Source organism: Manacus candei, unplaced genomic scaffold (genome assembly GCF_025592945.1).
Source record: "Manacus candei isolate 608988 ecotype Guabito, Panama unplaced genomic scaffold, ASM2559294v1 h1tg000039l, whole genome shotgun sequence".
NCBI lineage: Eukaryota > Metazoa > Chordata > Aves > Passeriformes > Pipridae > Manacus > Manacus candei.
In genome coordinates, this window is record NW_026138087.1 from 1,584,802 (window position 1) to 1,647,710 (window position 62,909).

The window sequence follows — 62,909 nt, forward strand, 5'->3', positions numbered from 1 at the left end:
AAAGAACCATGGATTGATTATGATTCTTTTAAAAGAAAGCAACAATTTCCTGCTGGAGCTGATGTGAAATTTGCAGAGAGTGACATGGAAGTGTATGATGATGTTGAAGAGTAGGGTATGATTATCAGTCCGTGCGGTGACCAAAGTGGAGCTGGAAGTGTTCCCTCCTCCTTCTGATCAAGAGATTTATGATGAAATCGATGATGAAGATCCTATAACTAGCATATCTTCTTCCACAAAGCAGTCTGGAAAAGATTGTGCAGAGGATGTGTATGACGATGTATTCTTCAGACTTCCCTCCGCCACCTCCTGATCCCACTGCACCAAAACTAGCAAGCTTTGGAAAATGTTAAATCGGATGAAAAAGAGGTACAAAAGCATAAGAAGACGGAAAGAGAAGAGAGAGTTCTGAAAAAAAGTTCAAATTTTTAGGTGAACTAAAAGTTCTATACCACCACAGTTCAGGATTTGCCCAAGAAAAAATGGAGATTTAAGTCAGTCAGTCAGTCATGGCTAGGCTTCGCGAACGAAGATTTGGGAAGGCTCTATCCACATTTGTTACAGGCACGCTGGTGACTTATGAGGCCAATACGTGACAGACATATCCGATTGCAAAAGGCACAGCAGAAAGACTCCTTAGATGGTGTATTCTGCAACACACGGTTCTTTCTGCGTTGCCTTTTCTCCTCGAGAGTGATCCTGCGTGTGTTCTCAAAGGCATCAGCTGCGTTATAGATGGCGTGTCTCCAGACCTCCCGATTGGAGGCCAGTTATGGTGATCAATATGGCCAAGGCTGAGATGTTGTTTCAGGGAGTCCTTGTATCTTTTCTTCGGGGCTCCTCTCTTGTGGCAGCCGGTGGCAAGTTCATCATAGAGCAGGATCTTAGGGAGGCGGTGGTCCTTCATCCTTGAGACGTGCCCTGCCCATCGCAGTTGCGTTCTCAGTAACATGGCCTCAATACTTGTGACAGCTGCTTGTTCTAGAACAGATGTATTGGTCACATAATCTGACCAGTGGATGTTTAAGATTGTTCGGAGGCAGCGTTGATGGAAGCGTTCTAGGAGACGCAGGTGGTGGCGGTAGATGACCCATGATTCGGAACCATATAAGAGAGTAGACAACACTATGGCTTTGTAAACACTGATCTTGGTGCTTTTCTTCAAGTGTTTATTATGCCATACTCTTTTGTGGAGTTTTCCAAAAGCACTGTATGCCTTTGCTAACCTGGGAGATTTAAAGGACTACAAGTTAAACCAGGGGAGTCTCTCGATATTATAGAAAGTACATGGGACACCAAGGTCCTGTTCCGGCATGGCAACGTCTTCAGAAACATACAGGCTTTTCCAGAGGAACTGCCTGTATCTGGGAATTTTTTGCCAATTACTTTAAAAAAAAAAAAAAAAAAAAAGAAAAAAAGGGAATACGTGGAAGCTGTTACTGGTATTACTACCACTATTTAGGTTGCAGTGGCCTATGGCACACTGCATAGGCACAACAAAGAAGATTTTGTTGCCTCTGTGGTTGGAAACTGCCCATATTTTCCATTCCATACTGCAGCTCTATGTGCATCTTCACTGCCTATCTGCAGGCATTGCCCTTCAGAGAACAGGGGGTATGTGGATTTCTACCAATACCATTTAATATCCAAAGTTAGTATCTGCCATGAATCAACTTTATGTACTTTCTGAATCTCTCCTGAGCTACGTTTAGCTTGCAAAGGGTAAGTAAACCCACGGCTTATGTGTTTAGTAGGTGCAGAAATAACTGATTTTACTATTATAACACACCAAACTACATTTTAGCCCATAAACCACCAATTTTTTCATGTTGGAAAATAGCAAGTGGAAGAGTTAGTTCCTTTGATGCAAGTATGCCTCAACAGTTTTGAGTTATTGTGTTGTATGAGGAAACACAATTTGATTCTTTCCTTTTTATTCCCTTTAAAAGGAATTGTTTTGGATTTTTAAAATCCATTAGAACAGACAGTCTGGACGATGAAAAAGAGTGAGTTTATTTAGGGAAAGGGAATGAAACTCTGCTTATCAAATGACACTCATGACCAAACTAAATTCACTTCCACACAAAATGCACATGCTGTTTTTCAATCAACATTAATTTGTCTTTCTCATTTTATTTTCAAAGTCTAATGGGACATTTCTAAGAATATATTTTAGTTGCCTCTTCTAGATTCAGAAGATCTGCAATTACTCTAAGCAAACTTATCCAAAATATGCTCTAAAAATTCATCATCTCACTATGTATTTTCTCCGTGTTTAGAAATGTGTTAGAAGGGGACTAATCAAGTGGTTTCACAGATGCAGTGAAACAGATTAAAAAATCTTTTATCTTTACCCCTGTTGATTATGAGTTGTCATGAATAATTTTATTTTCTGAGTGTCTACAACAGTTTAGTGGCCTCAGCCTGTAGAAAAGTATAGTTTAAATTACAATTTTTTTTAGGATTATGCTGATTATTTTTATTTATTAACTTATGAAGCTCCTTGTAAGAAAGGAGGATCTGTATTTTCTATTTTAAGCATGCTTTATGCTAAGGAATAAAGATGGGCATGATTGCATTCTATATTATTTTCCAAAATGCTGATAACTCTGGAAGCTGAGCTTATAGATAAAAGTAAATTTGCATTTGATAGATGTAGTAGTCCTGCAGATAATGCCATGGATGGTAGAATGCTGACCCAGCTTCAGAGGAAGCTGGCTGCTCCCTGTTCAGGTGGTTTGTTTAAAGGCAAATTTAAATCCTGTCATTTTCTCACTTTTAAAATTATGATTTACAAAGCACCCACAAATTCAGAAGAACTGCAGAAGGGCAACAGTAAGTGCCTACTGACCTGGGGGATTCTGGAAATGGGCAGCCTGCCTGCTAAAGGATTGCAGAATAGTGTTTAAAATGCATGAATTCACAAATAACACAAAACTGTCTTGAGACAGGGTAAACTAGATGGAGAGAAAATGAATTAAATTGACTCTTTATAGTATATCAGTGTGACTTCTTCTTGCATAGAAGCTTTTCAGCTACTATAGGCTTAGGGCAAAAGTTTGTAAGAGCAAAAAGGTATTTTGGTTATTTATTACTTCTGGTTTAGCCTGAAGAGTTCATGCTGATTCAATAACACATCAGTCACACTTAGCTGATTAGAGCAAGATTATGGCTATCCTGCGTTACTGAAGTGGTACAAAATATTTTGGCAAATCTTGCTTTAGCTTGCCATTTAACCAGGCATAAGAAAGCAGATAAGAAACATTTATTATTGTACTGATGGAGAAATAGAAGCAGGTGAGGTGACATGAGTTGCTCAAGATGACAGAGCGGTCCAGGCAAGCATGCAGATACTGTCTGCAACACAAACTGATGAAAACAACGGGGTTACGTGAGGAACATATGTATATATATATATATATATATATATATATATACAGATAGATGTACTTAAGCTATTTCTACACAAAATTTCCCAGAGTTTACATCTTATTCATTTCTCACATAAATCAAATATTTTGTTAGATTTTACTGAGTTTATGTAAGATCCTGTGCCAGCATAAAGTCTTCTGTTATTGTAGTTATTTTGATTATTCACATAAGAATCAGTTGCCTAAGAATATAATAATTTCTTTTATACCTGGTCTGAGAATGATACTTCCAAAATATACTTCTGGACCAACTCACATAAAAAAGTCACTTTCATGACTTAGTTTTCTCTTACTGCTGTGGATTTTTTTTCTTTCCACTCCATAGACATTTTCATGCCATCATTTAATGCCATTTAAATTCTTCCCTTCCCAAGGAACAGATATGTTTTCATCCAACAGAACTAGTTATCAACTGCAGCACCTGTTTTCAAGAATTTCAGTTTTAATTTTGGTTGGCCTTATGCATTGTCAGCTGTTATTAAATGGAATGGTGGTGTTATACCATAATTTATATTGCACAAATACTGGTAACATGTTACTTCAATGTAGGAAAAAGCTAAAGCATATTCGTGTTCCTGTGTACACAGTTATATTCAAGATCAGAATGACACAGGCTGGACAGAGTGTAGCACTCCAGAGCACTACAACAACATCTGTTTCTTGGATGCTAAAAGGAGTTGGTTTGGATTTTTTTTTTCCTTATTTAGCTGTCTAAAAATTGTGATGGGTTTTCTAGACACCCAGCTAAACCCCTGCCCAGTAAGTATCAGAAGCTGGGCATCAATTATTAATTAGAAGACTCATATCTTCCTAGTTCTGTGCAGAAGCATATTTGTGTCTTTGTATAGATATAGATAGATATATAGATATTAAAAATAAAAAAAGATGCTGCAGCAAATCTTGAAAGCCAATGCCTGGGGATTTGCTCAAGAGACATAAAAGTGTCCCTAAGCCTATTGACTAAATTTAGTGTGCAATCCCACTGCTTACATTGGGAAGATGGTGCTCTCACATCAAGGCAGAGCAAGAAAAAAGCTGCTCCAGGAGCAATTCAAAGCATTTAAACTGGTCTCCTATTTTGAATAGAGATGGGGAGAAGTGTTTTCTTTGACACCAGTGATGAGCAATTGTACTAATTGGATGACAGTACCACATAGTAGTAGATATAATCACAGTTATAATTACATGTGATACAAATGGTCTTTTCCAGGCAAGGGCAAACTTTTGAGTTTGTCTTCAATCTGTTTTAAAACTACAAAATGAACATCCACCATTGCTGGGTATTCAATGCATGAGTGTATTAGTACAAAGGATGAAGATATGTGGTTGCAAACCTCCTCCCTTCCCTTTTCTGTGGCTACAGGACAGACTCTGTGACTTGTTTATCAAGAAATAGATAATTGCCTTTTCTAACCCAAAGCATACTAGCCATTTTTCTACTAAAACGCAACTAGAATATGTTGTGGTGGCAGTTCTGTAATGACCTAGAAATGAATGCTGTCAGCCTGGAAGTGGGAACTATTTTCTTTTCAGGGAGAATGAGAATACAGCTCTTTCCTCTTGTGGCCAAGTGTTCCAGCCACCACATGATCCTATCCCAGATCTTTTGTTTAATTTTGCTTCAGCTCAATCATTCTTGCGTCCTTTGTTCACAGAGATCCAGTTTCAATAGATGGGATAGATAATACTCCTACCCAAATTACTGGGTAATGAGAAAGGGTGAGGAATGAGCTGAAAGGAACTATTATACTTCCTAGCTATATTCTTATGTAAAAGAACACTATTGCCTTCATTTACTGAAAATCACAAGGATAAGGGAAGACCCTGATAAGTAAGAAAAAAAAAACCAAACCAACCAGCATTATGTTCCTCTTTTAAAAAGGCAAGAAGGAGGATGCAGGGATGAAGTGGTCAGCCTCACCTCAGTTCCTGAGGACTTCATCCTCTTGGAATCCATTCTCAGGTATGTGACAAAGCGATCAGCACAACTCACTCACTCTCTGGAGGATCAGCAAATGGTGAATATGAAGTAATCAGACCATAGTGAGGCCTTTGACATCCCCCGTAGCATCATCATTTAGGAGCTGAGGGATTATGGCCTGGAGCAATGGATGACCAGGAGGATTTGAGACTGGCTGCACAGCTTGGTTCAGAGAACAATTAGTGCACAATATCCGTGTGGCAGCCAGTGACTGATGGGGGGCTCCAAGATTCACACCAGGAGCTGCTGTTTTCCAGCATATTCACCTGGATGGTGACACAGAGTGCAACTCAAGGGTATCGTGCTACACAGGAGATGTCTCTGACATGGCAAACAGCACACTCAGTCCAGAGGGAGCTTGCTGAATTTCAGAACTGGACTGGTAGCAACCTCGTAAAGCTCTACAAGGAGAGGTGCAGAGCTCTGTGCATCGGACAGAGCAACCCCAGGCATCTCCCCAGGCTGAGACCAACCAGCCCTGCCGAAAGGGACCCACAAACATGGCAGTGGATGCCAGGCTGAACACAGGCTGCCCATGTACAGAACTTCCAGGTGATTTTGTAGAGGCACCATATACTTACAGGCCCAAGAAGAAAGTACATCTCACCCCAGGCAGATTTTCGGACTAAGACCTGAAACATCAGTGTCAGTGAAATGCCTTTACCTAAATAATTCATGTGATAAGACTTCCACTGTTCGCTTGGGAAATTATAAAATTTTTTAGGTTAATGTTCTTATGTTTCCTAACTTTGCATTATCTTTATTTACCATCAACCTCACTAATTTTACCTGTCAGAGAATGAAAGTATCTGAATTAATACATAATTACGCATGAAAATCAGTGACTTAAAAGTTACAAAAGCAGTTAAAACAACTACTACGTGTTTAAATAGATAATCACGCCTCAGGCCCACCCTTGCAAAACATTTATTTTTGGATGTGAATCACTGCCCTACCAAAAGCTTCACCAAAGACATTACAAGCTTGCAAGGATTTGCAGCTCCACTCCCTTTCCGTGCAGAGCTGGCTCCTAACGGGCTGGGATGTGTGTGCTCCCCGACCACGAGACCCACAGCGGGTCTGAGTCACGGAACAAAAAAGAGGCAAAATGGTAATAGTGCTACAAACTACACACAAAGCAAACAAAAGCTTATGTACGCATATGATGGCTCAGATTTGGATGACTTTAAGTATGCCTCATGCTGCCCTTCTCATTGTAATCTATTATGTTCCCTTGTCCATCCAGATTGCCTACTTTCATATCCAAATAACATCATATTGAAACTGTCAAAATAATTGAAAAACACACAGTACTCTTTCCTAACACTCTGCAAAAGATATGGCAAATCATTTGGAAAGCATAAAAGGTCTTTGTTTAACCCACCCCATCAGGTTCTTCAGTGTTAGTACAGACCTCAAAATGCTACAACTTTTTGTGCAGTCTTTTTACTAAAAGTTCCTTCTTTTCTTAGCCCTAACTAATATTTAAATAAGTATAAATCCATATGTAAAATCATGCATGACACAAACCTCCCATCAGCTTCAGACCACTGAACTAAACGTAGAGAGAGGGGGATTTTTTTCCGATAGGAAATTTTGCTCTGTTTCATCTTCTTTGTGCCTCTTTTAGGCCTTATCTGTCAGTCTTGCAGCCTGCAAGGTTGCAGCCAATTAGATCATGGCGTTTGCTATCTGTGTCAAACTAAGTTATACAAAACCACAAAATAAGGTTTGGTTCTTGTCCTGATACTGTCTCATTAACTACAACATTGCACAATTGTATCAGAAATATCTGACCCTTAGCTATAATATTTCACTAAGATGATATCATCTAAGCTGTCACCTTAGGTATAGGAGGTACTATGCAAATAAACTTGATAACAAAATGCCTCACTTGCTTTTGAAGGTTGACTACAGGGTCTTAGTTTTTTGTGTACAAATGAAGGACCCCAGCCTAAGCGGCTGTGCCTCTTCATGACAATCTCAGGTTTTTAACCCTTTGAACTTGTTTTTAGGATTTATTTTTTTTAAAAAAAGGATTTATCACTGAAAGTGTCTATATGCTTTTGCTTCCTAGTAGTAATTTGGGGGGGTCAGAGCAAGGCCACTCCCAATCTTCACCTTTAGGTTGTACAAAGAACTTTTTTGAAAGGTCATAATTTAGACTCTGCAATATTTTACTTAATTATACTGTAGGCCAGCCACACTTTTTTCCTACTGCTGTTCTTTTTCCCCTCCTTCTTCCCTTTTACATTCCCAAAAGTACTTCATACTGCTCATGTAAGCTGTAGAAGAGATATCCTAAAGGGAAGCTTTGCTCAGATGCAGTGCCCACAGGTTAATTTTGGGGGGTTAGTGATTTTGTGTCCTCTGTAACATGCTGAAATCAAATTATTGTGATCTGTTTGCTTGTAAAATTTATGTATTAGCATGAAAAGGTAAGTATTTTCACAATTATTATCTATAACTCCATCGTGATTATGTTTAAATATCTGATTTTAGCAAACCATGCTGTTACTCCACCTGCTTCAGAATATTCATATTGGATGTTGTGAAATCTGACGGTGCCTTTTCATCTGACTTCGGGTTTTGTTTGTGCCATGGTCAACAGAAAGACAGAAGTTTCACTTTCACCCCAGTATCATAATTTTCCTCATCTTTTTTTTTTCCTGGATCGTCTACCATTCTAATGTTTGTGCCTAAGATCTGTTTCTTAACGTGTTGAATCTGAAATTGTTTCTTGTGGGGTTTTTATAATTTTTTCTGTCAACCTCTGTTTTGCCTCCAGCCTGCTCCCCAGTCCAGAGCTGCAATCAAGACATTATCTGGATTATTGCATTATCCCTATTCCTTTATTGTTAAAAAAAAAAAAAAGGAAGAAAAGAAGAAAATATTTTACAGTTCAAAGTCTCTTGAACTTGTATTAGCATTAGTTTTGGAAGTCTTGAGTTTCCACAACATTTTGAAATGGAAGGGTGGTGCAGCTGGGAAAAAAAAAAAACAAACCTAGAGAAGATTATTTGCCTAAAGTGTACGGTTAAAAAAAATACAACCAAGTAAGAAAGGTTAAAAAAACCCAAAACAAAACAACCACAGAACGTTTTCTTTCTACTAATCTTATTTCTGTTTCTCCCTCACTCCCAATTGCTTTGCGAATTTGTAATTCACTACTTCCAAAGGTTCTTCAAACTTGTTCTACTGGTTTTCAGAAGCAGACAGACTTGTTTTTCTAAGCTCTTCAGCACACCAACTAAATTTATTTAATTTATCATTTTGCTCCTACAAAGAATCCCGGGACACTCCTTGAGAGGTCCTAAATCACTCTGTTGTATCCTATGGATATATTCAGTATGTACTCCATGATACTTTAATTACCTGGTATATGAATCTGTGCTAAAACGAAGGCACTATTTAGTAATCGTGAAGACCTTGATCCAACAGCTAATGGAAAAGCACATTATCATAAATAATGCAGTCAGCTAGGAGGGGAGCAAATTTTAATGAAAATCCTTCCTTTGCTGCGTCACAAGACAAAATAAAGGGTGAGAGTTGTAACTTTGTTGTCCTGGGTGGAGGGGGCTTCGCAAGGGCCTCTTAAAGGCGTCCTGGAGCAAGTTCCACCCTGCTTTCTTCCATGTTAAAGTTGTCCTGGAGCAAGTTCCACCCTGTTTTCTTCCGTATTAAGGTCCATGTTTCCAAGGGCTTGTAGGGACCCAAAACTGTAAAGCTCTGGGGTTGCTTTAATGTGCTGGAAGAGAAGGGTGTGGGATACTCCAATGGAGCCCTTGGAGCTGTTTCACAGTCTTGGAAACACAATTTTTGGGTCCGTGCATACCCTGAAGGAAAGGGCGGGGGTTAAGGGGGAAGGTCAGAATTGGTGCAACTATTTGGGGAGGCTGTGTGTCCTCTGTCCCTATGAGGTCGGTGCTTCTTAAAAAGAAAAAAAAAACAAAACCACAAAACCAAGGAAGAAGTACGGTTTTAACGTGAGGGCCTGTGCCCCTGGGCTGGGGTAACTGCGGGTTCGCCTTCAGGCAGAACCTTTTCCCCCCAAGTTTTCCGCTGTGGAGCGGGGCCAGGACGGCGCCTGAGGGCGCGGCCCCGCCCGGCGCGGGGGGCGCTGCCGCCCCCTGCAGGGCCGCGCCGGGAGGGCGCGGGGGGAGAGGGCGGGCGGCCCGCGGGGCCGGCACAAAGCCCGGGGCGGCGGCCACGGGGAGCCGCCCGCCTTCCTCCGCCCCGCCCCGCATGTCCCCGCCGCCCGAGGGGAGAGGGGCGGGCCGGGGCGGGCCCGGGGCGGGCGGAGCGGGCAGCGAGGGAGGCGCCGAGCAGGGAGAGCACCGGGCGGGCTGAGGCAGCCGCGGAGTGGGGTGGCCGCGGCCCTGGCACGGCGGCGCCCCGGGGGCGGGAGCCCAGGGGCCAGGAGGAGGAAGAGGAGGGGCGCGGGCAGCGGGGAGAGGACAGAGGAGCCGTCTGGAGGAGCCGAGGCGGCGGCGGAGGTGAGCGGGCGGCGGCGAGGCCCCTGCCCGGGCGGGGCTGGCACCGACCCCGGGGCTCGGGGGGTGCCCGGGGGTGTGCGTGGGGGCGGCAGCGGGGACAGGGCGTGTGGCGCCGCGCCGGGGGGCGAGCGGCAGGGGAAGGGCTGGGGAGGCTTCCCAGCTGCTCGGGGGTTTTCCCAAAGGGAGGTGGTCGCGCTGCCAAGCGGCTGCTGAGCCGCTCGTGTGAGGGCTCGGGGCGCGGGGCTCAGCCCGGCCCGGGGTGGAGGGGCTGGCGCGGGCGGGGCGGTGGCAGCGGGTGTCACGCCGTGACCCCGGGGCTGCCGGCGCTCGGCTGCCGCGAACAAAGAAGTGTGCGGGGAGCAGCAGTGCCCTGCCGCACGAAACTCCCGAGAAACGCCCGCAGCCGGCGATTGGGAAACGGGGTGAAGAGAGGATTCGGTGATGGAGCCTCGTCAGGAGGAGCGTTTCTGAGATGAGAGGATATATTCAGTTCTCCTCGGGAGAGATTGTGGGTTTAAGGCCACTGTCATATCTGTTCATTGTTTATTGTTATTTTTTCTTGCATGTGGCTGATCGCACCTCGTAACAACGAATTTTCTTTAAAACAGCTCTTTAAGTTTAATTTAACAGTATTAGCAAAAATAAGGAATAAGAGCCCTTGACTTTACTCTTTGTTGTCTGCATTTGCCACTGACTGAATTATGATTTATATGTAGGGTTAAAAGTACTGTCTCCTTTATTTCAGAGCTCTAGGGGGAAGATGTTGTCTCTTCTGACATCTTGCGATTGAGATACCTGAGAACAGGTTCAGTAACAATCCCGAGTTCCTGAAGAAGACACTTACGAATGTATTGAAATAAGAAGCTGTAAACATTTTTTTTCCCCTGCCGTCTATACTGCATAAGAAACTGTAATATGAAGCACTTCTCGGACACTCTCCCAGATGTATGAAGTCTACAAAGCTTACTGTCCAAACTGGCTCTTCTAGTCAGTGGTACTTACCACATTTGTGGTGTGTATACAGTACTCTGAAGAAAAATCACTTTCTTTATAAAACTCCCAGAAGGAACATTTTATTATGGACAGCTTTTTCTGGATGTATATCCAGGGAGATTAATGCCTAGAGTTGAAAGGCATTTAGTGTACACTGCAAAGTTGGCTTTCCCTCAGTTTTTCCAGATGTATTATCTCCCCTGTACACTGGGAACACGCACAGCCGCGTAAGCTACAGATGCAGCCATGGAGCTGTGTGAACTTGTGAGCCACACAAGAGGTGTTGCAGAGCGCTGGTACCAGACACGGCTTCACGATGTCAGCTGAGCTGTGATTGTGCCGTGCTGATCACAACAAAGCACACAAATGGAGTGACACCCTTCCTGCCAAGAGGCTGTTAAGTTTTACGAGGAAGGTTAACTGATCTCCGTAACCTCTGTCAAGTTCTGTGCGAGATGAGCGCGTGTCTCCCTGCTCCGGGATGTTGAAGATGTGCTGCTGCTTATGACACATCCAAGAGAAGAAGCTTTGTAAAATGGCTCAAACCAGCTTGCTGCAGGGAAAGCAGTTCTACTGTAGGGAGTGGGTTTTCCACAAGCTTCAGCACTGCCTCCAGGAGAAAGCTAACTGCGGTGGTAGCGCTGCCAACAAACCATCTCTTGTAGCGAATTCTGGGAATAATACCGGTAGTGTCTCTGGGAAAGGAGCTGCCTGGGGTGTATTGTTGGTAGGAGGGCCTGGTAGTGGGAAGACAGCCCTCTGTACTGAGTTACTGTGGCCAAGCTCACCTGCAAACCTCCAGAGAGGCTTACATCGCCAGGCTCTAGCCTTCCACTTCTGCAGGGCCCAAGACTCTGACACACTCTGTGTTGGAGGCTTTATTAGAGGTTTAGTCACACAAATCTGCCGCAGTGGACTGATCCAGGGATATGAGGACAAACTAAGAGATCCTGCTATTCAAAGTCTCTTGCAACCCGGGGAATGTGAGAGGAACCCTGCTGAAGCATTTAAAAGGTAAAAACAAATTATAAAAAAACCCTATCACAAATAAAACACAAATAAAACAAAAAATATCTGCTGTTTAGTTCTTCCTTCCAATGGGTCTAAGATGCAGATAGTTTAAAACATGTTTGGTTCATGGCTTTTTATCTCTGTTCAGAGCTTGCAGACCTACCATGGAAAAATCTAACTTTGTAGTTATAGCTGACATAAATAAATATTTACTTTTAAAACAAAGTTTAGTATTAATAGTGAATTTATTTACATTTGTATATTAATACCCTCAGTTGTAACTAGTGTTTTGGAAGGACTTTAAAGTAATTGACTTCAGAGTGGAAAATACCTAGTCTGTGGCCTTCATGTACCATAAAGGTAGGGCAGTTGTCCTTCACAGACCTGAAACAGACCTTACAGGACCCTTGGAAAAGCTTCCAATAACATGCTCTGTCTAAGAGGAAACTGGACTAATGGATCTCTGGGTCTGATCCAACACATCGGTTTTATGTTGGTCTAAAAATATGTGGTAGGAAAATGCCAATTAACTCCTTATGTTACTTTTCACAATATGCACAGATTATGTCAAGTCTTTATTGGCACTTATTTTATAAGTACTTCAAAGTGTTGAGCGGATCAGAAATTGAACAAGAAGGCTCACCCTGCCCCTTAGAGGGTTTGTCAGCTGTCTAAGCTGAATGGAAAAAAATATATTTTTTAATTAGTGTTCCCTAACAAACCAAAGTCTCCTGAATGTGTCACTGATAATTTTGTTTCTGTAAGCATAAGGATGTGTATAAGGATCTATGATGTGTATATAACAGTGTATGTGCATAGAACAAAGTACAGTCTTGAGCACAGCCTGTTCTCGTGTGTCTCTATCAGTCTTTATCCCTTGGGCTAACAATGAAGGAAAATTCATAAAGGATAAGGCTTGTCTTCATCAACAAAGATTTAGTTGCCAGTATAGAACTTTTCTGGAATATTAGTTAAACAGAAATTTTTTAATGTTGTGTAGTGATGTAACTTTTTGTGATACTTGAGGGTTTATTGGCTGATGTTTGCAGTAAAAAAAAAAAATATCCTCTTTTCTCATTTTTTTACTTTCCTGACCCTTAAGACTGGGAAAACAAGTACTGAGGTTGAACCATAGTGCTTGCTCTTATTGTCCTGGTGGTGTAAAAGAGCCTTCAAGTTCTGACGGCTGTTATGTCTTTGCCTGCTGAATAAACAGGATGCATGTCTACATTGTTCTCAGTGTAGTGTCTTAAATAGTCTAAACCAAGACTACTTCTGGATTTTTTTTGTTTTTTGCTAAGTGAATATGCAACTTCTAACAGCTATTAAGGCCCTAATTTCAGAAGTATTAAACCCTCTTAATTTCTAATGAGTAAAAACTGGGTGCAATTAAGTGTCTATAAATGGAATAGCAGACTGGCCATCTACCTTTAGGCAGTCTTTTAAAATCATGAAAGTGGATTAATCTGGTGAGTAAAAGCTTGTTTATGTTCAAAAGTCTATTACAAGGAAATCTTACTAATTTGGCACAGGCAAGTTCTCTCGGCTGGAATCCTTCCTCTGTTCTAAGCATGATTACCTTACTCCACAGAAGAGAAGCTAGGTAAATGTCTTTAGACAAAAATGCAACCTAGAAATAGAAAATCTAGAAGATACTTGTGAGTCAGAGTCAGCTTTTTAGAGTGATTTTTATGAACATAGGGTTTAACGATGGGCTCTTTGAATATTTAGGTCAATATACAGGGTTCTTGGTTTTGTGCTGGAACAATCAAATGTGACACAACATCCGCTAATAGTTTTTTCCTACTCAAATTTTGCAGCAGTGATTGTGGACAGTAAACAGTAAAAATACTTTTGGTGTAGTACAACAACTTCAGTTGAGGGGATTGTTTGGTTGGTTTTTTTTTGGCCCTTCACGTATTCCCTTGCTGCCCACTTACCCTGATCTCCTGCTCCCAAAAGCAGCTGTGGTAGATGGTTTTCATTCTCATATTTCAGATTTAAGGGAGATGAGGTGTTAGAGACGAGGTGCTGTACTGGGAATATAAGTTTTCAGCACTGTGGCAGGGGACCAGGAGGTGGCTGTTGACAGCAGTACGGCGAGCTCGTTCTGCTGGATGATACAATCTCTTGTCCACAAACAAGAGGAACTTGGCAACCCCCTTCCCACCATCAAATGCGTCCTTCATTTGTTAACTGAAGTTTTGTTAATATATAAAGCATGCAATAAATATTGAACAAAAATATAAGTTAAGATGTTTCACGGTTTCTAAGACTTACCACTGAGCACTTTAGTCTTCTGCTCTGATGCGTTTATATATAGTTTATGTTGAGTGAAAGTTGTTGTAACGTGAAATGAGTTCTAGGAAGACTTAACAGTCAGCTGATTGCCTCTTGCTTTGTGTAAAGGCACTGAAACGGCATAAAGCTCTTGTCTCAATGCTCCATCGATTTTACCTTATTTTGGTTTATTCAGTATAAGAGGGGAAAGATTTTTCTTTAAAGGCGCTGTCAGATTTTTGCTCTGCTTTTCGCAGCTGCTCCAGACCCAACCATCTATTCATGGCCTAAAATGGAAAGACTTCTCTTCATAAGTGCTAAACAAGATTACACCACTCTATTTTTGTGCTAATTGTCCTGGAAATAGTGAGAAAGAAAAGCTTTTTAATGTTTTGTGACATTCTAATTTCTAAACAATACAAAGTTTGTTAGCTAAAATAATGAAATCTTTTCCTGAAGACTGTTTTTAAAGAGATTTTTAGCAATCCTGATGGTCATAGTGATGCATGTGCAAGCGATGACCTGGAGAGTTAAGATGTTCTCCTCCTGTTTAAATGTCTTATCTTAAAAATTTCTTATGCATTTATAAACTTAATGTGCCCTAAAAATTCTTTCAGGGGCAGATGTTGCAGATTTGAAGAACTGGAAGGGCTGAACTTTACAAATCTATTTAAGAAGTATTTATTGCTGCACTGACAGCTGAGAGAAAGAACAGCTACTTATGGTGCTGCTTCTGAGGCACTTCTTTTCTCAGTCACACAGTACTGGAGCAGAAAGGAGTCCTAAATTTAAGGGAGGATACTGAAGCCTCATATTCACGTTTGAGGTGAAAGTGAAGCAGAAGGGAAGCCAAAGACTGTTACAAACTCCTAAAGAAATGATGTGTTAAATGGAGAGAATTTAATTCAAAAGATCCACTAGACTCTTTTTCCCGATTCATATAGAAAAATTAATAACCCAAATTTTACAATACTATCTCTAGGGTTGTTTTGGTTTTGCTGCAGCAAGTTTATATTTCCAGTGATTGGTGGGAATACAGGCAGATACCAGTTATCCAAGGCCGTGAGGACCTGAGGAATTCTGATATAAACCATGGATAATACTGAAATTTGTGTAAACTAGGCTGTAGAAAGGCATTTCCCTTATGTTCCTGGTTTATGTTTTTCAGACAGAGGAGGTGACATTAAACATCTTCAGACAGTAGGGAAAGGCATAGAATTCCCATGTGTTGTGCTGCAGTTCTGATTATTGATGGAAGGCAGAGCTTGGTTGATTCCCAGCCCAGAAAGTGGCTTTTACTGAAAGTGTGGGCATAGTTTATCCTGCAGAGCTGGTTTGTTTTGGAGGCATTGCTCTTGAGTTTGAAAGATCCATGACAAGAGCTCCTGGGTCAGTTTAGATAATTTAGAGATGGAATATGTCTGTTAAATAACATGGTTTTAAATTTGCACTAAACTCGCCTTCAGTGTGTGTTGATCTACTGCAAACTTAAAGCAAAATTTGAATTTTGCTTGGGTGTATTGCTGAAATTAATAAATCACCAAAAAAAAAGGTGAATTTCCACATCTCCCAGCCAGGTTGGTGCAGATGGAGCAGCTTTGCTCTCACTCGCAGGTGAAGTTTCTTTCCATTTTCTTGCACGTCGTTTCAGGAAACTTCAAATCTTGTAAGACTTTGCACATACATCTCAGATACTGAATTTGGTTCAGTGATTTTCAAGTGTTTTTTTGCTTGTGTAGTATCCTAAAATTTTGTTACCAAAGTATTTCTGATACAATTGCCTTTATGGAAGAGGGTCTGATCAAAGTGATTTTTATTGGAGGAAAAATGAAGCTGTGAATTCAGATTTCCACTTATTTGCATTCCCATGCAAGTAGATGTCCCTGATCAGTAGAGACCCAAGAAATGAAAAATTTAAAAGAAATAAAACCACAAAACAAACAGAAAGAGCTGCGGAACAAATCCGTGATTACTTAAGAACTTCATAGAAGTTTTCTCAACTGATGGTTCATCCTCTTTACCAAAATGAATATAGGGAAGCTGTGCCTTTTCTTTTTGTTGTTTCAGAAAGGACACCAGGTTTTGTGCATGCTAATGCAAAATTCAATGTGAAGCTTTTCTTCTATTTCTAACTACCAATCTTTCCTGCTCGTATTTGGAAAGGGAAGCCCCAGAGAATTAACCAAACTGGGCAAGGTGACAAGAGGCATCCACACCAAAAGTTTAAATTAATGGCAGTAAAGGATTTTTTGATGTTGCAGTTTCTTCGCACTTCAGTGCTCTGTGAAGCTGAACTATGTGTCTGTGATGTAGCTCCTATGTCTGCATGGACAGCGGATTTGCCTTGTAGTGGAACGTGACCAACAACGTTAGAGTGATACAGAAAGCAAAACAGTTTTACAGTTCTCTAGAACATACAAGTATCTGTAGGCTTGATTGTAAAAAGTGTGAGAGGTCATGTAAGGTTTTCTGCTGACTGCAAGTTTGAAGCAGGGGTTTATGTTGATTAAATTTGAAAGCCTTGTATGAGTCACTCATTTGGATAGCGTTAAAGTGCAACAACTCTTGTGCCAATAGCTGTTATCTTATGTAAAGTTACTTCTGCCTGTTTGGTGTTTTGTCTTTGGCAATATGACTGAAACCTCATGAACAGCAGAATTCAGAGTAAAAACCTGTGAGTGTCAGCCAGTGCTAAAAAGCATTTCCTTCCTCCCAGCCCTTCACCTGTATTGGCTTTCCATGCTACTGAGTTATTTTTTTTCCTTCCTTGTTTCCCCCAAGAGTTGTGTATTGCCAGAAAGTTGCAAACTGTAGGTGATAGAGCTTTTACTCTTCTCTAAGTGATATGGGGAAACAAGTTTTAATTCAAGTTCTGGATTGTTTGTGTGGCAATGTAGAAAAACACAGGTTTGTTCACCAAATGTTACGTGACTTGTCCTGGGACTTGCAATCTGCAGTATTGAAATGCCATTTTTCTTGCTGTTTCTTAGGTGTAGATGAAGGAACAGGTTTAGACATTGAGTTGTATATGATAACAGATGAAGTGTGAAGAAGCTGGTTTTTTTTTAGAACTCCTTGTGCCATCTTTGAAGTCAGTGATATAATTAAAATGATAATGGATTGTGTGGGCTTTATTAACTAGTGAGCTTTTCGCCGTTTTGGAGTAGCTTATTCTTAATTGAAAAACCTTCAGTGTGTTTTGGAGTAAATTTGAGATGACTTAGAGTATCCTGAGTTTAATGGGGTTTTGATATTTTACCCTACGAACTTTGAGTTTTCTTTGCTAGTGAATTAACCACCGTACGACTTTCTGCTGCAGTTTGCAGCACCCAGGTTCTGAGACCACTGAAAAGATAACAGAGAGAGGCAGCATGTTGGACATAGAGATGCCTCAACTTGAGCTACTGGAAACTTCAAAGCTGTTGGGATTTCTCTCAATTTACTCTATAAGACAGTAATTCAGTATTAATCTTTTATAGGTAATAAATGTCTCAGTTTTTCTCAGACTGTCTGGAAGTGATCTACATCTTTTCTCTAATCTCAAAGGGCTGCTACAGAGCCTTTCCCTCTGCTTCCACAGCTCCAGTGCAGTCTTGGTAGTTGTAGCTTTGCAGTGTTTACAGGGAAGGTGTGAATATAGATCTTGTCCAAGTCTCCTAATGTTGTAGAGCTCCAAATGGTAGAAACAAAGCCAAGGACTAACTGTATCCCATGTCATGCAAAGAAAGATCTGAATGCATAATAAATTAATTTACAAGACCCTCTAAAGAAGAAAGTTGTTAAACCTCCAGTGTGTTTATTCATTTACCACATGTAAAGTTCAAATGTGCAAGTGACTGATTTGAACTTTGAGAAGGTTGGAAGGGGACCTCAGAAAAATCAAGTCCAGCATCTCCTTCCCCAGGCAGGAGAAACTGGGTCTGGTTTTGAGAGATGCGCAAAACCTCTGCTCTTACGCCTCACAATTCTTATGGGAAAAAAAATCCATATGTCTAACCTGAGGTTTTTTTTCCTGCTATAATCTGAAATTGTTAGTACTTACGGTGCTCTGCAGAGTCATGGAGAATAGAGTCTTTCTTTCCTTTTTGGGACAGCCTTTTACATGTTTGAATATGGCTTTATTCTCTTTCATCTCATCTTGAAATTAAATAATTCCAACTTGTTACTTTCCTCAGAGGTCACACCTGAGAATGTGATGTAAAAAAGTCCCTTAGCTAAGAAAATGTTTTCCATATTTAAAGGAAACCAATGTTTTAGATGTGTAAATAGGCAACATTCTACTTCTGTACTTTCCCAGAATTTTTTCTATTCCTACATCTTTCAGTTATACTTGACTAGAATCCTGAAGCTATTTGGATCCTAGCTCAGAGGAGCCTGATCTGGTACAAGATTGAATTCTCCTTTTAGTAGGAGTCATAACGATTTTCAGTTAAAAACCATCTCATTTCAGTTAAAAGCAAGTTGTTTTATTTTTTTTATGATTTATTTTATACTCAGTTGGCAGGACACCAACTGAAAATTATACCAATTCATGGGTGAGATGAAAAACTATTTCTGTAAGAGTATACAAAAGGGATTAAAAAGAATCTGCCAACTCAGCCTACATTTCCAACTCAATGAAAGTGGAGTTGCAGAAGGTAAATTCAGTCTTGTGAGAGCATCTTGACTCTCCTGGAGCTTCTGATTCTGAGTATTTACACATAATGTGTAGTCACTGGGGCTTTCGACTTTTAACTGATGCTGGATTTCATAGAAAACTCTGTGTTCTGGTGTTCTCCAGACTGTTAGAAAGCTGAGCATTGCCTGAAGCTTAAGTACTTTGTGGCATGTTTCTCTTTAGGCTTTTCCTTTAAATCTGTGGAGTTAACGGGTCACATAGCAGCAGTTAGTGTTTCTGCAAGAGCAAGTTGTATGTTCCTCTTTCATTGTATGGAAGCACAGCCTACAGACTGAACATAATACCACTTAAGGTTTTAACCTTTTCAGATTAAATTACCATAAGAAAGTTTCCCTAAGGCATTTTAATAATGACAACTTACATAGACCTTTTTGTCTTCTACTTCTATAGGCATTAACATTTTGCCTTTAATCAATGAGGCTCAGGCTTAAACCTTACAGGTTTTCCTATAAGCTGTTTAGTTAGATGGACCTTCGTAGCAATTCTTACTTGTTAATTATTTCCCTTCCCTTCAGTTTTCTATGCACATGTTCATAGCTTGTGCAAGGGTTTAAGTTTCTTTTTCTTTCTTCTTTTTCAATGAAAAAATGAAAAGGATTTGGCAGATTGTGAAGTAGAAAGAACTTAGTGTGTCTTATATATTGGGAGAAGATAGTATTGAAATACTGCCTCCCGAAAATGTTAGTGAAGCAATGACTTGAAGAGGTTTCAGTTTCTTCTGTGTGATGATGTCTACAATACACTGGGAATGGTGAGAAATCTTCTGTCTTTGTTTAGGAGCAGGAATGTTTTGAATAGTTAATGCAAAGATGCTTCATGATTGAAGAATTACTGCTCAAAAACAAATAATTGGGCAAAAAAGGCAAGAAAATAATTATGTTGACACAAGGGTTGAGTTGTATGTAGGTGTTCAAAGGTATTGCAGAGGAGGTGCTGCAAAGAATGGAGGTGGGTAGGTTCCTGGCATGCTGATGACATCAAAGTGTGATGAGAGCATGAAAGAAGAACTGAAAATGAGATAATGAGAAGAAGGCAACTGGGGACATTTACATAACTGATGAAGTGAAAGGGGCAAACCAATTGCAGTCAAAGCCCTCTATGCTGCATGTTTGGAGATACCTTCATACAAAGACCAAAAAGTCTTGTAGATAGGCCATCAGACTTTCTGGCTCAGGTGTGGATGCTGTTGTTTAAATTGAGAAAGAATGGGAATAAAGGATCATATGTGAGTGGATTATACGGACCATAAACGGTGTCTTTCCCTTGGGTTTTTTTCTTTGTCATGTACTAAGAAGAGTCAGTAATACTGGTGGTTGTGTGAAGAAGGGGAGATGGGCATCTGGCTGCACAGATGCAAGACGGTGTGCTAAAGATCCATGGTATCTTAGTACCCAAGAGAAGGCAAGGGGGCAGGGTGGCATCATATTTAAGGTTTTTTGCAGTGTCATGGAGTTGTCCTCTAGGAAACAGAAAACTTCAGAAGTTCTAGGTTGGTTAAGGAAAACACCAGCAGTATAGAGATGACATTAACCGGAAAGTAGGAATGAACCTCATGAGGAAAAATTGTTAAGAATGGGATTACAGCATGATTTCCATCTTAGAGCAGTTAATTAACAAGTCTCAGTTTAACTACATTGGCTCTTCTGCAACAATAGTGAACATGATACAATCACTAAGCTGTCTATCCCTTTTCTACACTTTCCTGGAGTAGCATTCAGCAGGACACTGGAAAAAAGCTCTGTTAATAGGTAAAGTGCATCTGATCCGTTTGATGAGAGAAACTGTGCCCTGTCTGATTTTGGATTACTGTAAATTAGCAAAGGAGTACCGACTCTGCCCAGTCGTAACAGATGGAAACTTCATCAGTCAACAGCACAACACCACAAATCATTCTGTGTGTCCATACTTTTTTCTTTAGTACTTTTGTCTATTTTGAAGTATGATAAAGTTGTCATCCACAGTAAATATTTTCTGTATAAATTGTGGGGGGAAGGGAGAGGAAGATGTGGTTTGTCGCTTGTTCTAGTAAGGCTAAAAACAGATCTTACTAAACATGAAACTGTAGAATCAGTTCCAAAGCTAAATGCATCACTGGTATAGGGTAATGGAATCAGGTTCACATGGTGCTAACCTAACAGTCTTTTTTGAAAGTAAGTTATGGAGAAGATGCAGAAAGGATCAGCTGGAGATTTACAGTCAAAACAGAGAAATTATATCAGCTTGGGGCTGGGGGGCTAAAAAACCAAACCACAAAATGACTAATACGGCCCCAGAGTGATGCATGAGGAACATATGCTGTGGATTCTGCTTTGGGGAGTATGGGAGAATAATTTTGAGTGGGACACAGGAGAGCTGCTCCATCTGTTGCCTCTTCAACTAAGATAGTGCAGTTAAAGGTTAGGATAGTCCGTTTTTCTTGACAAAATAAGATGGAAAAAGATACGTGGTAACACAAACATAGTAGGGAAACTTGTCTCGAGTGCTTGACTAGGAAGGTAATATCTTAACAGCTTTTCATCTGGTATTTGTGCAGAGGATTCTCTCAAGATGAGATTGGACAGTGTAATCCTGCAATCAGTTCAAGAGCTGAAGTGTGGGGTGCTTTATGATGATGTGCAGGAAATGAGATAGGCAGGTATAGAGCAATTTGGTTAGGCATTGATCAAGATTTCAAAATGCCTACTGTTGTTTAGCGGGGTTCTTCCGGGCAGGCAATTCAGGAATCCCCAATTCTGAGGGAACAACTACTGCAGCACCTCTTCTTCCTCCTTCTCAATCAGTAATGTTGGGTTTTATTCCATTTGGAATCAGATGCATAGGAAAAATCTAATTAATTTGAGGATTGTCAGACTGAACTGCAGTAATAATGGTGACTTTTGCATCGTGTGTATTAATCTACTGTATTCTGTTATATGGTCATGGAATAAGTGAACATAGGGTTGGCCAGACAGTAAACTACCATATAGCCTGACAAAAGCCACACAAATGAGTGTATTCAGTGCAGTTTTCCACCTGTCTCATCTGGGTGGGGGTTTTTTGTTTCATTTTCTGGTTAGCGTTTCTCTCATGTCAGCAAATACAATCATGTACCTGGAAAGCAGTATCTGTTCCATGTTGTGTTTATGTGCTGTACAAATCGAGACAGAGAAAAGAAATGGATCTTTGTCTATCTCCAAAACATAGGATAATACCTACAAATTCAAATGCCTGTAAAACTACAAGAATTTCAATTCAGTTGTGTACTAATGTGTTCAGATAACACTGCTCATAGAAGCAGCTACATTTTTGTTTAACAAAGAAATATTTTTTATATGACTAAGGAATCAGGTAGTTACTAAGGAAAGCTGAAAAGACTATGTATATATATTTCACATGGTGAAACCTTTGGTTTCATAAATGATTTAAAGCTAATTTTGTAATTTTAATACATTCTTTGCATATATAAACTTGGTAGTTTTCTTATTGTGGTATGTTGCATTTCAACCACATATTCTTGAATATTATGAAGTTATTATCTGAACTTTACAAGAATGGAAAATAAGATACAGTATAGGCAATTCTCTCATTTCTACTAATAATAGTTTTCAATGAGTCTGATTTGATGCTTTCATCTCATACTTGATGTAATTTGTACTTTCCATGGCACCTTTTTTTTTCAAGGAATGAGGTGGAAACCAATAGTGAAAACTTAATTGATGCTTAATAGAAAGAAAAGCATTGATTTTGACCCTGTTAAAAGAGCTCTGAAACAACACCTGGTGAATGGAAAATTCGAGGTGTAAATATAAATAACAGCAGCTTAAACAAACAGCTCAGAAACTGGGGGTGGAGGAGGAGGGAAAATAGGGTTAGTCATATAGGTCATGGGATGGACAAAGAAGAAGATAAGTTAGTGAGTAATCAAATGCCTTAGGTGTTTTCATACAAATGGAAAAAAGGTAAGGGTGAACAAGCAGAACTGGAAATATTAGTATGCACTCAAGATTGAGTTAAATGCTCTAAAAGATCTGTCAGGATATCTTGTTTAACTGGTATGTTTAAAAAAAAGTAGTTTGCTTTGTACATAATGTACTTGCTTGTTTTCTAGAATAAGCTAAAGAAATTAAAACCACTGAAAAATCTGTGATTAAAAAATATATATATAAAATTATAAAAATATATAAACATATATAAACAAAAAATATATAAACATATATACCATACGTGGTGATAGTTTAACATGGGATTTCTACTTAGTTTGCTGTTAAGTGTTATCTTTCATGGACTGTAAATAAAACTATGCACCAACTACCTATCGGACCATCTTGTGTACCTAAAAGTTTACCTACTTTGTCCAAGTGTAGTAGTTGGTAACTAAGAGAAATTCCCACACCTCTAAACCGTGTCTTCCCTAAAACACAAGTGTTTTACTTCACCAAATCTGCAAGCTCAAGTAAACTAAGCTGCTTTAAGCTATCAAATGAAATTATCCAAAGCGTAGAATTTAGATGATAATGTCTACCTCGTTGAAAACTTTGAATAACAAAACAAACAGGAGATAAGCATCAACTGGGAAAGCAAGATAGAAGCAGGAGTCTACCAGTGACCATACTACTGATGTCAAAGAGGAGAAAATAGCTAGTGGGAAGACATAAGTTTGCTTCAATCAGATTGGAAAAAGTCAGCTGAGAAAATCAAAGAAGTCTTTTGGAGACAATGACTATGAAATGATCTTAAATGTGTTGGGTTAATGGTTGGACTCAGTCTTAAAGGTTTTCTCCAACCTAAATGATTCTGTGATTCTTCTTATAGAAGGGGAGGAGAAAGAAGGACAAACTAAAATCGGTGGGCCTGGAGATACTGGTGACCTCGGGTAATTTGTGAGTAAGATCTCATGAAGACAACTATAATGAAAGGAATTAACTGAAATGAACGCCGAGGTCTCAAAACAGTGTATTAAATGTCCAGTTCAGTGAAACTGAGCTCCTTTTTGTTCATGTGTGAAACGTGAGCAGGAAGACTGCAGAAAGCAAGTAGAGCAGCTACTAAATGTGAAAGTGAAAGTCTCATGTAAAAATGAGGGCAAGACTGAAAGTTTAGGGGGCATTAATCATGTTTCCCGTGAGATGTGTTTTGTTCGGTAATAAGAAATAGCTCCATACCTGCTTTAGCAGAAAGAAGGCAATGTCCACCAAGTGTTGGTTTGCTATTCATTAGGGAGGGAAAAACTGTTGGCAGTGGGAAAGCTGAAGTGTTCAGTGCTTGTGTATGTTGCCCTTTCTTAAAAAACAGTCATTTTGCAGTCAGCTAACATAGTTAAAACCAGCAAGAAAGAGGGAAGAGTAAAGAAAAACATAGCCTAGACAAAAAACCCAAAACAAACAAAGAGAAACCCAATAGAATAGGTGAGATGTTTTCAAACTGTTACTGATTGTCTTCAAAGGACAAGTTATCTTTATCAGGATGGCTGAAAATTCAGACTTGAAAGAAGTTGCATATTTAGTGCCTTGCTTTAAAAAGGGACAAAAAAGACGTGGGGAACTAGAAGCCTGTCAATTGAAATGAAAAATGCCAGGACAAATAATCAGCCAAACTATTTGCAAGCAGCTGGAAGATAACAAAGAGTTGAAAAACAACTACCAGGGTATGACATGGCTTGGTTTTGATAAATTTAATCTAACTTGTTTGTAAGAGTCACAGTACTTATGGCTAAGGGATAACCATAATGTCATCTTGACTCCAAGAAGGCTTTGCTGACATTAGACTCATGCAAACAGGCTGTGTGCAAGGTAGAACTATATTTGGCTATGTGCATTAAGAGATGAGTAACTGAACTTAATTATCCTAGCTCACTTTCAAACTGACACAGAAGTGGTGGTTTCACAGAGGTCTGTCTTTTCTCAGGCTGTTCCTTAATGCCATCAGCTGACTGAGTGGAGGGAAATGGTTATAAATTTTGGATACTACAGGCTTCCTTGTAATGACCCTTGTGTTACCCGTGGGACAAGTTATAGGGCAAGAAGTACAAGTTTGAATTGCAGGAAAACACGTAAAATTGGGAAACTTCCCAGTTACAAGCATATTGAAGCGCTGGAATGGATTGCTTAGGGAAACACTATTGATCAGTGGAAGTCTTTATGAATGCCTGGACTTGTATCTCTCAGGGATGACAGATGTAGAGCCAATCTAGGTGTAGGCGGGGAAGTGGACTAGGTGACCTCTCCATCACTGTAAAACAGACCTGTGAGAGTTTGTGTAGAATACATTGCTTTTTTATATTACGTGATTGGCAAAAATGTTTGTATTGTCTCCTGTGCTCTCCTCCTCTTAACCTTTGGGAACACAGAATTTTGTATGTTAGACTTGGAGTAGTTTAGAACATATTGCATATGTTAGCACATACGTTTGTTTAGTATGTTTAGCAAGTATGTTCCGTTTAAAAGGTAGTCAGTCGACCTGGTCATGGTAGCAGTTGTGAATGGTTTTCAGCCACAGTAGTCCATCCTTTATAATAGCCAAGTTGTTTGCAAACTGTTCTGGGCAGTCCAACTGTTACACCAAAATATTTGCTCTTAAGGCTTCTGTTTTCTGAGGTTTCAAGTAAATCTCACCAGTAGATCTGCGGGCAGTGCTTTATAGCCAGAAATCACCGACGTGTTTGTATGAGACTGTAGGAGGTCTCTAATCAATACTCAGGGTCCAGTATGGCCTGTTTCTGTGTGACCAGTGGCTCTGGTTCGGCGATAAACTCTGCTTTTGTCTGGCCTGATGCCCTGGAGGTGGCTTTTGTGCTTTCCTGGTGGGGCTACAAGTCTGCCTTACAATTGCAGATAAAATCCAGGTTGCTACAAGACATTGCAAAATCAGGTATTGAGTTGCACAAGACTTGCCTGCTGTTTCTAATTCACCACTTCTGAAAAGGCCAGACCCTTGATTTACATCTGTGTGCTTCACCTTTCCCAATAGGTGATTCTCAGGGTGGGCTTTTCTTTTCTTTCTGCTTTCTGCCTCATCCTTCATAAGATTAAGTGTGGTTGGGTAGAATTGTTAGAGCCAATTTGTTGTCCTTTGCAACCTGCAAATAAATAATTTACTAGAAACAATAATTTACATTACACTGTAGCCCATGAGTGTGTCTTAATTCCAATATTGCGCTTTGTCAGAAAATCACAATCAGTTGCAATACACTTTATCATTTTGAAAAATTACAGAACAAGCCCCTCAATAACCTGATCAGATCTGGTGTGTACACACAGGTGTGCACACATCAAACTGCGTTACTTCACTTTTGCCTTATGTTCTGTTTCGCAGCTTTTCTAAGTGTAAAATGGTTCTGTGCTTCACAGCCCTTGTATTTCTTAAATATTCCCAGTTAGTTAAAGGCCCTCTGTGGTGTTTCTTAGGATGTTATTACCAGTCTGAGCAGCTGGGCGATTAGTAAGAAGCAAAGGCCTGTGTTACAAATGTATATAGTGCCGAGAATAGGGGCGATACTGTACAGAAAGCAACTCTTGGGCTTGATAATTAGTTTCCCTTTTAATCATTAGCCAGAATGCGTTATAAGGCAGGTAAACAAACTGTTTACTGTAAGTCATCCATAAGACGTAAATGCCTTGTCATAGGACAAAATAAAACTCACTCCTCTACAAGCAGTGCTATAAACAATTTGTAAAGATGCTCTGGTTTTTCTTTCTGTGTGAATACAGCTGCTGAAAGAGGGTAATATTTCATAGCTGAATAACAGGAATTGTCAATTTTATTAGAAGTTAAATTTACCTTTTCATCTTTTATTGCGACCTGTGCCCCGTATGCAGTTTGGAAAACAAAAGAGAAAAATGCAGCTATTAGTCTAAGTCTGTCTTTCCTGAAGCTTCTACAGTCTTTAACAGCTTTATCTTCACTGGCTCCATGCTTTTAAATGCAAATTGGGAACTGGGGGTGGTGTGGACAGACAGCTTTAATGGATTATACTCCCTGCTAACCAGCCCGTGGATTATTACAATATACAAATGAATATGTGTCTCTAAACTCATGAAGAGGAAGGTGGTGTATTTGTTCTCACTTGTTAGAGTTTTTCAAATACGGATGATTTTTAAAAATCTCGAGTTTTGCATTTTTGTTTTCTATTCTTAGGCATTTTAAAGTTTTTAAGTTTATTCCATGAACAGTGGAAGTAGTGAAAACCCTGTTGGGTATAGATTTGTGCCCTTGGGCGTCTCTGTCCTCAAGTATCCTGTAATGGCCTGAGCTCCCCTCAGTAGAGCCTGTTTAACAATTCCTTTCCCTTTCCCTGTCATGCAGCACCTCCAGCTCTTCACTGCCCTAGAGAGTCTCCTGCTTCCCTGCCTGTCCCCCCAGCAGTGGGCTGGGGAAGCTTCTGCTACACCTGATTTAGAGCTGGAAGAGGCAGCATCAGGTTTCCTCTTAGTGGTTAGGATCTTTGTTAGGTCTCAGTGTGTGATTTTTAGGCAAAAATCCCTCTGCATCTTATGTTGCTGGCAAAAACTACTACAACATGGCTTATTTACAGTCTCACCATGTACTTTGTTTTCTCTATTTTCAGGTACAATTTAAAGGGAAATAAGTATCTTAAAAATTACATGGTAAAGGGCTGTGATATATCATGTTGTAAAGCACTTGTAAGAAGGAAGATGCTTGTTTGCTTTTCTGAAGATTGAGACAAGTGTCTGAAGAATTGTCTATTTTTTTTAAACACTAGAGGTAGTTAAACTCTCTATGTATAAATATATATGCATACAAAGATATCCATCCGATATATATAGGTATACTTCTCCATTTAATCTTCAATAATTCTTTAGATCAAATGAGCAGTTTCCTTGTAAACTCTACCAGGTATCTACATCTCATATGGAGGACAGCACTTTGTTGTCTGTGTCACATAAGGTGAACGTTTTATGAGGGGTTTTTGGCAAATTTTTGCAAATATAATAATCAGGTAAAACCCAGTGTAACTTTGATTGCTGATAGCAGTGGGTGGTAGTACATTTGCTGGTAGTCACCAAATGTAGGTCTTACAAATACATTTTTTTTCAGCATATGTTTACAGTCCTAAAGGAATTGCTTCAGTTTCAAGGAATTAGAGTCCTCATGGAGTTTGCAGCTGTTTTCTGTTATTCCGTGTGATCACCTGCTACTGTTTCTTGTGACTCAGAATAGTGGTGTTAATATTAACTTAATTGTAAATATTACATGTGAACTGTCTCACCTGAATATTGCTTTCCTCTTTGAAATGCAAATAGTCTTTGGGTAAGATATGGTCTAGGGGCATCTTGGCAGAGAGGTGCTGGTGAACTCAAACAGGAGAATGCCAATTTTTAACATTTTAGAACTCCCCAAAACAGAAAGAAGCAGATGAGCTAAAGTCAAGCTTAAGGACAACCTTACCTGACAGCAGTAAAACCACTTGAAGCATTTAGCATCATTTTTAAAAATCAATTTGAGATGTTTAACTTGCTTTTTCTGTGTTCACGTCCTGTAGTGGTGTCTTTTAACATGCAGCATTTCCAGTGAGAGATGTAAAATCAGTGTCACATTCCAGCTTTGGAGGGAATGCAGGGGGTGTGCCCACTTCCAGAATTAATCCTGAAGCTGCTTCCCTAGCTGAAGTTTACAGAGATTATTTCCTCCGAAGAAAAATGTTTGGAGGCCACTCCTAGTTTAAAATGAGGAGGAAATGTTAACTTCCTTACTAATTACAGAAGGAAGAGGGGAAAGAGGTTATTACAAATATGACAAATAGCTGGTGAATTTCCTCAAGGAATCTGGTGTAGAAGCACTTGTGAAAAAGCAGGAGACTGTGTGGAATAATGATGTTGTCTGCTTCTTTACAAACTTTCTTTGGAAAGAGCAGCGTTTGTAAATTCCCAGTCCAGACCTCTGGAATGGTGGTTCTTGCCATTGGCAGCTGTAAGTGGAATACAAGTCCTGAACTATAACCTAGTGGCAAGAAGGTGACTCAAAAGGCAGTTTGTTAAAGCATTGTTACACTGATTAGAAAAAGAAACATAAGAGCTCAGGAGTAGCAGCAAAGCAGATTTCCAAATAAGTAATTTCCATCATGAAATTTGAAGTATTTCATGTTTTCCTAAAAGTAGCAGCACTTGGAGTTTGACAAATTGGGGATTGATTATGTTTTTCTTTAATTTTTTTCCCTTGCTGCTTGTTGCCTGCTTAGGAGATAAGTTTTGAACATTTGTTCTGTGTGTTTGTCAGCAGTAAATGCCAGCAGCTGGGTAGAGAAAAGGAAGCCCTTTTAGGGATAAGCTATGTTCACCCTCTATCAACCATCAGACAGTTCAAGTGGGGGCATAACCAAATTTCCTATACTCCAGTGGCAGCCAAATATGAGGAACGCATTCATGAGAAACTAGGATTTATAATTTCTTTTGCTCCTAGAGCCACTCGTTAATTGCTATTTGGCATGTATGTGTTTGCTTTTTTCTTTCTTTCTTTTTTCCTTTTAAAAGCAAGTATGTGCATTCCACTGAGGCTCTTTTCAGCCTTTGTGGACAGCACTGCTATCTTTCTACTTTTTTCTGTTGTATCTTCGTGTTTGTGTGGATCCAGTCTAAAAATCTCAAGCAGAACTGCAGCATAGCCTGTGTATATTCCTTCCATGTGTGGAAAATCATGTTTGCATGGGTTCAGTCAACTCAGTAGCAATCCTGAAGAATTCTGTGGGATGGCTCATTGTTCTGAGGAATTCTTATTTGCTGCAGAGCATGTAAAACATCTTTGCTCTGCATAAGTAAGTCATTATATTGCCACTAAAATGAATTCCATCATTTAAAATACCTAATTGTGCTGTTTTCTCTGGAGATTTTGTATTTTTACTGACTAGTTAATTTTGTTGTTTTTAACGATAACCACTTTTATATCTGTATTGGATATAAAAGTTATAAAGATAAAGCTGTTACCCTTTCAGAAGGTAAAGAAAATCAACTTCTAATCCTTTGAGAGGCACTCTGCACATTAAGCAATCTGTTACAACAATCTGTAGATGAATCACCCTTGAGGGAAGTACTTTAAGACATTGTTAATTCCGTGTTGATTTATATTATTTTCCTATGTAAGCCAGAAATAGGGGAGTGGAATTACTAAGTCAGGTTATAGGGGTAAGCAAAGAATCATAGAATTTTTTAGGGTTGGAAAAGACCTTTGAGATCACAGAGTCCAGCTGTTAACTCAGCACTGCCAAGTCCATCACTAAAACATATCTTGGGAGAAGAGGCTGACTGACTGAGGGTGCCCTCGGTGCTCTCGTCCAGATCATCAGTGAAGATACTAAACAGGACTGGCCCCAGTACTGAGCCTGGGGGAACACCATTTATACCTGCCCACCAGCTGGTTTAACTCCATTCACCACATCTCTTTGGACTTGACCATCCAGCCAGTTGCTCCAGGAGAATGATGTGGGAAACAGTGGCAGAGGCTTTACTGAAGTGTGGATAAGCAACACCCACAGACTTTCCCTCATCCTCTAAGCGGGTCACCCTGTCACAGAAGGATATCAGGTTGGTCAAGCAGGACCTGCTTTTCATAACCTTGGGCTGTCAGGCCTGATCTCCTGGCTGTCACATAATGTGACTTCTGGCAAATTAGCACAGCACTTACTGAAAAGTTTCACTTATTATGTTCCTTGGCATCCACTCTGAACTTGTGATATGAAGTGTCTAGGAAGAACACACGTTTATCCAACAGTTTCAAAAGGCACTTAAAGAGAAAGTCCAATCAGTGTCTTGTCAATGTCACACGTTTATTAATATTGCTATAAACTGGGAAAAGTCATTGTGCCTCATTTCTTATGTGAAAATATATATATATATGCATATATTTTTCATAGTGGAATTTAAATTATATTAAGATTCAGAAATATATTACGAAATGAAAAAAAGCAAAGCACGGGGAGACAAGGGTCAGTGCAACAGCCAGTGCAACAGCATTTTATGGAGCACCATCCATATCCTAAGACTCTTCTGCCTGGAAAGAAACAACTCAGAGAGGCTGTGGTACAAATGTCATAGAGAGGGGGAATATGACATTACTGCTCACTGCCCTTTTAGTACAGAAGCTGAAGGATATCAAATGAAACGAGGACTTTTTGGGCTTTAAATTGCAAAAGGGAGTGTTACTTCATGCAGTGTGTAGCTAAGCTGCAGGATGTTGTGGGCGCCGGAGTCTTAAATCAGTTCATAGAAGACTTGGACAAACCTTGGAAGTGTTAAGGGATGCTAAATGCAAAAACTGAATCTCTGGCTCAGAAACTCCCTGGAAGCACTGATTGCTGAGAGTGCTGGGAAGATGTGGTTTCGTGCTTGCCCAGTGCTTACATTATTCCTTAGAAATCTGCTTCCAACCTTGTTTAGAGGCAGGGTGAGCCTTTTGATTTGACTCTTGACATCCCACTGCTATGGACTGCAGGAATTCAGCAGGGTGATTTGAGACTCCTTCCCAAACATCAGTTACCTTTTCTCAGTGATGTTCCCAACAGGTAAATACTGACACAAGAATGTTTTCAGATGCTCCTAAGATACTTTATAGGCATTTTGTGAGGGTCACACAGATTTTAAGTGAGATTTCAAGATACCATTTCTTCATATCATAGTAACATTCATTCTGGAAAAGTAATTTTATATAGGGAACTATGTGAGAAGAAAATTAATTTTGATAGAAAAACAAATGTTACTGGGAAAATGGCTTGACATAAATAGCTGAGAGGACAAGGCAGAATTGGGGTGGGGGAAGGGTGGAAAATGTGGTCATTTCCAACTGCCTCCTTTCATTGTGGGATTGGCATCACTTAGGAGAGTAATTTTAACCTTATGGCTACTTTAATTTCCTGTTCTGTAAATCGGTAGCTGCTTAACTTCCCAGCTTAGTGAACAGTGATTTTAGTTGTACTTCTGACATCTTCTGAAAGAATACCTACCTGGGGAAATACCAAAAGAATTCTCAGTAGTCTTCTGCTTCTGAAAAAAAAAGGGGGGGGAGGGGATGCAATAAGATTTTAAAATCCATCTAATGCTGAGTGCTTTCAGAACACAAGAATTTTGTACTTCCTTTTCATACCTTTGAGGACATTTCTCTCTAATCTGCTCTGCTATTGCTGTCAGATGTGAAGGGTGCACCCCTGTTTCTATTTTGCATTTTCTCAGTCAGAAAACCAGAAAATAACAAAGCTTCCCCTAACAGGGCTTAGGAATCGTTTCTGAAATGGGTTGTGTTCTTCCATTAACAGGCAAGATTTGCCTGTATACCCATTTGAATGCTTGGTAGGTGACAATGTGTTGACCAAAGTCTTCTGAAGATAAATTTGTTCAGTAAAACAAATGAAAAAAGATTCTTATGGACTTGAGTAAAACAAAAAGTACAATGTGTGTGCCTTCTGGACATGTGCACATAGCAAATCTACACAGGAGAGTAAACTGTTAGATATGTATTTTTGTCACCTCATTTCATTTTCCAAATCTTTGTACTATAAAGTCAAAATTTGTTTGCCAAATGTATTTAAAGATAATTTAGTCAGTGAAACTTACAGGCCTAAATCACTATGAATTTTCCTTGAAAATAGTAGTGTAGCATGGAAATACTGAATAGATGCATGATGGTTATGTAGTAGCTATTTAAAGATACATGTAAATGCAGAGTTAGATATATTTTTAAGAAACACTCTTAAGGAGAGCAACAGTAGGTGCAAATTTGAAATTTTTAGCCACACAATCAGATGTGGTGTTAGAGCTCCTAGCATCCCAAGGATGCAGATAGTCCTTTTTCAGTAATAGAAGCTTGGCAACTTCAATATAAATAAAAGCTAATACATCAAAGTCACTACCAAATGCCTGAGTCTGCTACTAATTTGCATTTTATTTGTGAAGGTATGGCAGAAATTCTGTTCTTTGTAAACATTTTATTCATTCAGACTTGAACTCTTTGAGCTTTAGTATTTTACATGTATTGTAGACTTTTGTTTCGTGACAGACTGTTGTTCACTATTAGTTTGGGATAAGCAATGACAACAGCTGTGGCAGAGACAACAGCAGTGAAATTATTAAACTTTAAGCCAAGTAGATTCTTTCTTAGTGAAGCAACGTTTTTCCAAGTCTTCTGATTAACCTTGAACACCGTGGCGTAGTTTTAAAGTATTGTTATAAATTATAAATTTGTGAAAAAGTAATGTTGCCCAAACAAGAATTACATCGCTACCTGTTCAAAGTATTTCTGTTAGTTCAGTCCACTTCAGTATTTTCCATGGTAACTACTTAGTTTTGCATTTTAAGTTGATCATAGCTTCACCGTGAATAACTATATGTTAAATGTATTTAGAATACCGATTTTTGTTTGCTGTTTCTCACAGGTGCATTCTACTCCCTCTCCTGGGAATGAAGCCCCCTCAGCAGAGCCTCTTCATACTCGTGGATTCGGTTGATGAGGGATGTAACGTTTCCGAGGGTGAACAGACTTCCACAAGTTTATCTGGAACAATTGCAGAGATTTTAGCAAGCCACTTCGAGTTCTTCCCTCCCTGGCTGCTCCTCCTGTGCTCTGCCCGCAAGCAGAGTAAAGCTGTTACAAAAATGTTTACAGGTGAGTGCAGAGCATAGGAAGTGTTTGGTACCATAACTAGGACGTCGTATTTACCAGACCCTGGGTGTGATGGTTGCATGCTTAGTTCTAAAAAATGACAAAAAACAACAATGCCAGTTCTAAAAAACACACATCCCACTTTACCAAGGACTACAGATAGCTTAAATCACACAAATATTTTGGAGTTAAATTATGTCTTTGCAATGCACCTGCCGAGAACAGGGCTGCTTTGGGTTTTCCTCTCACTTTACTTGTTTTTATGAGGCTTTGAAACAGCGAGGTGATGTGTAAGTACAGAAGTATTTCGGCTGCATACACCCATGCCTTACAGCCTCAAAAGGTTTTTCTTTAATCTCCCATTAAAACCTCTCCCCATATTTGCAGGAAGTGAGTAAGAAGGTGAAATTGGAGAGAGGAATAGTGTAGATGTGGATTCTTGGTGCGTGCTTTTGGCAGAGGTTGCACAGTAAAAAAATTCTTTACAGCTTCTTCATCCAGGCTTTGCCGTGTCATGAGAACATTTCTTCACTATAATGACATTGTTACTGGAAGTTCTCTGAAATTTAATAAGAGGCAATATCTAGACTGGATTCCAAGCCTATGTATAAAGCCTGTGTGTATTAAGGACACAATTAGGACAAAAATGTGATTATAGAACTTAGACCCATAGGCTTGCTCATTTGACAGTGGCAAAAGGTCAATGGGATAATTGCATTTTGGAATGAAGTACTGTATTAATCAGCAACAGACATGAAGACTGGTATTTGGGAGTATGCGAGAACTAAAAGAAACTTTGGGGTAGCTTCACTTTGGACATTCATATGAGAATAGTTTTGTCAAAGTTTGGCTGATTAGATATGTTGTCATTGCCAAAAAAACAGACAAAACTTTCTTCACAGCAGCTCTGTTTCCTTTCCACTGAATCATATAGTGTTTCAGACTAGTCCTAAAAAATTGCTGTTGTTTTCTAAGTGTATTTCCAGATGGAATTCCTGACAGGAAAAATCAGCAGAACTAATGGATATGCCTTTAAAATAAATTTGATTTCAGTGAGTTAATTTCTCATTTCCACAGAGCATGAGTTGATGAATAGCATAAAGGAAGTTGATGTATGATACTATAATCCCATCTTCACTGTGAAAAGGTATAGCAAAGAAAGAATTGGATACAAATTGAGAAGGAGTTTTAGGGTCTATCCGGAAGAAGTGGTGGTTTAGCCGCTGTGAAAGAAAAACGGGACATTACAGCCAATGTGATGGCTGCCCATTTAATACACTGTTGGATGATTTTCCTGTTAATAGCCAATACTCAAGTTTGCAAAAGGTATGGTCAGGGTATGAGGAGCATTGCTGAAGCTCCTGTTAACTTCAGAAATGTTGCAACTTCGTGTTGTAAAACTGGAGATAACATGGATTTCTTCTCTGGTTCTAGCCTGAAAAGGATTCACTGACATTAAAGTTTCTGCTGGGGCAAACTCTTCTCCTCCTTTGTGGTATTTGAATGTTTACTTTTAGCTGAGCCAATTTTTAAAACTATTTATATTTAGTTGGTGGGCAGGCAGAATTGAAGATCAACAATAAGTATTTGGAACAAAAAACAAAAAATCAGCTTCACTGTAACTTAGTAAGATAGATTGGAACCCTTTTAGGATTGTTTTAGGAAAATGTGCCCCATCTGTAGCTTTTTCTGCTAAAAAAAGTTTTGGAGTATAATGTGAAATATATCTTAACCAATATTAACCTGATTGCAATAAGATTATATCTGTTTTCACTTAAAATTTTCATGCAGTGAAAACTTCCTCCAAATCTCTCTGACAAATAGGTTTAGCTCTCATTTTAGCAAAGTGTTATCGATGACTGGATTGCTGCAGTGGCCTTGTCCTGTGATGCTCTTTTTTGGGTGTCCAATACAGATGAGAGTTCTGCAAGTATCTCCTGAGCCAAAAATAGCCATGACGTGGAAGAGAGAGTCAAGCTTTTCTCATCCACCCTCATCCTAATGGTGAATAATCCCTAACAGTCTAAGAATGAGAAAAGGAGCAGGGTAATTTAGTCTGATCCTCTTTATTCTTTCACTTCTGTTGGTGACTTATTTATGAAAATTGAATAGTTGTGCTGACTCTGCTGCAGCTTGTGCTCTGGGCCCTTCTGTATTCCCAGATTCTGTAGTAGCACAATGTGCTACAGATTTTTTTCCCCTTACAGAGATTCTCAGCTTTCATTAATTTAAAAAATAAAAAAAAAAAAAGGAGAAAAAAATGGTTTTGCCTCTTGTGATTGCAGAGACGGCCTCAAAAATATGAACCAAATGTAAAATGATGCCTGCATGAGTCTGTGGTCACCCTCCACAGAGAGCAAAAAGCCAGCCAACTGAGTAAAAAAAGGAGGGGAACAGATAATGCATGACCTTCTCTTGCATGTGCACTGTCACTCCCACATCATACCTGTTTGGTTTTCGTAATGACTTCCCCCCCAAATTTAACAATTCTGTCTTGCACCCATAGTTATCCACAGGGTCTCCCACATCATTATTTGTTATCATTTGGCTACAAGCATGGACAGTTAAGCAGCTACATTAAACACAGTCTTTCCAACCTAAAAGTGGCACAGAACATCCATTTTTTTTTTAAGCTTCAGCTAATGAACTCATTAAAATGCTTCTCCTAAAATGAGACTAAATCTTGAAGGCATAGGAGTCACTCTTACAAAACCTATTTCCTTTCTTAAATGTCCGTGGTAGTAGTTGAAAAACTTGAGGCATTTTAAAATCAGGCAATTTGATTTAGATAAGTGTGAGTGAAGAGCAGATAATTCCTCATCAACAGCGCAAAATTAAATAGACGAAAGTGCTTATGTACAAATACTCTTATTTATTGGGTCAAAGAGGCTTTTTTCAATAGGCATTTACTTAATTTCTTCTTTTTTGCTGCACACATAAATCAAGTATCTGTGGCATCTGGCTTGATTATACCCCTCAATTAAACACTGACATTCTTCCAAAGAATTCCTTCTCGTGCATGAGGCATGAATGCACCAGTGAGGTACAACACCTGCAGATGTCACATCTCAGGGATCCATAGTTTTCATTAAGTTAGTGTTAAATATCAGAAAGATACTGAAAACTCCAATAAAAAGAATCAAAAGTGGAGGTGAAAGGGTTTGGTTTAGACTCAGAGGTGACTTAAGATCCATTCACCCACTTGTCCATAGGCAAAACTAGACAACATCATTCATTTTTCGCTCTTCTTTTTTTCTGCCATTGAGTTTCAGCCAGATATTTTTAAGAGCTGATATTTATCCAAATTTATTATTAGAAATATTGGGAGCATGTCTTTCTCATATCTCTGCTATTTACTGGTTCTGGTCTGAATAGATGTGGAGGGTTGATTTTCTTATACTGTTTCCAAAAGCTAAAATATAAGCAATACTTTAGAGAAATACAGTAAAAAATCACAACCCAGCTACTCTGCACCCAAAAAAACTCACTGTTTGGTGATTAAAGCCACTCAGGAAGTCATATTGCTGAATACCCAAATTGAAGCAGTTGCCTGATTTGGATCTGAGCCTTTCTGATTAGCTGCCATTCCAGAAAAGAAATGGCATGAGACCACTACAGGAGATATTGCTTTAAGAATGAAGAATCTAAGTTGTCCTCTAATTTTTCATTGTAGTTTGGAATTTGTTTGGATGACCTCATGTTACTTTAAAGACTTTATGGGAGTTGGATTTTGACTTTAAAAGATAAATTTTATGTATTTCTGTAGTTTTAAAATTTACTTTTAAAGTACTAAAGCTTTGAAAAACTTTATTTGTTGTTTTGGTTCAGGTTTTGGAAAGGACAAATGTTCAGAAGGCTTGGGAAATCAACAGAGAACTTTTAATTATTGTTTCCTTTCTTGTCATTACTGCTTTGAAAGCACTGTACTAGGGAATTTCATATTTCCTAGTAAAAAACTGTGTGTGAATTTGGAACTTAATCGCCTTGTAATTAAAGAGGGAAGACTAAATTGTTTTAAATGAACTGTTACCTGTAAATCTAATTAAATAAACTTCTGTGCAATGACACGGACCAGTGAGAGCAGCAGATTTCAGCCTCAATGTCTTGTAGCACCTGCAGTAGATGCAGTGATATTTGTAATGCACAATATACTGCAAATGCACTAAAAGCCAAATGTGCTGCTTGAATTATCAGGTGCATTTTACTCTGCTGGATAAGTTATTCTTTTTGAGCAGGTGTGCATAAATGGCCACAAAAATACCTGATTTATTATATGACAGATCAGCAGTGTAAATTATTAATGCCAAATCATTGTCATGTTTGTAATCATTTAGATTACTCTAAAGTTAACCATTCAGTTAAATATATTAAAATGTGTTTAAAACTTTTGTAATTTACTTATGTAAATTCATCTAAAGATATGGAAGTAGAAGGATTTTTTAAGCATTTCCTGGAACTTGCTAGTTAATAGCTTATTTTTTATTATTAAAGTCTGAGAAAGTTGACATACTGTAAAAGTATTTATAGCCAAGATACTTTTTTTCTCTCGCTTTGAATGACCCTAGATCTTGCCAAGAAGTACATTTGGAACTGATTTGTTTACAGAACTACCAGAAATGTAATAAATCAGGACAATCCATATTGGAGCTGTTGTTGGTTTGAAAGTGATGTGTTGTATGAAAAATTTTAACAACGCAAAAAGCAGGGTCGTGGGACTGCAGGTTCTGTCTACTGCAACTCCTGTTTTGCTGAGCTGAAGTAGTTCATGGGAATGCTTCTGAAACAAAATGAGCTTTCTCTTAATGTTTTGGTGCTTCTTTTCCATGAAAGTGACTTATTGTATGGGGCAGGGTTGAAAAGCAAGTTTGCAGGATCTTTGTTTGGAAATGTAAAATGACCTCAGTTAGATAGATATTTGGGGCAAAAAAACCAAGGCTTTGTCTTCCTTCTTCAAGCTAGCAACAAGAATTTAAGACTTCAAAAAACTATGGTTCTATCTGTGAGGCCTTTTTTGAATTATTCGCTTATTATAGTATGACATGGTGCAGTGGTCAAAATTAACAACCTATTTCTGTCCAAAAGTCTGTTACAATGGCAGTTTGTTAATCCCAGGTCTTAAAGTGCATTTCATCCCTGGAATGTGTGAAGGCCTGTGTGAGTGTACTGTGCTTCTTGGTATCCAGACTTATTTTGAGATAGAAAATATAGGATCTCACTTACAAGGAATACATGGAAATATTGCAGAAAAAAAAAAAAACAAGCAATTGTTAGCTTCCATGAACATACAGCCACTCAAATAATTTTAAAACTGTTCTGAAGTCTTCTGAAATTTTTTTACCTGTCTGAAGTGCTTTGATATTTCGTTTGTCTCAGGTAAGTACAGATCAGGGTGATATTTTTAGCCCTAATATGGAACAAAATAATCAGAGGATCCTAGACTGGTTTGGAAGAGACCTTAGAGATCCTCTAGTTCCAACCCCCCCACCATTGTCAGAGACACCTTGCACTAGACCAGGTTGCTCAGGGCCTCATCCAACCTGACCTTAAGGTCTTCCAGGAATGGAGCATCCATAATTTCTCTGGGCAATAATGCAACCTTATTTAAAGGGAAAAAAAACCCAAACACACAAACCCTTCCTTTTTCACTTGTTTTATTTGGAGGGCTTGGGTTTTTATATCACATCCGAAATGATTTTATTTTCCTACCCATTTTGGGAAGCAAAATGAAAATTGCTTTTCCAAAGAACACTTGCAAGATAAGAAAGAGTCTTTTGCTTTTGAAGCACATGTACAGGGACTGAGGCACTTAAACAGTTATCACTCTGCAAGTTTTCCTGGGAAGGCTGGGAGTCAGGAGAGGTGAAGTGTAGTCATTAGTCAGGCAACGCTGAACATCAGCTGAAATCCCAGGATTGCTGTTGTGCGAGTCCATCAGGGGGTTTTCTCGTTATTGTGAAATGAAACTACTGAAAAAACACTTGAGTAATGTAAAAATAGAAATAGCTTACATTGCAGGTATATAGTAGAAGGAAGGATGTGGTCAAAGGATTAGTGTGAGATTTTGTGAGCAGGGTCACTTGTGACTAAACACATAGAGAATGAGTTTGCAGAGCTCTCTGCCTGTCCTCATTTAGCCAAGTGACAGGTTCAAATCAGTACTGGGAGAAGCAGAGCAGTTCAAAGGAAGGTGAGTGAACAGGGTTGTGTATTTGCTCCAAATAGAGCAAAACAGAGCTTTTCCCTGTGCACATGAGCCAAGCAAAGGGACACTTGTCTCTAATTACAGCTCTGTGTCTGCACGTGACTGTGAATCCATGCACCAAGCAATGCCCTGTTTTTAGTGTTATTTTTTCACTTGTGTATCTTCTGAAGGATCCTGACCTAGAAACAGTCTTTCACTTCAAGTGAAAGCTTGGGATCTGCAGAGTTGCAGGGCACTGTCTGTTATTACTCAGCAAAGTTTTTTATTTGGGTTATGTGCAAGAATTAAGGGCTTTACAAAGTTACATACAGAATATTTTAATAAAATACATAGTAAATAGATGAATTATCCCATTCTGCAGGTCAGGTTAGGACGTTACTCGAATTTGTGGCAAATGATGGTGGATAAAGATGATTCTTCTGAGAACCAGGAAAAAAAAAGAGCCTCTGGAACAAATATCCCCCCCCAAAAAATAATTATTTTCTTTCTCCTGGCCTTCTTACTCACAAATATTCAAGTAGTCAATCTTATTTGTGTAGTCTTAGCCTCTGAACTGACTGTGCAAATCCTCTCCAGTGGAGAGAAGCATGATTTTATTTTACGTATTCTATTGGTTTAGCCCTGTTCCGTTTGTAATGCTTCCTTAATTAATAAGGGAAGCAGAAATATTTTAGTAACACTTCCATAGCTTGCCTCTCAGTTCTGATCTGTTGTGTTTGTACAATGCTCATGTAGACTAAACAATTAACAAAGTGAGCTTAATGGGACATTCAGAACTTCTGTTGAAGCCACTGGGAAACAAAAAACACAGCTCTGTTATCAGCCTGAATTTGCTGTCAGAACAAGCTCCCAGACTGAGCAGTTTGATCCACAGAGTGTTCAAATACAATAAAACTATAGACTTAGAAGCAACGTTCTTCAGAAACTCACTTAAAATTATTTGTTCCAGGGAGATAGGGCCAAAATTGAATTGAATACATTGATCTATGGTTGCTTTTCCTTCTAAATTATTTAGAAGTTCAGTAACTGCTTTGGTTGGAAAAGCAAAGTTGGGTTTTTTCCCTGACTAGCTGAGCTGTCTGTAAGGAAATGTGTGCAGTGTGCTCTGGAGGATGGGATTACAGCCTGTCCCTGGAGGAGTGAGGTACAGTTCTGGCCTGAAACACAGTTGTCGAAGCTGCTGTGTCTGTGACCTCTGTGGTTTTCCCATGGCTTCGGGAAAAGCAGTGTTCAAACACTGTAATGTGTCCCTATAGGGTAGGTCTTCATCAAATGCTTTCCTTGGCCCTACCAAAGCAAATGTTTGAAGCGGCAGAGATAGCCGTGTATCCGTGAAACTATGTCTTTATTCCACCTCATTCCCGAGAGTCTTACGGCTGCTGAGGTGGCCGTAGGGAATTCTTTGCACGTGCTTCTAAGAATAGTGTCCTTTGCTTCGAGAGGGGAGGGAATGGGCACAGTCTGCACATATGAAATAATTTCCCTTTTTCCTCTGAAGAGTAAACAAGTTGGAAAAACAATGAGATCATACAACTATGAGAAAACCTGTTTCCTTATACAATGAGTCACCTACCAAAGAACCAGGGTGTTTATCTAAAACTCAGTCCTCACTTGAAAAAAGTAGGTAATTTTTGGTGCACAGTGATCTAAAGATATTTAAAACTATTTTGGAGTGTCTCTTCTATATCATAACAGCTTTTAAAAGAAACTGTGGGGGTCAGGTTAGTGTTTTATATATATTTCATCATGCATACACAGCAGGTGTGAATAACCTCTTCTATAATTAAATTAATATAATAATTTTCTTAATATAAATAACTGAAAATTGTTTGGAATTCCAGTGTTAACCACATTGGAGAAGGGATTATTCCTTTAATAGTATAATAATACTTAATAATTTTATTTTGGTTGTAGTTCTGATGGTTTTGCTTAGGTATTTAGTATTGTCCAAGGTAGACACGCGGTGCCTAATTCAAAGTGATTTTTGGTATTTTCCGTGTTAATAGCACATATTTCTTCTAATAGTAGATGATGATCAAAATGCATCTATTATCAAAGTTTTCTCCTGTTATTACTATTTTACATTCACAATGTTTACAGGGAGAATATCGTATTGTGGGTGTTCCCCACCCAGTCTTTTATTTACTTTTTTTTAACACTGAGTTAAGCAGAACTGGATCAGAAGTAATTATAACTTTCTTCCCTCCTTATAGGTTTTCGAAAAATAAGTCTGGATGACCTTCGAAAGGCTTATATTGTGAAAGATGTGCAGCAATATATTCTGCATCGTTTAGACCAGGAAGAAGCCCTGAGACAACATCTCACAAAAGAAACAGCAGAGATGCTGAATCAGCTTCACATCAAAAGCAGTGGTTGCTTTTTGTATCTGGAACGTGTCCTAGATGGAGTTGTGGAGAATTTTATTATGTTGCGAGAGATCCGTGATATTCCAGGAACATTAAATGGCCTCTACCTTTGGCTCTGCCAGAGACTTTTTGTGAGAAAACAGTTTGCGAAGGTCCAGCCCATTCTTAATGTAATTCTTGCAGCCTGTAGACCCTTAACCACCACAGAGTTGTATCATGCAGTGTGGACCAAAAACATGATGCTGACGATGGAAGACTTCCAACGCAAATTGGATGTCCTGTCAAAAGTCCTTATCGATGGCCTTGGAAATACAAAAATCTTGTTCCATTACAGTTTTGCAGAATGGTTGCTGGATGTAAAGCACTGTACACAGAAATACTTGTGTAATGCAGCAGAGGGCCACAGGATGCTGGCAATGAGCTACACCTGCCGAGCAAAGGATTTAACACCATTAGAAGCTCAAGAGTTTGCATTGCATCTGATTAATTCAAATTTACAGTTAGAGACCTCAGAGCTGGCCTTATGGATGATATGGAATGGCACACCTGTCAAAGACTCCCTGTCAACCTTAATTCCTAAAGAACAAGAAGTATTACAGCTGCTGGTAAAAGCTGGTGCTCACGTCAACAGCGAAGATGACCGCACGTCTTGCATCGTCCGGCAGGCTCTGGAGAGAGAGGACTCCATTCGCACCTTGTTAGACAACGGAGCGTCAGTAAACCAGTGCGATTCCAATGGGAGAACGCTCTTGGCCAATGCAGCATACAGCGGCAACCTCGATGTCGTCAACCTGCTGGTCTCGAGGGGAGCAGATTTAGAGATAGAAGATACTCATGGTCAAACAGCACTTACCTTGGCTTCTCGTCAGGGACACACCAAGGTTGTCAATTGCCTGATCGGATGCGGGGCTAATGTCAATCACACGGATCACGACGGCTGGACGGCGCTGCGGTCTGCAGCGTGGGGAGGGCACACAGAGGTGGTCTCTGCGCTCCTTTATGCGGGAGTCAAAGTGGACTGTGCAGATGCTGACAGTCGAACGGCGCTGAGAGCAGCGGCATGGGGGGGACATGAAGATATTGTGCTGAATCTGCTTCAACACGGCGCTGAAGTTAATAAAGCTGACAACGAGGGCAGAACGGCGTTGATTGCGGCTGCCTACATGGGGCACAAAGAGATTGTGGAGCACCTGCTGGATCACGGTGCAGAGGTGAACCACGAGGACGTGGATGGAAGAACGGCTCTGTCTGTCGCCGCACTCTGTGTGCCGGCCAGCAAGGGACACGCCTCGGTGGTCAGCCTGCTTATCGACCGTGGGGCCGAGGTTGACCACTGTGACAAAGATGGCATGACCCCACTGCTGGTGGCTGCTTATGAAGGACACGTGGACGTTGTTGATCTGCTTCTAGAAGGAGGAGCTGATGTTGATCACACAGACAACAACGGTCGTACACCGCTTCTGGCAGCAGCCTCCATGGGCCACGCTTCAGTTGTAAATACTCTCTTATTTTGGGGTGCAGCTGTTGATAGCATTGATAGTGAAGGTAGAACAGTTCTGAGCATAGCATCTGCACAGGGCAATGTTGAAGTAGTACGGACTCTGCTGGACAGGGGGCTAGATGAAAATCATAGAGACGATGCAGGCTGGACACCTTTGCATATGGCAGCTTTTGAAGGTCACAGGTTGATATGTGAAGCTCTTATAGAACAAGGTGCTAGAACAAATGAAATCGATAATGATGGACGTATACCTTTCATATTAGCTGCACAAGAGGGTCACTATGATTGTGTGCAGATGTTACTGGAAAATAAATCCAACATTGATCAGAGAGGCTATGATGGGAGAAATGCTCTCCGAGTTGCTGCCTTAGAAGGTCACAGAGATATAGTTGAACTACTGCTCAGCCATGGAGCAGATGTGAACTACAAAGATGCTGATGGCCGGCCAACACTTTATATCTTAGCATTAGAAAACCAGCTTACAATGGCTGAGTATTTTTTAGAAAACGGTGCAAACGTAGAAGCAAGTGATGCTGAAGGAAGAACAGCACTCCATGTTTCCTGCTGGCAGGGCCATTTGGAGATGGTACAGGTGCTGATAACGTACCACGCTGATGTGAACGCTGCAGATAACGAGAAGAGATCTGCTTTGCAGTCTGCTGCATGGCAAGGTCATGTGAAGGTAGTGCAGCTTCTCATTGAGCATGGAGCTCTGGTTGACCATACATGTAATCAAGGTGCTACTGGACTCTGCATTGCAGCCCAAGAAGGGCATATTGACGTTGTCCAGATATTACTGGAGCATGGTGCTGATCCAAATCACGCCGACCAATTTGGGCGCACAGCTATGCGAGTTGCAGCTAAAAATGGACACTCTCAGATTATTAAATTACTGGAAAAATATGGTGCATCAACTCTGAATGGTTGCACTCCATCTCCAGTACACACAATGGAGCAAAAACCCTTACAGTCAGTCTCTTCTAAAATGCAGTCCTTAACAATGAAGTCCAATAGTTCGGGGAGTACTGGTGGAGATATGCAGCCCAGTATGCGGGGATTATCTAACGGGCCTGCGCACGCCTTCAGTTCTCCTTCTGAGTCCCCTGATTCTACAGTTGACCGTCAAAAGTCATCTTTATCAAATAATTCCCTGAAAAGTTCCAAAAATTCTTCTCTCCGCACCACGTCCTCGACAGCGACTGCCCAGACAGTGCCCATTGATAGTTTCCACAGCCTGTCGTTCACGGAGCAAATACAGCAGCATTCCCTGCCGCGCAGCAGAAGCAGGCAGTCCATTGTTTCTCCTTCTTCCACAACTCATTCCCTAAGTCAAAATCATAATTCACCAAGTAGTGAGTTTGAGTGGAGCCAAGTAAAACCTAGTTTGAAATCAACAAAGGGTAACAAGGGAGGGAAAACGGACAACTCCAGCAAGTCTGGGTCAGCTGGAAAGAAAATAAAGCAGAGTAGTTCCTCCCAACCCAAAGTGTTAGAATATGAAATGACTCAGTTTGATAAACGAGTACCTATTGCCAAATCTGGCCCAAGCATGCCACTGAAGTCAATGCCGGCAGAGCCGCAGTGCAAAATTTTGGTCCCGCCAGCTCAGCAAGAAGTTGGTCGATCTCAGCAGCAGTTCCTGATTCACCAACAGAGTGGAGAGCAGAAGAAGAGGAATGGGATTATGACGAATCCAAACTACCATCTCCAGAGCAATCAGGTTTTTCTTGGCAGGGTTTCTGTCCCACGAACAGTGCAGGATAGAGGGCATCAGGATGTACTGGAAGGTTATCCTTCTGCAGAAACGGAACTCAGCCTTAAGCAAGCCTTAAAACTTCAGATTGAAGGTAGCGACCCAAGTTTCAACTACAAGAAGGAAACACCATTGTAAAAGGTAACTTACCCTGTCACAAAGGAACCAAATGTCTGTGTTTCATCATTAGCATTTAAGACATGCTAAATAACATTTTATTATCATTTCTCTTCATAATTACTAACCACAAATGTTAAAATCTTAAACTGGCAACTGTTTGTTTTGCTGTCACTTAAAAGCATCAGCTGTAGAGGAATTGGGTCACTGTCATGTTTTCTGTTGAATTCAGATTACTCAAACTGTGCCCCCACCGTCTTTGATATGTGAATAAATAAAAGAGCAAGTTTCACCTAGCATTGATTTCAAATTTTCAAACATAAGGATAGATGGGAAATCTAATATGTGGTATTTTCAGATATAGTTATTATTTCATTATTTACAAAAATGCTTTTCAGTAAGCTTCTGAAGGTTCTTATAAGTTACAGGCAAGCACTCTTCTGAATCACAGTAGCAGAATTATCTAGAAATTAAAAAGTGAACATGCTATTCTTAAGCTTTGATTTTATGTTTCTGTTACTGTAAAGGTAACCCTCCTATAAAAGAGGTAGCTTTTCTCAGAGGAAGATTAGAAATTATATATGGTACCAATTTTCAGACCATTCTGTAGTTCTAAATCAGTGGAGGTAATTTAGATTTCTCACTTTCTGTCCCATACTGAATTTTAAACTGAAAAAGTAATTATAAGTAGCTTTTTTAGACCTGAACTGTCAGTGAGTCAGCTAAAATAGTTCTATTTTTCTCCCTGTTCCTATCGAGTTTAATCTTTTTTAGGGTATTTGGAATGTGTTAATAATTAATATATTTTCTATTTGAATTTCAGAGAAGCAGCATCTGTATGATATGTATGCCCTTCTCTTATTGCTTATTTGCTTATTTCTGAAAACTTTTTTTTTTTGCGTAAATGCAGCATTTTTGACAGCTCAAACTGCTGCTCCTTAGAACAAGAATGTTCTTGCCAGCTGACTCAGTTCTGCTGCAGGTCATCACAGACCGCGTGTTCTAGGACAATTGCAGGTGGTGCAGAATCCACAAATGGGAAGTTTTCAGCTGTCAAAAACACACAGATGGGAGTTTTCCCAAAGTGTCCTGGAAAATGATTTCACTTTAATGGAAGAAGTGTAAATGTAGCTGAGGACCCTTGTGAATTGGAGAGTATTGGAATATTCTGCAGGACACTAAGTTTGGCTTGGCATTTTGGTTAAATTAACATATTTGAAACAATAAAGTGTTTCAAAAACATATGTACTACAGCCAGAACATTTGTAAAATGCAAATATTAGCAAAGGGTCAGATGAGCTGTAGGGCAGGAAGAAGGGATGAGGCAGCACAGCAGGAACCAGCATAGAAAGGAATCATCAACTGAGAGAGAATGGGCCCTAAATCTTCTTAAAAGTTATAAGCATTTCAGATTCCCACAGTTGTACATCATGCCCAGACAGGATTTAAATTGTAATTTTTTCCTGCCTCCATAAAACATCAAAACATATAATTAAGAATTGTATTTCTTAACTCTTATGTACCTGCACCTGATGTTCATTGCTTGCTTTCATGTTACACTTTATTGTAAATCCATTGTTTGGTTCACCTGGGAAGTGTTGATCTACCTGACTTGTCATCAAAAAACAAGTTTCGATGATTTTTTTCCAACTTTGTTGGTTTTAAAATATAAACAGCACATAAAAAAAATCTGAACAATCTACACATAACTTTAAAATTGGGCTTTGCTTTATCTGGAACAAATAGTGCATTACTGAAAATTCAGGGGTTTTCTCTGTGAAGTTCTTGGTTAAGAATAGCATTTAGCAAATGGCTAAACAAAGGAGTACAAATAACCAAATGGTTCCTTTTGCTTTTTCTCTTAACTGTTTTTCATTGCTTCATTGTAAAGATGGCAGTTTAAAACAATTTTGTGTGGATTATGAATTGCTTGGCACAGGCAATAATTTACCTCCTCTTTTGCCAAGTCTCAAGCACAGAAACTGTAATTTCCCTGACCGGTGAATAAATTAGTCACCTGTGGAGAATCCCATCAGAAATACTCTACGGGAGCACCGGAGGAATGGTTTTCCTTCCCTGGCTGCTGCTTCCGAGCGCTGTTCAGGAAGCTCTCCTGCTGTGGGGACCTTGTAGCTGCTTTGGATGGCAGAGAGCACAGAGGATCAATCATGGGATTTGGGTTAGGCAGGAAGCACTTTCCATCATCAGGTGGTTGTTGTGTGCTTTAAACTTTAATTAGAGATGATATAGCTCCCTTTCTGACAATACTGTTTGTATTATGGACTATTTCAAAACTTAATGTTTTTATTTTGTCCTTCCAGGCCGATTCCATGATGCTGTGAACAGAAGCCCTTCTGCTCCGAAAGATTTATCAGCTGGCTGGGATGAAAGCGTATCATGCTTGTTTAGTCCACCTAGAAATTCAAGAATGTGATTACTACAGTACAGTTACCTTAATTACTGTAACGTGCCTACATTTTCAGGCTGCCTTCTCAGTATAACCCTCTGTGCTTCGAAATTTTATTTTGTGTACTTTGTATTTAATACACAGAATGAGCACTTTTTTTAATTGCAGAAAGATATATGCTGTATTTCCCTGACCACAGCTGAAAATGGTAAGAACCAGGAATTCTGATTTCCTATTCCAGATCGCTTGTAGAGGTGCATGTGCCACAGTGAACTGTGTATGGAGAGGCAGTGCTTTTTGTATTTATTTTTCTGTAATAAGCAAAGAAAATAAGCAAAGAGTTTGTCACATTTGCATTGTTGTCCTGTATGGTCAGTTCCCTGTGTACTTCAAAAAGTTCTCTCCAGAATTACAAGTCTCGTAACAGTATTTTATAAATACTGTACTTGTGTGTTCTGTCTGTGTAATAGCTGTTCAGTGGTAGCAAAGGAGTCGGACTGCAACCATCTGCAGTGTCTTTGGGATTTTTGAGAGGCAAAAATCCACTCTCTGGTACTACAGCACCAAATCTGGATGGCAGACTGGGACCACTGAAAGCAATAGGTGAATTTTCTCTTGGACACTTGGTCTTCAATAGCCTCCGTTATTGTTACGGTAATGAGGTAACTAATATGGGTATGTTTGAGGTGCTAAAGGTCTGATCCTGCTTTCATGTATATCTTTTTACATTAGAAACAACTCTTTCTTTATTCCAAGGACTGTATTGAGAATGTCAGTAAAACAAACGGTGGAAAATGCAGACACTTTGTTAATGGGGCTGAGGGAATATACAGCCAGAGTACAGTGGAAAAGCACACAGTCAGTGACAGCGTTGCCTGGGGAGTACAGAGATTACTGAGTTAGCCCTGTCCTGAGACAATAACTCTTTAAAGCACAAACTTGTATGAATGTGGTTGCTGCTTCAGGTGGCTCAGGTAGAGCCAGTGTGAGTGTGTCTGTACCTGGGGCTTGGTTAATCAGCAGTCTGGATAGTCCACCTACAGATAATGGAAAGCTGGTTTCCCGCTCTTACAGCAGAAGAATTTTACTTAAATGAAAGAGAGCAAAGTCAAGGTCGTTGCTGTGAAAGTGAACAGTGTGAAATTTTTCCTTTGAATGTGCACATCTTACTTGCACAGTTCTGCAAGTGATAAAATAAAACTAGTGGGTTATTTTCTCCTACAAATGCAAGCTATATTCTACTATTCACCATTACACAGCCTTGCTCTTTAGAAAATAAGCCTATTTTTGTATGCACGTATTTCTTCTAAAGGCTTAGGTTTCATCTTTTTCATACTCTAATTCTGATCATTCCAGAAATAAGATGATAGAAAGCTGAGGTTATTTTTCATAGATGATTAATTAGATCCTTAAACTTCGATAAATGGCCCCTGGATGTAGATGTAGTGCATATTCTGAGGCACTAAAGGGCTTCATGTCTGGTTATTGTGATCCAGCAGTCATCAGAACATTTTTTTTTAAATCTTGCACCTCCATTTTTATTTGCTTGCTACTAAATGTAAAAAGAATCTTTTATAGTCAGGCATTGAGCATATAGTAAAATTAGATGTTAGAAATTAACACACGGCAATATTGATTATTCTGAATGTTTCATGTATTGAATTTCTTGTCCCCGTGGGACAATTATAAATTAAACATAACAGGAGTCTGGCAGAATGGCCTTAAGAGGCTCAGTAAAGAGAAAGTACCAAAATGTTTTCAGCAAACTTGTTCCAAACCTCAAGTGTAGTACATTTGCAATACTGTGCAAGAATACAACTTTTCTTAGTTATTAGATGTATGTTTTGTTCTGTAGAAAGGGATCCCTGATTGCCAACATTTTTCTACTGACCTTGACTGTCATTGGGATTATATTTATTTAATTTTATTGTGTTGTTATTAATTGCACCTTGTGGACAGAGGACGTAAAAATATGGCCAGTTTCACAAGGGGCCACAATATATAGATAGATAGTCTGGTGGGTTTTTTGTGAATAGTATTTACGTTTGAAGCAGTCGCTGGTGAAACCCTCCATCCAAATCAGCAGAAAGTAGACCTGTTGAAAATGTTTCCAGAATGACAATTCTTCCACACTTTGAATATCACTTTGGAACAGAGCATGGATTGTTTTAAATCATCCACTTTCTCAGAAGGTCTGCGTAATTCCATGTTGCTGTTGCGTGTGATTTTTAGCACCACCGTTTGTGAGGGTTTGTGTGCCAAGCAAAGTTGCTGTTCCCCACGTTATTCCCTCTGCTCTTCCCTTTTGTGTCCGTACAATGGAGTGGAGGTGAGCAGAGGTTCAGAGCTGTGACTCAGCACGGTTTCTTTTGCCAATGTAACAATTCTCACAGCCTAAAAAACCTGAATAAAACATGAATCCTCTTTTTCTCCATCCCATTTTGCTGGTCCTTCCAAGATCATCTCCACAAGACGTCTAAAATTCTTGATGGGAGAACTAGGGGAAAAGACTGTTTTGTGGACATGGATGTCAATACTGTGTGCATGTGGAAAAACACGTCAGAAGAGAAATGCATTAAGAGATACAGAGGCACAACTGATGCATTTTTGTCTTCTCTGTGATCAGTATTGAAAGCATTGCCATTTCTTTAAAACTAAAAAGGTATTTTCCCTCCTCAGTTACTCTGCTATGCAAATGTCTGTTATGCTTAATACTCCCCATCTGAACTCCTCAGTTAACTTGGTTTGCAGATAGACTGTTTTTTTCCTGGAGTGGGTTGTAAATAGCCTTTAATGTACATTGAGTGAATTTCACATTGTAAAATTTTTATTTTATTCCTTGTATTATATTAAGCGAAAATCCCTGTGTATATTAAAGTGCATAATAAATATATTTGCTTTTCAGCAGACATCTGTTTTAATTTTTCTACCTCATTTCCTGGGACATTTCAGGAAAAGGTTATTAAACTTGATTAACGTTTGTGTAATACTAAATGAAACATTATATATGTGTCCAGTAAGCAGTCCAGGCTAGCAAACCTCAGACCTCAATGTTAATTCCTATGACCCTGAGCATTTGCAGGAGAAAATTTGCTGTGTGTCCTTCTGTTTAAAATGACTGTTATATACTGTAAAGACCAGGAGGGCCAATAAATTCACTGTTTCAGTTGCTATAAGTCCTTTACCACTTCAAATGGATTTTGTTAATTATCACCTTGATCAGTGTTACCCTGTAGTATTTTCAGTTTAAGCAAAAGCTCTCCTACTGATGGTGGCTACTCGTTTTTCTTGAATTTGTTATTAGAAAAGGCAGGAGAGAAAAGTTTTCTGGTCATTGCAATAATCCCCTTTGCCCTTGTGATCCTGTCTCACTTCCACTTTGGATTATAAAGGTGCTGTGATTTCTCTGCAGAGTTGTTGAGTGTGAAGGAAGAGTTCGGCTGTGCCTTCTGCAAATGATGGTTCAAGTTTACCTCCAGGTATTTTCATTCACACAGATTTCAGTGGTTGGTGGGCATGGATCAACTGATTTCTAAGATAAGGAGAATGACAAAATTGTCATTAATTGTTGACTTGTTTTCTGTGTATTTCTGTTGTTTCTCACAGCAATTATTGACCCTCTTTTGTTAAGTTTTCTATATCTGAAATAACAAAGTATGAGGAGCGTTAATTCAGTGGCTATTTTTCATTGAGGCAAAGAATCATTTTCACTGAATTAATCTTTGAGTAACTTCTATTATGTTTCAGATACAGACATTTTCTTCAGATAATCACTGTACTGATAATTAAATAAAATTGTCCAACACCTGTTTCAGATCTCTTATTCTATGGAATATAAACAATCGCACTGAATAGCACTTCATATCTTCTGGGAGATCTTTACTGGAATTTGATTTGTATATTACCAAGTAGTACCAAAATGTATTTTTCAAAAAAAAGCTGAGACTAGTTGGCTCAGTCAACTAAAGCTTTTCAGTTGGAGGCCCTTTGAGAGACAGCAGTGACAATTTGGCATTGATCTACATCCTAATCATTTTATGCTACACAGAGTCACAGAAATAGGTTGTGGGACTGAGAAATCTACTTGGCAAATCATTTTATTAAAGAAGTCTCCAAATGTATATGTAGGTAATATAAACAGATTGAACTTCAGGAATAAATCTAATTTGCTGGTGTCCCAGAAAGACCAACTGTTCTCACATCTATTCTTGCAATTTTATATTAGACCTGTGAAAGCACAGGACTACAATTACAGGTGGAGTTTAAGCTGGAGAAAAACAGCTTCTATTGGACTCCTGTGACAAAATCATGTGTCTTCAGGAATAAAGTTGGTGTCCTGTCATTTTTTCAAATGGATTAAGAACACAGTAAAGGATTTTGTGGTTTGGTTTGGGACCTTTTTCCCTTCTCTGTGCCTCAGTTCATCTTGGACTCCCCAGCCTGTTCTGTAGTTGTCTCTTGGGGCTTGCTCAGGTGTTTGCACAGGGGATTGGCAGCACTGTGGTAGCTTTCAGCTGTTAGTCATCTGTATCCTTGAAAAAATGGGAGATGGGGAGGAGGCTGCAGGGACCAGCTGTGCTAGATAGAGCTAATCAGAAACATAATTGCCACTTCTTTGAATGTGGAAGGTTTAAAGCAGTTGTCTCTGGTTTAAGGTTTGGGGTTTTTTTCCATTGAAGCACTAATTCAGGCTTTATGTCTGAACCATGAAGAGCTGGATGGCAGGAGGGTGTTGGATCTCCAGGCAGGTGACCCTGCAACACTGGGTGTTTTATTTGGAACTGCGAGAGAGGGCAGGAAGCTTTTAAAGAATCCTTTGCAAGATGTTTGGTGCCCTTCTCCAAAGAGCATGGCAGCAAAGGAACCTCCTGGTTCCTGATGGCATTACAGTTTTCTTGGTGAAGTTGATACTCTGAAAACAACAAGATTCCAGAAAGGAGAGTTTAGGGGATAAAACAGAATAAGCTATGGGGGTTTGGTTGTTGGGTTTGGTGTTTTATTTCCCCCTATAACTTCTTTGATGTAACTTATTTTCAGTCTCATTCTCCTAGGGGGAAAAAAAAAGGTAAGTAATAAAATTCTCTGAGTTAAGGCTGTGAGCACAGCTTTTGTCTACTTTTTATGTCTTGGTGAATGTTAGGCAACCTTATAGGGAAACTGTTTAAAATTTAAAGCTTTATTCATAAATGACAGAGTGACAGAGTGGACCTTTATTATTATTTATTCTGTTGTCTTCCATTATACTGGCTCTTCAGTTTATCATTGTATTTTCCCCAAGAATAAAACATTCCAGTTTCATAATAGTTACCTTGCTGTTTTTCCACACTGCTCTCATAGAAGGTGTTACTTTTCACCAGTAAATCCCAAAACATTTTACAGAAAAGACAAGGAATATTGAGATAAAGATACGTTTGCCCTGGCTAAAAACAACATCAGGAAAAGCCCCTGGGTCTCTCCCAGCCCTAGGCAATTCTGCCGCCTTGAATAACCTGTTGTCTGGCATTAACTCATCTCCTGCTTTTTTTCAGTTGCTTTTTTTAGTTGCTTTTTCTGCATTTGCAGTGTAACTCGCTGGAGGCTGTCCATGCAGCTGGGTGCTTCCAGCTCCAGCTCTTGGCCGGCTGTTTGAGCTGTGTCAGGGAGGAGTCAGCTCCGGTTCGGAGGCTCCTCGGTGAGTGGATTCCTGCGGGGTTGGGCTGAGGAATCACCTCGCTGCATCAGGCCTCTGCTGAGCAGCGTGACACGTGGGACAGCTTGCCAAGCTCCCTGGGTAGTTGTGCTCATTTTTGCTGCTGCAGTCAGAACTTTCAAAAGCCCTCTGGAAAAAAAAAGTAGGAAAAAAAATAGGTCTGTCCAGGAGCCGGGTTGACAGGTGAGAACTTTGTGAGAAGGAATACTGAGCACCAATCTAGCCTTTGTGTCCTGGTGCCAGTCTTCTCCTAATGTAATACTCTGAATTGAATGGAAGATAAAGCAACATGAATGTTTCTGTCTCTGCTAGCATATAATGTCTCCCTTGTGCCTTGGTTAGCTGTCAGTCTTTTGACAAATTAATGGAGATGGCTGTTTCTGAAGGCTGTCATTTGATGGTATTTGTGGTATGGAGAGACAAGATCCTTTTACAGGCACAATGTTCAAAGCAGAGAATTTTTTAAGAAGCTGGATAGGACCAAATTCTTTATTTATCCTTCCAGTTGTACTTTTCTGGAAGGCAGGAGCAAAAAGCACCAGAACCAGCAATGTAGAAGATTTATTTGTGTGAGAGAAAACAAGGAGGAAAGGTTCATGTCATCCCAGAAGTCTTCAAAATGCAACTCACTGTTTGCCACATCTGAAAACTTTATTGCTGAAACAAATCTTGAGATGCTTAGAGAGTGCATAATTTGTCCTCAGGAGATGTTCATTGCAGACCAGGAGCGAAGCAGAAGCACATTTACTCTGACTCTGTTGCAATGTTTGCCCTAGTAACACCATAGTTAATTCACACTACTTGCCTTCTGCTGAGATTTCCCACCAGAGGACTGGATGTAGTTGTTTTTGAAATGCTTTTTCTAGTTGCTCTTTTAACATGGGATATTAATGAACACAATTATTCAGGGACGTTCTTATTTACATGGGGTTGAGACTCCCTGCTTGAGCAGGTACATCAATTTCCATGGCAGTACTTGAAGAGTGTGGTTCCCTTCACCTGAGGAAAGGTAGCAAAATCTGTGCTTAAATTGATATTAAAGTGTTTTTTGGCTCATACTGCTGGCTCATTTACATGAAGCCTGCTTCTGTAAAGGGTGAGTCTTTCCCCTTTGCCAAGATGGGATGTTGGATTTAAGAACAGCCATTTCAGCCACATCAGAAATTCATCCAGCCCAGTAATCTGTCATTAGCAATGACCAATATCACATGTGAATAGAAAAGCATCCTTTTTATTCAATGAATTTTCCTCTGAATGCTCTCCAGCTGTTTGTGGTTCAAGGATTTCCAAACCCAGAGATAGTGTCTTTATCATCAGTATTTTCTATGTTCATCAATATTAACTAAATCAGCCAGGAACAAATGGGAAAACCACATTGTAATTTATAAATAGTATTTAATATTTTTTCTTAAAGGATAAGACCACTGGACAGTCAGCCACTGAACATAAGTTTTAAACCCTAAGTAGATTTATACCAGAGCTCCAAATGTCAAAAAAATTTGGTCTGCAATAAACGTGGAGCAGTTGGTATTAGCATTATACAATACAGAAAGTAAAGATATTATTTGAGACAAAAGAACTTCCTCACATCTGCTGAAAACCTGTTTTGCAACAAACAAGAAAAAACATTGCTCTGCCCCAGATCTATGTAGGAGAGTTGGTAGGTCTTTTTGCATAGAGACAAGACAGTCCCAAGAGCATCAGAGTTCTTTTTTCCTTATTAACGACATGAACAAACTTGAATATTGATTCACTGTCTTTCTGGTTAGTATTCAAAGCCATCAGGTGCTGGTAATAAGGAATGCATACTCTCAAAAATGAGTGTTTTCCAAATTAAAAGTGGGCACAAAGGGGAACGCAGGTGCAAGAGCATATTTCCATTGTGCTTCTCGGCAGTGCCGCCATTCAACACGGCAGGAACTGGGTGAAAAGGAAAATTAATCTAGCAGATGTGCTCCCTCCTGCACTTCCTAAGCTCCCAGTTTGCCAAGCCGTATTCCCAGAATCAAGCATTTACCCTGCAGAAATAATGACTGTGTTTGTCTTTTTAATCTGTTTTCATTTAACTCTGAGATTTTCACAGATCACATGGACAGTGACTAGAAGTTGCCAAGCAGTGTCAAGCTGCTTTAAACTTGATATTCCCCACACTCCTAATCTACTCCTTTAGATATAAAACAGGTTTCCACAACTTAGATAACACCATGGTCAAAGTATTCCTTGGCTCCTTCAGCGTTCCCACTCTGGTAGGACCTCTGGGTTGTGGGCACTGTGCCTCACATGGCAAAACCACTCTCAAATCTCTGTTCTCATTTAAGTGTCCTAATTAGGTGGTGAGGTGGTGCTGAGCATGGAGATGGACAAACAGAGGATGGATGTGGAAGAGAGGCTTGATCTGTATATGTGTGTTTGTTACTGCCCAGGGAGAAGTGTGGAATACCTTGTTTGAACAGCCAGCTCCACAGCAGGCAGCAGCAGTGAGAGTGGCCAGAGTGAGAGCTGCCCTTTCATAACAGATGAGAGATGAGAGTGGGAATCAAAGCCTTCAAAAAAACATGAGTAGCTCATTTTTAACATGTCAGAGGAGGGTGGCATAGCAAAAGCCATGCTAGAAAAATTGTCCTTGAACCTTGACTCGGGATGGATATAGCACAAGAGGTCCTGCAAGGGAAGGTCTGAGTTGAAGACTGAGTTAGTGACAGGATGTGTTCATCTTCCTTCTAATATAGTCTGGGCTATGCCCTGCTTGGGAAGGGCTGGTCTGAGGGCATTGTTTGGATATCAGGGTGCTACCATAGCCTTCGGGTAGAAAGCAGGCTAGCACTGTGTGACCACTCCCTTCAGAGGAGGACTCTAATCCATGCATTCATTAGTTTGAAATTACATAAGGCTATTTAAGATTTAAGTGTGTTTCTTCTCTTTTGGAGATCGTTTGCCTAAGTCTGTTGTGCAATTAAGACCAGCAATAGCTTGTTTTGTGTAGCACTGCTGGGACTGCAGCGTGGTCACTGCATCCAGTGCTGGAGCAGTAGCCTTCCTGGAGGTAACTCCCAACCCACCCCCAGACTAATGGCTGCGGGCAGGGTTGGCTCCCTGGGAAAAAGTTCAGGGCTATTCAAAGAGCTTGAATCTCTTTCTAAATATGAAATGCAGCCAGCTTATGACACAGTTCATTCTCTGTTAGTTAAGATTAATAAGGGAGTCTCCAGGTACACTCCCTCAAACATCAGTGCTGCGGGATGTGCGTGGGAATGCCATATGCAAACATCCACATACAGGCCAGCAAGTTTATTAGCCCCAGGGCAACCCTGGCTTTTCCTGACCTGTGCTGGCTCCTACAGGGCGAATTAATGCAGACACTGAGCAGAGAGGAGGAGACAGCTGAGGCCAGGGCTGCTCCTGAGCTCTCACAGCATCCTCAGAGACAGGACCAAGTGGAGAGACCCAGCGTGTCTCAGTCCATCCCCGGGGCCCTTCCACTCCAGCTCAGCATCACCACTGTGCAAAGTTGCCTCTGTGCTGTCTTTTGCAGGTCTCTGTGCCACAGCTGAGAAGCTCCCACAAGTGCTGTGGGGCAGGTAGGAAGGCAGCAGCAGGGTGGGCCAGGGCTAGCGAACCCATGGGGCCCCGGGTGTTTCTCTGTGTTCCACTGCCTTGCACTCCCTCTCCTGGAAACAGAGAACGAGCCTACCCACTGTTGGATAGAGGTGCCTCCGGGCAACGATCCCAAGCTGTCCTTTGAAGCAGTGGAGACCTGTTGGTGCAGTTCTGTGCCTGGGCCAACATGCCCTGTCCCATTTGTGCCAGCTCTGCTCCTGCCAGCCCGGTTTATGTGACCAAGTGGGAGCTGGCAGGCCTGGCTGTGTTGATCTGGGGGTGGTGGAGCAGGACAGGGGGCCTGCAGTGGCCCCATCACTGGTAAGCCCCTCTCAGACCCTGGTGACCTGACGTGAAGACCTGCTGCCTCCATCTCCTGTAGGCTTTGCAGTGTGTCTTTTTTTTTTTTCTCAGTGTCACCCACGTTTTTGTGGCTCAGAAGCAAAATGAGTTTCCAGCAGGAGGTGTGTGCTATGATTAGCACAGTGCCTGTCTCCACTTTCTATCTGAGGTAGCTTCTTGGCAGAACTTCCCCTCTAGCATTACGTTGTTTAGGAGAAACCAGAAAAAACATATCTACTCATTGTCCACAACCACTTTAATCCCCAAATATTTGTTTGGACTGAAGTTTACTGCAAAGTGAGAATTAGTTTACCTTAAGGTAACCCAAACACAGCATGATGGAATACTGCTTCACAAACTGTTACTGCCTCGGCTGGCAGTGGGTGACAGATCTTTATAAACGTGGAGCAGGCTGACTAAAAAGGAAAATTACTTCACATAGAAAGAATCTCCATATTGCTTTTAAAAATTAAATAAATAAAACAAAAGAAGGAAACCCTGAACCCCTTTCCTCCCACCAGACTGCAGCATCTCAAAAAGAACAATGCAATATGATGTGGAAAAACACAGGCATAACTCCCAAATGTTTTCCCTATCTGTTTTTATTGCTGCAATTGCAGCTTATGAAAGAGTACTGTAAAAAGACTCAAAACTGATCCTGAAAAGACACAGAAAACAATAAAGTTAAGCCTATATGAATGACTCTGTCACTGTCCTTCAGTATTCCATTGTTCAGTGTAGAGGTGCAGAATGAATGTCATTCATTTATCACTTATTGATGGAACTGCTTTATTACTAGGCATTAATATAGGAGTTCTGTAACTGAAATTCCAGTGAAAGAATGATATTTTATTGCTGAGTTCAAAACCCATGAAAAAATACTTCAAGATCAGATTTAATCTGTGACAAATCACAGTGGAATACTCTTGGTCAGTCCTTGGCATTAACCAGATGCAGTGGGATTCAGGCTTTTCCATTGTACCAGAAAATGACTCACATATTCCTCTTTCATCCTAAGGGACAAATGAAAAACTGACTGCAGGCTCTCTTGCCACTATCCTTTCCTGCTCTTGGACCCATCCAGTGCTCAGGCTGGGTTTAAGGAGAATAAAAGATGCTTATGTTTAAGAGATTAAATATGCTCTGACTGTTATCACGAGCTAGTCCCTAGCTGTGGCACTGTGCTGAATTTGTGCTGTATCCCATTCCCAAGGCATGATAACAGTCTTCTTCCCATCCCATTTTAAGGTTGTTTTGCTTCCACTGGCTTTGCAACTTTCTTAATCACATGGCTGGCAAATTGCTGCTGCTTTAATATATACTAATATATCTACTTATATACTCTCTTTGTATGGATCTTATATCTAATGGAAGTTTGGCCCCATGAAATGCTGTTTCTAGTACAGTATTTTTATCACTATAGATGCTGATGAGACTCAAAGCCTGATATAACTGCAGTCATTACAGACCCAGAGAAATTGTCTTCAGGCTCATGCCAACAAATTGTGATTAATTTCTTTGTTGTGGTGCAAGCTGGTTTCTGAACATGTTCCCCATTAGCTCTGTGAGCATCCAGTGCAGTCACTGGCACACTCTGCAGGACACATCCATCCTCTCTTTTGCAAAATGGAGGACCTGTCAAATCCTCCCTGCCAAATGCAGGACCAAGCTCATTGCAAAGCTCTGTGAGGTTTTCTTCCCTCTATCTTTACCTCCAAACTAGGAAACATTCTTTTTTTACTGCTCTGATGAGCCATTTGGGACAAGCAAAGATGAATGTCCTGGTCTTTTTATTATACATTATAGATATAATATATATATTATAATGTATATTACTATATATATATGAAAATAGTGGCAATTCATCTAAATTGAAACTGTTCAATGGAAAGAAGATTCAGAGACAGCTCCAGTTTTAATTTTCTGCAAAGTTTGAAATCATCAAAGCATTTTCTTTTGTAATTTTGTTACTTCCATTTTTTAAAGTAAAACTTACAGAAGTAAAAGGCGTAAAAATGTAGAGCTTAAGATGAGCAGTCAGCATTTTTTTAGCTGATTTGATGCAGTTTCCTCCCCTTTAGATTTCTGGGTCAGGGTAACTTTCAGATGTTGAGTCCAAAGTCTTCAAACATCAAAAGTTTAGCCTTTACCTGACTTTAATTTTCCTGTCTTTTCGCCATCCAGACTTCTTAAATGTGCCATGTGCCAGGTTTTCCACAGTGTGGGATTTTGCCTCCTTTAGCTTGTTTTATTTAATCAGATCACTCAGAAGTATGACCAGGCATATTCCAGTCTCTCGTTGCTCTGCTCTCTGGATTTCCTCTGGCTGCCGTCCATTATGGAAATGGAAAGAGGCACAGGCACGACTTGGCTTTGTGGGGAGCAGTGGTGAGGCTTCAGAAGCGAGACAGCACCAAAGAGCGTGGGGGAGGAAACTCATTTCCTCCTCCTGCATATTTTTCCCTTGATTTAATCATTCCAAGCACCCTATAGATCTAAAGTCCAAGCACGGGCATCTTATCTGCTCAGGTATAAAGTTTCAGAGCTTCTGCTCAGAATAAGCAAACTGAAGCACGTGTACTTTCCCAGAATATATTAGTTCATATTTCTTGAGCCTTTCCTATCCTCCTTGGTCAAACTGAGGGGAGTCAGGTTCATGGTCATAAAAATGCATAAACCTGGAACCTGGAGTGTCCAAGAAGCAGAGTATAATGACTCATGCTCTGTCCAGGGACAAAGGAACATGGGGAGGTCATATATATAAGGAAGAAGTTTTTTAAGATGAGGATGATGAAACACTGGCACAGGTTGCCCAGAGAGGTGGTGGATGCCTCCTCCCTGGAAACACGCAAGGCCAGGTTAGATTGGGCCCTGAGCAACCTGATCTAATTGAAGTTGTCCCTGCTCATTGCAAGGAGTTTCATCCCTTCCAACCCAAAGCATTCTGTGAATGCCTCAGCTCAGATTGCCCAGAAAACCCATGCATCCTCAAGTATAACAAGTTTCCTTTACAGCACCATACACCTGGAGTAGCTTCATTGAAGTTAACTTTAGATTGATTCAGTTAGAACCACCATTTAAAATCAGCAGTGAGGAAAAGAAAGGTAATCTCTGTTTCTAGGAAAATGTTATCGTGAACTCTGCTGACTTACCATAATAGAAATAATGGCTTTGTTCCTCCATCAGAATGGATAATTATGTTTATTTTAGTCACAGTAATCTGTTTGGAGCTGACTGCAGAAGATCAAGTATCTGGAGTGTGATCTCACTCTCCATGATTCAAGAGTTACATTCTTTTGTACTAAAGACTCCACCAAAACCAGCTTCCAAACAGTTAATGTAACTGGTAGAAGATCATACAAGTTTGGAATCTAAGGTAGCTTTAATCTGACTGGAAGTCATGTTGTACAAAAGAACTTATTTACAGCACTACAGTCGTTTTTGTCTCTTACTTGGAGCCACAATTCTGCCTTAAGTCATATCACCTAATGCTGTGATCAAATTTCACAAGTTAAGCAGAGTCACACCAGATCTGGGTGTGATGGGAGTCCTTAAAAATACATCTAGTGCTGCAGGCAAAGGCATCTGAGTCTCAACTGGATGATTTTGCTACTTCGTGGGGGTCTCTCAAGATGTATGAAAAGTTATTTTTGGCACACAGCACAACTGCAATAAGAAGGAAGAAGGGTATAGGGAATGCTCCCCCTCTCTTCTATCTCTAATCCCATTTTACCTCTGTCCTCCTGTCCTCTGCATGTTCTCTCTGTGGTGGGGAGGTCCTCCTCTTCTCCCCAGCAGTGATAAGGCATGTCTCTACCTCTCTGCTTGGTGCTTCTTCATACCTCACCACCAGCTTTCTGACAGAGAGACACAAATTTCACTACCAAAGCAAACCTAGTTGGTAATGATATTATTCTTGTTATTATTATTTATTATTATTATTATTATTACTACTACTACTATAATTATTATTGTCATTTTAGTTGAGGACACAAAAGCATGTTTCTTCCTAGCATAAGGTATTCAGAGGCTCCTTGAGTACTTAAGACCTACAGAAAATGATAGTTCACATCCTTCTGCGTCCTTGTTTTATCAAAGAAAGTGTTAAAGCTAATTATATAGACCCCTGGGCAATTACTGGCTCCATTCAGACACAATGAGTGTTAATAAGAATTATGCCCTTTTTTTTCTAATTCAGCATAAACCAAGTCCTATTGCCTCCAGCTCTCTACTGCATAAACCCTGGGATGTATTTTTATATCTTTCTTTTTGGTTTAGCATTGTCTTACAGAGAGTGTTTGACAATAACCTTTAATTTTAGGAGATGCTGCTGCAGCTTGTAATTAAGGCAACCAGTTGGGTTTTGGTATTTTTTTAAAAAAGCAATCAACCATCAGTGGAATCTTTTTAAAGACCAGGAGACCTCCTCCTTCTTAAGTTGTCCAGAGGACATGTGGAGCTTTTTTCCTTGAGAAAATACTGTTCCTTTCAAATATATTAAATATATCAAGGTATTCTATAGATTATCTTCTTGAAGCTAACTTCTTAAGTTTTGATGATGTAACAAAAACAAAGTTGGGAAGTGTTTTGATTATAGCTGGGCTCAAATTTCAATTTGAAAGAGAAAAAGCCTTTTGATTATTTCTTAAATAATTGCATGTCATATTACAAGCTCCTTTGTAATGTTTAGATAGAAATAGTTTATATATAAATAGAGACATTTAATGTAAGAGTAACCTGATATTGTGTTTTGAACAGTGTGATACTTCAAGCTCTTCTATAGGATCAAAGCATTCTCATTTCAGTAGATAGCTGTTTAAAAAATAATTTTAATGATAATTGAAGACCTAATTAGTTAGTTTGCAATATTTAACCAATATCTTTACCACTTCAAGACTTGCTAGGAAAGAGGGACAATACCTCTGACAATTTAAGCTAAAGGAACTCATAAAATATTAATTTAAATGAGCTATTTAAAAACAGAAAGGAAATATTCTTTTATTTGAAAAGAATTCCTTTAAAAATGAGCTAAATTACAAAGTACTTTCAGCTTTCAAGAGATTCTGGGAGTAGCAGTAATTGCATCAGTGGATTTCCACACAACCACAGCTGAGGCCAGTACTGTGACTCTTGTTTTACAGAGAGGAAAGTTAAAGTGTAGAGGAGGGACTGCTACTGAAAGCATCCTGTCCAGTTGCCAAGGTAAGAACCGATGGCCAAGTTCTGACTGAGTCTATGCAAAGGAAAGGATATCAGTTTGATCTCTCCCTCTATTTTGCATTCATTGGTTGTTACGTCAGTGAGGATTATCAGTTATTCTGACACAGAGCAAGAGATTTCACAGCAATCTAATAAAAAAGGGTTACAGTTGCTGTTATTAGGATGGTTTCTGGGTGGAGAACAAGGAAAGATGTGAGATTTATGGTATGGAAACCGATATCCAGGCAAGATTTTCAGTTTTATTTTATCTATGCTGCTCAACAAC

General features: G+C 39.8%; 1 protein-coding gene across 1 annotated transcript; it reads left to right on the forward strand.

Moving 5' to 3' along the window:
• The first annotated feature begins 9,791 nt into the window (after positions 1–9,791).
• Positions 9,792–51,767, forward strand: ANKRD50 (ankyrin repeat domain containing 50). The gene is made up of 5 exons (XM_051794433.1): positions 9,792–9,908; positions 10,654–11,915; positions 33,224–33,453; positions 41,866–45,413; positions 47,711–51,767. Exons 2-4 carry the CDS (start codon positions 11,437–11,439, stop codon positions 45,408–45,410), a joined length of 4,254 nt encoding a protein of 1,417 aa, XP_051650393.1. The 5' UTR covers positions 9,792–9,908; positions 10,654–11,436; the 3' UTR covers positions 45,411–45,413; positions 47,711–51,767.
• Positions 51,768–62,909: the final 11,142 nt, after the last annotated feature.

Excerpts from the sequence above, each read along its gene's own strand:
- ANKRD50 (XM_051794433.1), top strand. The coding sequence starts at position 11,437 with ATGGCTCAAACCAGCTTGCTGCAGGGAAAGCAGTTCTACTGTAGGGAG. Across the intron at positions 11,916-33,223 it reads CCTGCTGAAGCATTTAAAAG|GTGCATTCTACTCCCTCTCC; the intron begins GTAAAAACAAAT and ends TGTTTCTCACAG. Across the intron at positions 33,454-41,865 it reads TGTTACAAAAATGTTTACAG|GTTTTCGAAAAATAAGTCTG; the intron begins GTGAGTGCAGAG and ends CCCTCCTTATAG.